This window comes from Equus caballus, chromosome 9, assembly GCF_041296265.1.
Source record: "Equus caballus isolate H_3958 breed thoroughbred chromosome 9, TB-T2T, whole genome shotgun sequence".
Taxonomy (NCBI): domain Eukaryota; kingdom Metazoa; phylum Chordata; class Mammalia; order Perissodactyla; family Equidae; genus Equus; species Equus caballus.
The window spans coordinates 54,502,535-54,563,482 of NC_091692.1; the positions used below are offsets into that span (position 1 = coordinate 54,502,535).

The 60,948-nt window shown below is 53.3% G+C and overlaps 2 protein-coding genes, 1 long non-coding RNA gene and 1 other non-coding gene across 6 annotated transcripts; 1 reads left to right on the top strand and 3 right to left on the bottom strand.

Annotated features, from left to right (window-relative positions):
- Positions 1-9,749: 9,749 nt before the first annotated feature.
- On the bottom strand, positions 9,750-19,248 carry LOC138915572 (ral guanine nucleotide dissociation stimulator-like). Its single transcript, XM_070222319.1, has 13 exons — positions 18,994-19,248; positions 17,939-18,129; positions 16,374-16,486; positions 15,879-16,240; positions 14,881-15,096; positions 14,418-14,521; positions 13,874-13,940; positions 12,290-12,343; positions 11,797-11,871; positions 11,200-11,232; positions 10,713-10,834; positions 10,403-10,506; positions 9,750-10,077 (listed from the first exon to the last, which is right to left on the bottom strand). The coding sequence occupies exons 1-13, from the start codon at positions 19,093-19,095 to the stop codon at positions 9,920-9,922; spliced, it is 1,701 nt and encodes a 566-aa protein (XP_070078420.1). The 5' UTR covers positions 19,096-19,248; the 3' UTR covers positions 9,750-9,919.
- Positions 19,249-29,751: 10,503 nt separating this feature from the next.
- On the top strand, positions 29,752-39,754 carry LOC138915560 (ral guanine nucleotide dissociation stimulator-like). Of its 3 annotated transcripts, none has more exons than XR_011421609.1 (14): positions 29,753-29,956; positions 30,395-30,511; positions 31,376-31,566; positions 33,019-33,131; positions 33,265-33,626; positions 34,409-34,624; positions 34,984-35,087; positions 35,565-35,631; positions 37,162-37,215; positions 37,634-37,708; positions 38,273-38,305; positions 38,494-38,792; positions 38,999-39,102; positions 39,428-39,754. XR_011421609.1 is itself a non-coding variant. In XM_070222313.1 (14 exons), the coding sequence occupies exons 1-14, from the start codon at positions 29,822-29,824 to the stop codon at positions 39,583-39,585; spliced, it is 1,851 nt and encodes a 616-aa protein (XP_070078414.1). In that variant the 5' UTR covers positions 29,753-29,821; the 3' UTR covers positions 39,586-39,754. The 3 variants fall into 3 exon arrangements, 2 of the variants coding, with proteins under 2 accessions (XP_070078415.1, XP_070078414.1); XM_070222313.1 differs by having other exon boundaries at positions 38,671-38,792; XM_070222314.1 differs by lacking the exon at positions 31,376-31,566 and having other exon boundaries at positions 29,752-29,956; positions 38,671-38,792.
- MIR8924-2 (microRNA mir-8924-2) lies at positions 35,386-35,480 on the bottom strand. The gene has a single exon (NR_127927.1). It is a non-coding gene; the product is annotated as a microRNA mir-8924-2 (primary transcript).
- Positions 39,755-55,833: 16,079 nt separating the features above from the next.
- LOC138915595 (uncharacterized) lies at positions 55,834-59,943 on the bottom strand. Its single transcript, XR_011421625.1, has 2 exons — positions 59,845-59,943; positions 55,834-58,966 (listed from the first exon to the last, which is right to left on the bottom strand). It is a non-coding gene; the product is annotated as an uncharacterized lncRNA (long non-coding RNA).
- Positions 59,944-60,948: the final 1,005 nt, after the last annotated feature.

Here is a 60,948-nt window from a genome sequence, read left to right on the forward strand (position 1 = left end):
CACGGTGAACCAGCCAAGGAGGAAGCGTCAGGGAAGACGACGGCATCGCAGTGGGGCCTCAGAGGTTGAGTAGGAGGCGACAGGCACAGTCTCAGTGGTGAGAAGAGAGATGCATGTCTGAAACATCCAGATTGACAACAACGAAGACCCGAAATACTCTAGCAGCCAGGATGCTCAGTGTCCATCTTATGACACTGAGCTGTGACATTTTTCCTGTCAATTTAGCTGGTGTTACCAGACATTACCACAGTGCGTGTTTGTGTATTGGGGGATTCAGATGTCATTAGCACATTAGGCTGTGATTTGAGCAGCGCGGGCTCTCCACATGTCACTGCACATCTCCCGTAGAACTGCCCGGCCCGGTCCTCGGTGTAGGTTTCCACCTCGGACCCTGTTTTCTCAGGACACAAAGCAGCCATCCCAGCTGCTGGCTCAGGCTGTGCCAGCAGACACACATCCTGACAGGAGAGAAGCGACATGTCCTCCTTTTCCTTCCCTTTACATCCTACGGCGCCGTGATAGTTGGTGCGTCCTTCCGGGCTTCAGAAACAGTTCAGACCTTCACCGAGCCTTTCCAATCTAAAAACTTCTTGCCTTTCCCCTCACTTTCCACCAAGGGGGTCATCTCCTGCTATGTTGATGAGTTAGATCATTACAAGAAATACTTGAGCTCACTGCCGCAAAGTCTACAAATATCCCACCATTCTTAACCATCAATGACTCCTCTCCTGATTCCATTGAAAATTCATCTTGATCCTTGGTTTAGCCTAATTGTCTCCCTTCTTCCTCCTCTCTAGAGAAGTTTTATTATTGATTCCAAACGTCATGTTCTCTGCTAGCAATCTCCCCTCCCCTCCCCCATCGAATTCCTTTCACTCATTCAATCTCTTCATTGTTGAAACAACAGCCTCTCCTGAACCCATTTCTCTCTAGTTCTCGCCCCACGTCTTCCTTCCCCTTCACAATGAAGCTGAAAGATCAGTGTTCATGGAATTACCAGCTCCTCACTCCCCCACACTTCAGACAATGGTCTGTGTATTAATCAATCTTGATAATATCACAGCTATCTCCCCATAATTAAATCCAAAGAGTGTTTCTGCATCTTTCTATTACTTGGAACAAACGCAGAACCGGGCCACGATTTTCATTTGGAATGATCCCCTGTCCTCCGTTTCTCGACATCTCAGGCTCCTGACTGCCTGTGAACCAGCTCACACTCCCTGGTGTCCTTCACAGGGTCCTTCTCACACAGCACTATTGCGAAAGCTCAGGACTCAATGTGAGCCCTATTCTCTCCATTGACCCTACGTTGTCTCAGTACTCTTGTGCATTTCTTCTATTGCTTCAATGCCTTCCACTGTTATCTCTATGATGACGATGTCTAAAAACCACGTCCAGATCTTATTTCAGAGCTATAATGCTCCAGGTGTATGTTATAGGCACCTTAAGCAAACATATTTCCAACGGAAGCTGTTAACTCCCCCTCGCCAACTAGACACCCCTTCACCTCTCGGTCTCCGATCTCGTCTGATGACTACAGTTGACATCCAGGGAGTGATGTTTAACGCAAACTCTCAGAACCACCTGACAGAACAAGCACTGCTGCTGCCAGCACACTGAGCAGTCACCCTTCATCTCCGCCCCAGGATCCACACACGTATTCCTACTCTCTACTCCGTTTTAGTTCAAAACGTCAGGTCCTCCGAGATCCCTTTGTTCAAACTGCTGCTGAAGTAAGCCTTCCCTCCCCGCCTGTTGTCTGGTGACTTTCCCTTCAGGCCACTGTGGAACAAATTAGGACATTCTTTTGATTGCATATTGTGTAACCTTTGAAATTGTCTCAAATAATAGTAAAATGATTATAATCACAGTGGATATTTGACAACCGAGATATGAAAGTAGAGAGCAGAATCCTGATTTTATAAAAACAAATGCATGTTGACCTCTGCAGGGAAAGTTCATCCTCTGTCGCACCAAACAGCATCATCCCAGGGGATGAGACAGTGAAGCACGAGGCCTGTGCTCATTAAAGAACAAGGTTCCTGCCAGGAGGCCAGTAAGTTTGTTTTTCCATTGTTTCACCTCACAGTTAGACGCTTTGCGTGCCCTACGTGAGCAATTCATTTGATTTTTTTTGTTTCTTTTCCAGATTGGCGCCTGAACCAACATCTGTTGCCAATCTTTTTCTTCTTCTTCCCCTTCTTCTTCTCCCCAACCTCCCCTCCCCAGTTCATAGTTGTGTATCCTAGTTGTAGGACCTTCTGGTTGTGCCATGTGGGATGCCCTCTCAGCATGGCCTGATGAGCCGTGCCATGTCCCTGCCCAGGATCCGAACCCTGGGCTGCTGAAGCGGGGCACGGGAACTCCACCACGTGGCCGTGGGGCTGGCCCCCCAACTCATTGAATTTAACATGTGCTCTCTCTCTCTCTCTCTCTCTCTCTGGGTTGTCTTGTTTCAGTTTCGATGGGCTGGGGAGTAAGGTGAACATCCCTGAGGACTCCCCTTGCTGAGTGGACATGTGTGGTCCTGGTGAAAGCCCTCACCCAGTGGGGCTCCTAGAGATGTGACTCAGGGCCACTAATTCCCTTTTGGTGCCTGGCAAACTGGGACTCATCTTCCTCTGTCTGCTATTTGCTCTGTATTATGTCTGCTCCTTTGGAAGACAAAAATTTGTGTCCAAAGGGAAAGTTCCAGAAATGCTTCCAGGGATGATGATGGGACTTTGATTTCCAAGTGAGTATTTCTGGCATCTGATTCAATTCCGTTGTCCTTAATCAAAAGCTGGCTCGTTCTGGATTGGTTCCATCCTTTCACAGCGATAGCACCATCTTCTACGGTCATTACCAAAAATGATCATTTCGTTTGAAAGCTCTTCCCTTAGAAGCCACTGCTGTGTTAGTACTTTATCAAGTTAAAACACTTAATTTTACATGCCTGGGTTTCTGTTTTGGTTTTTTGGTTTTTGAAAGCAGCTGAGCATGTTTGAACTGAAAATGAAAAGTATTTATTATGGAAGTACCCATGCTACCTCATTAGGATAGAATAGGACATATCATTTATTTGTTATAAGATGCGAAAATTCAGAAGTTTTCCCTTGATCGGTAAAATTGCCCCTCTCAAGAAAGGTTTTTTTCTTTATGTTCAGTAACTTATTTTGGAGACCCACGGGGTCATGTCCAGTGAGATAGTTCTGTTGGAGTGAGGATAGTGCTGCTACAACCTGTCCTTCGTGCCACCTGCGACATGCCCTACTCTGCACCAAAGACCAAGGACGGTCCTTCTGAAGACAGGGCTATGTTTGCATTATGAGTTGAGAGATGCTGAAAAGACCTCCTATGGTTTCCCTTATACCCTACACTACACAAATAGACACTTATGCTTTTAAGTCTTGACATTTCATCTCGAGTGTCTGTTAAAACGTGAGTATCTAGGATAGAAAGCGGCTGTCCTCCAGAATCTTACCAGGGTTTCCTGCTGGCCACTTTGGAGGACAGAGCAGAGTGACCCACTAGGGGAGGGGCGCATGACTGCCGGGCCTTGGGGAAGAGCTGACCGGAAGCTGACTCACCAAGGACTGTCCATGCTTGTCTTGGTTTGCAGTGACAGCAGCTGAACGCAACTTAAAGGATTTTAATTTGCATGCAGCTTTGCACAACAACTTTCCATCTTACTTCATCCTCCTTGCTTCCTGTGACATTTGGGGATGGCATAGTTTCAGGGATTCACTGAACTCGTTTACAGTGTTCAAATAGTCTTGTATGATGTGTGCGCTTGTTAATTGAGGTATAATTGACATATACTTTATATTAGTTTCATTTGTACAATATAATGATTTGCATGTATCGTGAAATAATCACCACGATAAGTCTAACTAACGTCTGTCCCCAGACGTAGTCAATATTCATTTTCTGGATGAGGACATGTTGTGTTTTAAGGTGCAGAAGAATCGGTAATGATGTCATACTTTTCCGTATGCAACTTGATGAATTTGAACATAAGTGTCCACCCATGAGACCATCACCACCATCGAGGCCATAAACATATCCATCATCTACCAAAGTTTTCTCCCACCCCCTTTACTATTATCATTATTTTGCTTTAAGAACACTTAACAGAATATATACTCTGTTAGAAATTTGAAGTACAAAACACAATACCGTGAGATTGCTACATTATACGCTAGGTTTAATTTTTAGAGGAACCTCCAGACTATTTTCCATCATTACAGTATTAGTTTACATTCCCATCAACAGTTGCAAGGCTTCCTTTTCCTCCACAACCTCACCAACATTTGTCACCTCTACTTTTTTTGATAATAGCCGCCCTAACCGGTGTCAAGTGATATCTCCTTGTGGTTTTGATTTGCATTTCCCTAAAGATTAGTGATGCTGAGCACCTTTTCATGTGGCTGTTGGCCATTTGTGTGTCTTCTTTGGAAAAATGGCTATTCTACTCCTTTGCCCATTTGTTAACTGAGTGCCTTGGTGTTTTTGCTATTGACCCGAGAGATGAAAAAAGAAAAAAAATGTCCAGGCATTATGGATGCTTCCCAGTTGATGCAGATGATTTTGTCTTTATGGTGATGACAAAATATCGTGTTGTGTGCTTTTTCTTCAGCAGTTATCATAAGACTAGCAGTAGAATGGCAAAGCAGATAATCAGGATCTCCCGGGTTTTACAACACAAATAAGACGAGTGGTAAGGAATTTTTGATTATTTCAAGGAAATTATTGAGATCACAGTCCGTGGAATGTAGGACTGACAGGTCCACGAGGAAATTAAAGTGAGGACATGGTGATCTGGCATCACTTCCGATCTGAAGGAACAGGTATCTTCTGTACGAATGTTTGAAGACATATTGGAAATCAGGAATTTGTGGTGGATGAATACATTTTCTGAAGGGTTTATTTCTTTATTTAGGAGGAAGATTACCCTGAGCTAACATCTGTGCCAGTCTTCCTCTCCTTTGTCCGTGGGATGCCTCCACAGCGTGGCCGATGAGTGGAGTAGGTCTGCACCTGGGATCTGAACCCGCAAACCTCAGGCCCCTGAAGCAGAACACACGCAACTTTAACCACTCAGCCATGGGGCTGGACTCTAACTTATTTAGTTGTGAACATGATCGTTTGGGTTATGTAAATGTCAGGACCTGGGAGTGAGTCGCTAAGAGTGGGGTAGTTGATAATGTCACAATTGATTTAGACCCTAAAGAGGCTAAGAGCAACAACTGGCCAATGGGTTAACCAAAGGAATAGTCAGAAAACACAGAAAGGTTGGGAATTGGGATCTATAGTAAGCTGGGGGATCACGTGTCCTCAGAGAGAGTGCCAGGACTTGCACAGATGAGAATGGCAAGAGCAATAAAAGAGAATAAAATCACACTGAAACAAGGAGGGGGTGTTACGAGACGGGGGAGGAAAACTGATCTGGAGCAGTCCTGAGTTTTGACCTTGAGCTTTCTGTCCTTGACCCAAATCTGCTTGACGATGTCCTGGGACACAGGTCAGAAGAGCTCCAGAGGGAGAGAGGAAGGGTGGAAGTACAGGGAAACTGAGATAATTGTCCTAAGAAGCCATGCTTCATTTCTCATTTGGGTCCAGTTTCATGATTACTTTTACAGGACGAGAGGAAAAGAAGTGATGATGGTCAAGTCTTCGCAGAGGAAGCTGCGTGATCGTGGGAATCAACCCAAACCAAAGCCCGGATTAAGAATTCCCATCTCTTTGAGGATGCGCAGTTACATATTCAGAAGGCCAGTTACTAGAATGCCATCCCACCCAGCAGTGAGGGGTCGCTGGGAGAGCACGTGGCACCAGCCCCAACAGGTCTGCTGGCAGGAGAGAAGTGGCAAGCCCTTTGGAACTTGCCGTAGCCTTGCAAAATTGCACCTTGCAGCAGAGGTGAATTCCTGCGGGGTGCGCTCGCATGGGGTGCCCCGTCCAGTCCCATACACACCCCTGCCCTTCCTCAGATTTGGCAGAGATGATTCTGGGAACTGGTCTGGGCATCCCATAGCTCCACGGCCAACAATTGCTGGTGACTGTGGAAGATCTGAGCAAACAGGAGGGGACGGGGAAGAGGGCGGGAGAGAGCGATTGTGGACAGGCTCAGCAGCCAGGCAGAGAAAGTGAGCGCCCAAGAAGGATGTGCTGACAGCACCAGGAAAGAGAGGAGACGCTGGTGCCCCTGAGATGGAGCCCGGCACTTCACTGACGTCTCCTTGAAGGGTCCCACGTTTTCTTGCTTGAGCTCTTGCAACTTCAAGACATACCAATCCTTTTCTTTTATTAAACTCCTCTGTGGGACGTAGGAAGCATAGACAGGGATTTCTTGTGGAGGAGAGACTGGATTTCAGCTGAGTAGAGCAAGGAGGGCTTTCCGTTTCACGGTGCTCTCGCATTTTCCTTTCCGAAGTATATTATTTATCTGCGCTTGAAAGTCACAGAGAGTTACCGATTCGCGGGATGATTCCGTTGTCGCCCTCACAGCGACACAGTAAAACCTACCTAGTCGGAATGGATCATTCCTTCTGTGCAATACTCCGGTAGACTCCAAAGATCATTTCAAAAGCGCTGGTATATCTCTGTTCTCAAATAAGAGGTCTGCTTCCAGGTCTCCATTTTTCTGCTCTTTATTGCATGTTAATTCAGAGTTGCAAGGAGGAAAGACCACATTTGCCTCAATCTTTAGATCTCTATGTGCTGGAAATTGGATTCACAGAAATGGACAAGGCCTTTGAGGGATCGTGCTGTCAACAGAGACCTTTTCCGGCATCAGCAACGTGACAATAAACCGCTGCTTGTTAGGACTTGATTGTCTATTGGAGGGATGGAGCTTGCAGTATTATGGAAATCCTCTTTAGAATTGCTTACCTTCACGTGACAGATTTATCAGTTTCTGAGAGTGATGTGTTAAAATAACCTAGGGTGGCGCAGGGCTTAAACTGGCCCACTCCACTTTGGAGGCCCGGCATTGGCACGTTCGGGTCACGGTTGTGGACATTCACACCGCTTATCGGGCCATGCTGTGGCAGACATCCCACGTGTTAAATAGAGGAAGATGGGCACAGATCTTAGCCCAAGGCTAGTCTTCCTCAAGGGAAAAAAAAAAAAAACCGAGGAAGATTGGCAATGGATGTTAGCTCAGGGTGAATCTTAGCCCTTGGGCATCTTCAGCTGTGGTCATTTGCAAAATATGTAGACCATGCATGTACTGGGCAAGCCCAGGCAGGACAGCGCAGCCGGCCTCCCGCCTGGGTGCTTGGGGCTGCTGGTTGTGGAGCCTCTGCTGGAACCGTCTGGGTGGATTCAGTGCAGAGAATGATGACAACGGACTGCCTTGCTTCACCCTCAGAGTTTCCCCTGAGTTTTCTCCATCTTGACATGCAAAGCAGACACTGTCTGGAGCCCTCGTGTTCCTCTGGGACTCGGGCTTCCCTCTGCTCCTCAGCCTGGAGAGGAGGAAGCCCACGTGTGGACTTCAGGAGATTCCTGACCGCGTTTTGTGGGCTAGCACGTCCTGGGCTTGAAGTCCCCAGGGAATGAGCAGAATCCAATCCAGGTAGGACTGCCATGACCCAGACCCTTCAGGAAGGCAGGTTATGGTCCCCTAACCAGGCAGAGCACCATGACCAGCCGCGGGGTTTGTGGAGGGCGAAGGGAAGATGAAATGGGTCCTGGAAGAAGGTGCTTATAAATACCAGCTACCGAGAGGGAACCAGCTGCAAAACCGTGCATTTGAGGAGTATGAGTATTATTTCTTGATTCTGTTTGGAATAAGTTAGAGTGCATGATATATTTGTGTGTGAGTGAACATATATATATAGCTCTCTCTCTAAAATTTATATCAAAGTAACATAAAGACTGATGAGATACACGTGCTGCACATGTGGGCCTCTTTTTGCTGGCGATCAGTTCATTTTTGGCCATTGGAAGCCCAAAGAGGCAGCGAGTTATTGTCCTCTGCCGTCTGGTAGGCTCATGACAAACAAAGCGCTGCAACCAAAGGGTCGGCTCTCAGGAGCCTCACGGCCCTGTGAGGGAAACCCCTTGGACACGGTGTCTTCCTCCTGGGCCTGGACTAGCCTTGGGACTTGGCACTTCTCTTTCTCTGTGGCGGGAAGGTACAGCCGGCTCCGGCTTCCATTTAGAAAGTCACCTTCCTGGATGGCTGTGCCATACCAAGAAGGGCCTGGGCTGCTGGGAACCAGCATTTCTCCTCAGCTGCTGGCCGTACTGAGGAGGCCTCCCTGGCAGGGTTCACGCTGCTGTGTGTCTGGGTGACACTTGCAGCCATCAGAAAGGAGGGGAGAACTCAGAAGGGCCAAGCACTTCCTGTGGTCCTAGTCTTACAGGGTCTTTCCCGGGGTGGGGTGGGGGGGGGGGCGTTCAAAATGCCAGGTGGTAACCCTCTAGCTCCTGGTCACCGGGTGGGTTCTTGGAGTGAGCTCGGAGCAGTGTCTGCTCACCACCAGACTGGAACCATTTAAGTGTTTTAATTTTGTCAGGCTGTGTTTACCCGTCATCCGTTTGCTTGCGTTCCCTGCTGGACCCCTCAACCACCCTCCTCTCACGACTCATCTCTGAAAGCTTCCAACGGGAAAGGTTCACACCCACACCATAAACGGAGCATAAGGCTGGGCAAGAGAACACAGCCCTCCGAGGGGCTGCATGGTTTATAGGCTCAGGTCCTCCTGCCCCGTTAGGATGAGTCAGAAACAACATGCCTGAGTGTGTGAACAGGTGATTGCCTGAGACCACACACCTCAGAACCACAGGGGCCCAGATGTCACCCTGGGCAGCGAGGGAGAGTATAGGTCATTCTTTGGCCAGGATTAGGGTATCTAATGTTTGCAAAGCAGACTCCACCCGTGATCCGTCAGACCCTGCCAGGGAGGAGTGGCCACGAGGTACGGGACAGAGAGGCCGAGGCATTCGAGGGAATTTCTACCCTTCCAAGAATTGCAGAAGGAAGTGCACGGAGGCAGGAAATCCTGGTGGACAAGGAGCAGTGATGCGTCGGGAAGGATGCCCAGATGTAGCCTTCAAAGCTGCATCACAGATCTGTCCCCCTGGATACCAAACTTGCAGGGAAAGGAATTCAGAGCCGTGGACCAGGATCCCAGAGGATTCCAATCCAGGTGAAGGGTGAACATGGAGCCCCCAGAGGGGCCGGGGGAGGGAGGGTCCTGCCTGCCCTTAGTCCATCTGCACATGACCTTCTCCGGCCTTGACCCTCCACATGCACGTTTTGAGCTTTTACATCGTTCTCTGCACTTAGAGCTGCTGCTGTCCAGAGCCTCATTAGAAAACGACAAGTTCCTAACATCTGGTGAAGAGGAACCTCCACAAGAGAAGCCGAAAACGTGGCCTCTCCTCCAAAGGGGTGGAAAAGCAGCCACTGTCCTGGGGCAGGTCGTGGTGCTGGCCCGTGCCATTTTAAAGACACCCGCATTCCAGTGGTTGTTGCTCTGCCTGTGAAAGTACCTCCACCCTCTAAATGCCAGGAGCTCTGGGTGCTGTCTCTGCTCCTGGCCCACGTGAACCACACTGAAATGAAGCCGTCCTCTGAGTAAGGGGGGGCGCGGAGGTGTCCCTCAGTATCCAGGGAGGGGCCTGGCCCTTCTCCCTTCTCTCACATACAATAAGCCGAGACCCTGCAAGATTTCTTCATTCCAGGAGGAACGCGAGAGTCTGTGTCTCCTTGACACGAGCACAGGAGGGGAAAGAACCAGACCGTGACTCGCAGGCTGGAACAGAAACAGGATTTTAACATCAAATTCAAAACTAGTACTAACTATTAACACGAAAGAAATACGGCCCCTTCCCAAGTGGTAAACAGGCGCTGGGGTGGAGCTGCCAGGCCTGTGGGGTGGGGTCGTCCCCTCCCTCTTGGGCTCCAGGGCTCCCAGGAAAAGGCTTAGAATGTTCTTCTCCCCATCAGCATGGGAGGAGCCGGCCTGGGGCCCCGCGTGTTTCCCAGCCGCGTCCCCGCCGCTGAAGAGCAGGCTGCACTCGAGCTGTTGGAAGGACCGGGATCTGCCACTGTTGCTGGGTTCTGCGTCAGGGGTCTGGTGACTGAAGAGAAGACACTGATGATTGGGGGGGTCACACCAGTATCCCAGCCCAACACCTCAGCCCCACTGCATTCTGCTCCAAACCTTGTCCTGAGTGTTCAGTCAACACTACCCCATTGTCCCTGACATGGGAGCTGGCATTTCGCTTCACCCATTTCACAGAAGAGGAAGCTGAGTCCCACAAAGGTCAAGGGAATTGTCCCTCACAGGCCTGGTCAGCAGTGGAGCTGGGATCCCCGTGCCGGCTGTCCATCTCCCTAGGCCCGTGCTTAGCCCGAAGCTTTCCGGAGCCCCTGGCTTCAGTCCCTGCCTGTCTGGACACTCACCGAGCCCTGAGCTGAGAGACGCGCGGTTCTTCTTGGGCAGGAAAAACCGGCGCATCTTGCCGGCCCTCTCCTGTGGGGGCTCCAGGTGGCAGGACAGGCTGTAGCTAAAGGACAGAGGGGACTTTTCAGCTACCGGGAGCCACACCTCAGGTGACCCTCCCAGAGACGGCCAGCAGTTGGAGTCCCAGGGCCCCACGGGTGACCATGCGACAAGCCCCGGGACTGACCCGGAAGCCACGGGCACGGGCTCCCTGGAGCTGGCCATCAGAGAGAGTCCGCCTTGCCCTCACCAACTCCTGCCCCGCCTCACCTCTCATCCTCGCTGAGGGGCTCCATGGCCTCGAACCAGGCCCCAAATCGCTCCTCAGCCTCAATGTGGTAAAGATGGACTGCCTCCTGGAGCAGGAAGATCTGCTCGGTGACTTTGAATTCCTGGGAGAAAGGACATGATGCAGACGGGGCCTGGGTGGGGGACCGTGCTGGGGACTCAGACAGGTGAGAAGAGGGTCAAGGAGCTGGTCTGGGGTCTTGGCCCACATGGGAACCCTCCTTCCCTCCAATTCCGTGCAGGACTTGCTCGTTCTCACAGTTGGCTTGAAATAGCTCCTCCTGCAGGAAGGTGTCCTTGGTGCCAGCCCCTTCCCCCACGCACCAATGGGACGGCTTTCCCAGCTCTGGGTGCCGAACTCTCCCAAGAAAAGCAAGGCCCAAGGCATCGGGCCAGAGAAGGTCTTCCCCGGAGGAGTCTCTGATTGCCACAGCCCCACCCTCCGCACGGGGAGGCCACAGCTGCTCACCTCACTCCTTTTCTCAAAATTGATCTCATTTCCCTGGAAGGCAGAGAGCCAAAGCCCATGAGCAACAGCCCCCTTAGCCCATAGCTAGCCCCCGTCTCCACCCTTTCTCAGGTTGCACTACCAGCAGGGTCGACCAGGGAGCAGGCGCTACCAGAAACGGGAATGGGTCCCGGGCAAGACTCTGAGCTCCAGAGCAAGGAGGCCACGGGGCTATGGCTCAGGGACATTCTAAGACAGCCCTCTCTGACAGACAGACAGACTGAGGCCTCAGGCAGGAAGGGATGCTCAGCCACTCGTGTGCTTCCTGCCTTGGAGGGGCCTGGCTTCACTCCCTGCAGGGGCGGGGCCTGAGGGAGAGGCTGAGTCCAGCTCAGACACACCCTCCAGCAGCTCCGCAGTCAGGCAGCCTGGACTGGCGGCTCACCTGGATCCTATATTCACTCATCACTAAGATGGCCATGACACCCAGCTCCCGGGGTGGCTGTGAGGCCCTCACGAGAGGACTCTGCCAAGGGTTGTGAGCTCAGGCCTCAGTGCAAGTCTCTCCTCCCAAATCTCCGAATCCTGATCCCCAGCCCCACCTCCAGGCTCACTCACCTCCAGGTAATCCTCCATGTTGGTGTCCAGCAGCAGTAGGTAATTGAGGAATGTGCCAAGGAAGGGGATGAGCCCCTGTGCCAGCGGGGTGGAGACGGTGATGAGATCCCGCTCTCAGGAGCCGTCAAAGACCTCTCCTCCACTCCTCACCCCAGCCTCCTGCCCAGCCCAAGCTACCCACCTAGGCGGCCTCCCCCCAATTTCCTCCTCTTCTCTCCTCCAGGAACCCCAAACTCCTCCAGGCACCTCCCAGCAGCCGGCTCTGGCAAAACCCAGGGTACGTGGTCCCCGCCCCTCCCTGTCCCAAATCCGTTGTGCGCCCATCCGTTCCAGGCCTCCTCCTGGTCACTTCCAATGCAGGCATTTCAGGTCTGTGGCACCAGGAGCAGGGCTGGAGGAGAAAGGCTCCCTCTCTGCTGGTAGAGACCTCCGGCTAGGAAGGGGAGTCCCCTCTCCTGCGACTCCTGGGCCCCTCCTCCACAGGCACCCTTACCTTCTGGGCACCTGTGGGGCCCGTCTCCAGGCTGGTCAACATAGAGGTCGCCTCCTGCCAGGGTGTTGACAGGGCCAGTGAGCCGACGCTCCCCTCCAAGTGTCCTCCCAGACCCCTCCCAGATCGGGGACCCTGGACATGTGGCCCCAGTCACCTGGTGCCCCTGCGGCTCCCACCTCCAGGGTGCTCTGATTCCAGAGCCATCCCAGCTCCAACACTCACTCCTGTGTGACCTTGGGCCCGCCCAGGCCTCCCTGAACCTGTTACCTCGTCTGGAAGGTTTGACGAACTCTGTCTGCCTCCCACAGTCTCCTGAGGCCCAAGCGTCATCTGACCGTCATCACTGCTCTCCGCTCAAGCCTGCCTTTGGAGCCAGGTCCAAGCTCCCCACATTCCTCCCCACCCTTGAGCCTCGGCACCCACTGTGAGGCCTGCACCACGGCTCATCTCCCTCTGGCTCCCAGATGAGGAGACCAAGGCCCACACAGGGGCAGGGACTTGCTCAGGGGGCCCCAGAGGAGAGGCTGCTCCCCCTCCCAGCCACAGGCCCTGTCTCCTCTGCCTTCACACCACCCTCTGCCCAGCCGCTGACCACAGTGCTGTCCTCGGGACTCTCAGGCTGTGTTCGGGCCCCCAGCTGGGCCGAGCCACGGATGGAGGGAGATGAGGTGTCTCAGGAGGCCTGGTCAAGTGGCTTCTGCCAGCCCCAACGCCCAGGAGTCTCTGATCCCAGGCCGAGGCCAAGGCCTTGCTAAAGCCCTCAGCTCCCTAGGATCCCCTCAGGGAGTTCCCCTGCACAGAATTCTTTCTTCATCCGCTCAGGATGGGGACCCCGAATGCCACGTCTGACTAGCAGGGGAGGGGGCGTCCAGGGCACTGCGGGGTGGCATTTCCTTTCTGTTTTACGAGGAAACTTCTGACGTCTGGGCGGGAAGGATCCCTGAAGAAGCCATCAGTTCCCTGGGCACTTGCCCTTGCCCTCCGGGGCACATGTCATCGCCAACAAGGACCTGGGTGAGCATCCCACTGGGACTGTCTGCAGCGCCCACTTTAGGGGCCAGAGTGGGGAGTCACCGAGGGGACACAGATCTGTCCCAGGTCCAGTGTCCGTCCCAAGGCTGGGAAGCCCCTGAGTGCCCCTGGCCCGTGGGATCCGGCAGTGCCCATCCCTCAGGCAGGCAGGGTGCCCTTCTTGAGAGGCACAGTGAAGACAGAAGGAGCAGTGGGGCCCTGGCTTCCTGAGCACAGACTGGGCTGACTTCGGAAGAAAGGAAGCCCGCCCACTCGCTCCAGCCAGTGGCCAGGAGGAAGATGCAGGGCAGCTGATGGAGCAGCATGGAAGCCAGACACCGGCACCTTCTGCCAGGTCCTCAGCCTCCTGGAACAGTCCAGCCCGCACCATTCTATCCCATGCCCCTGGCCTCCTGTCCCAAACTGCCCCCACCTGCCCATGGAGCTAGCACATCCCTCTTCCTGTCCATCTTTTCCTGACCAACTTCACGTGACAGGAGAACCAAAGCTCATCCTGCCGGGTCCCCTCCCCTCTCGCTCCCCCTCCTTCCAGATGTGCAGCCTCCGTCTTACCTTCACCAGCTGCCTCCTGCTCACCCACTGGTCTTTGATGAACCTCTTCAACTTTCGAGAGCTCTTCCTGAGGGGAGAGGAAAGGAGGAAAGAAAACCCGGGGCGGTTGAAGGCGAAATGCCTTTGGCTGAGAACCCGGAAGGTTCAAAGGGCCTGGGGCCTGGACGAGGGTTTTCCCCGGGTTCTTCGGAGCTCTGAGGTCACCGTGGGACTCGGGTGGAGGCTCTCCTGCGGTCACCTGGGGCCTCCATTCCCACTCCGACTGAGCACATTGTTTCTAACAGCGTTGGTTGCCGATGAGGGCTCCGTTGCTGCGAAGTACACCCTTGGAAATCTCCAGTGTGGCTCAATCCAGGATGTGACAAGGGGGGAGCCACTGCCTAGGGTCTCAGAGAGTCTCAGAGACCCGAGCAAGGAGGCCAGTCCCCATCCCTAGGGTCCGCTGCCTCCCAGATGGTCCTAGCTGAATGAGGGGTCCATGGCAGTCGCACGGGGGATGTCTGGTCCGCCCTGGTGGTGCTTGGATGGAGCACGGCCTACCCACCTGGCAACTCGTCCCCATGTCTTTTGCAGACGGCTGATGGAGGGGCTCTGCAGAGCAGACACGATGGCACGCAGGGACGCATAATTTCCAAGGACTCGGCACTCCTGAGGAAGGGAAGGGAATGAGCTGCGACGGCGGGCTGGAGCCCTGCTTCCTCTGGCTTGTGTCCCCTCGTGGGCTTCTGCTGTCCTGGATGAGGCAGATGCCCAGGGAAGCGAGGGAGGGCACACCTGGGAGCTGATGAGTAACGCTCGCGGGCAGGAAGATTTTAGCTCAACCCAGGGCGGGAAGGGAGCTTCCCACCACTGGGACCAGCACTCAAGGTCAGCAGGCCCTTGGCAGCAAGGGGCCTAGGACTTTGCCGAGGCCCAGACCACCGACTTCAAGGCTGAAAGCTGCGAGAGGAGAAGGGGCAGTCCCCCTGACTCCAGGGAGGGGCTCCCTGGGCCCTGCCACTACTGACCTTGGCCACCTGAATCCACAGCTCGACGACTCTGGCCCTGTCCTGGGCCGTCATGCTGAGGTCCCCAAGGCACGTCGTGATGACGCAGCCGGACACGTGAAGAAACTGGTTGATAGTGGCCCGAACCGTGGGAGCCAGGTACTCCTTGCTCCCATTGGGCCGCTGGCACCACACAAAACCCAGGCAGTGGCGGGGCTCCACCTTCTTGAACAGCTCCTGGGGAGGATGGGGACTGTCACCTGACCCTGCCACACCCGAGCTCAGAGTCTGCAGGCCCCCGCAGCCCCAGGCAGGAGGCACTGGTCAGCTGCAGCTCAGGAACCTGAGGAGGTGGCCTGAAGCTTCTGGGAGTCTCTGGGTTTTGTCTGTGTCCGCTGAGGCCGCCCAGCGCAGGATGACCGAGGACCCAATAGGGGCGGGGAAGAGAAGTCCCATTGGCTCGCAGCCCAGTCTTGCTTCCCCCAAGCACCAGAACACGGCTCACACCTGCCCATCTCAAGGGGCATCTTCCACCCGTTCTCATCACCCCCTGGTCCCACTCCCCTTTCAGCTGCACGTTCCCCCGAGGCAGCAACAACCATGGGCTTTGTTTGCCTGTCTTCCATGTAGGTAAGGACGCACTAGGTGTCTAATAAGTACGGAGGCTGTTGAGGCCTCCTGGGCCGATGGGTGAGTGACCCAGGACTTGGCAGCACTCCAGTGAGCTTCCCTCCCCCACCAGAGGGCTATTCTCTGCCCCGCTTCCTCTCTGTTCGACCTCATCCATCCGCACAGCCACTCTGCCCAGCAGGTGCCCGCCCTTGGTGTGCTCTCTACTGTCCATGTGGGGACAGCAAGGACTTGGGGGCCAGAAGGTGGCCCAGGTCACCCGGTGGGTGAGTGGGGGAGCTGTGACTTGCACCCACATCGTTGGATTGCGGCTGAGGGAACAGGAGGTCTGGGGCAGCTGATGGCCCACCAAGGCGGGCCCCACCTAGCCCAAGAGCCCCGCTGCTCACCGCATCCATCCGGGTCAGCTGCTCGGCCACCAGCTTCGGAGGGAAGTCCAGCAGCTTAGGCCTCTCCTCTCTCAGCTCGGCGCTCGCTTCTGCGGTGACTTCGGCAGCTGGAGGCAGAGATCGTCCAAAAGTCAATGGCGCATCTTGCTCCAGCTCAGAAGCTGGCACTGGGGCTGAAGCTGATGGCGCTCGCTCCGGCCCTGGAGAGGCCGATGGAGGTGAGGCTGCTGGAGGTGAGGCTGCTGGTGGTGAGGCCGCCTCCAGCTCCGGCGCGGACGGTGGAACTACAGCTGGAGCTGCCTCTGGCCCCGGAGCTGGCCCTTGCTCTGGCTCTAGAGCCGGCAGGAGCTCTGGAACTGGCGCTGCAGCGGGAGAAAGAGAAAGTTTCACCTACGTACCCGACTTTACAAGACAGGAGAGACTCCGCTGTCTTGAAGGGAACCCCAGCCCGTGAACCCCACCGCAGACAGTCTTCCCAGACTGCTGTGCCCTCACCTTCCAGCTCTGCCCTCCTGGGCCCCAGATGTTGCAGCTGGACCTGGGGAAGGTAGGCAGGGCCTCCCAGGTGCGACCCAGGCCAGATGACACGCAGAGAGGCCAGCCGCATCCTGAAAGAGGGAAAGGGCGTGGGCTCCCAGAAATCCTGCATTGGGTCCAGCCAGGTTCCCACCATAGAAGACGCGGTACTGGGCGGAAGCAGTTGGGCCACAGAGCCAGAGGCCTGGCCGTCGCTTCCACACTGTCCTCCCAAGGCACCCTGCTTTGGGTCTGGGCCCTGTGCCTGCCCCTTTCCACCAGGGGGGAGTCCCACCCCGGCGCTGACTCCTGTGTGGCCATCCTGGCAGTGGCAGGCCTGCTCATCCAGCAGGTGGAACACGGGGTTTGTGTGAGTCTCTTCTTCCCACTGCCACTCTTCTCGCAAAGAGGCTGGACACAGTCCAGCCCAGCCCTCCACGCCCTTGTGCAAGTGGACTGAGGACTGAGGCCGATGTGTGAGCGGCTCGCTAACACCCCTTCTCTTCTGGGCCTGCTGGTGCTGGTCAGAAGGGGTGGATATGGAGAAGGGGAAGCGGAGGGAGACGGGACTGTGGTGGGGATGGGTCGCCAGGGAACAGCTCAAGCCAGCCTCCCCTCTGGTTCCCAGGGGCTCTGGGACCCCACCCACAGCTCTCTTTCACTCCTATCCCCTTGCAGTAGAAGCCATCAGACCTCAGCCCTCCCAGAGGAATCAAAAGATGAGTGAGATCAGAGTTGTGCCGGGCCCGCCCCAGCCACAGTCCTCTGTCCTCTTGTTCTCCCCCAGCCCTGTTCTGTGGAGACAGGAGGCCCTCGTCTGGCACTCAAAGAACACTCAGGTCTTTAGTTGGCGCTGGGGTCCATCATGCATGAGAACGTGGGAAGAGGCCTCCAGTCGTAAAGGAGCATAGGAGGGCATCCCCTGGGACAGGCGGGGGACAGGATCTGTGGATGATATGGTGTGTGACTATCTGAGTCTCAGGCTGCTGCGGGGGTCCAGGGGCTGTGTCTGCTTCATTCACTGCGTTGTGCCAAGTGTCTCTAAAGCTCCCGCATGTCACAGGTGCTTAATATACAGTGTTCTCGAATGAACTCCAACCAGAAGCATCCCCGGTAGCTGAGTGGGCCTGGGGCCCCTCTGCGGCCCCGGAGACCCCTCCTTGGCTACTCCAAGGACCCGCCCCACGACCAGCTGGATGGAATCCCACACTCCCTGCCAGAGTGCTTTCCGTGTGCCTTTGCAAACTCAGAAAGGCCCCATCCCAGCGATGGGGGAGCAGACTGCTCTTCATCGGGGAGAGGGAAAGAATAACCAGGAACAACCACGGCACGTCTCTCAGCCCCTTCTGTAGAGCCAGGCCCCAGGGAAGCACCTGCCGTGGCTCATCCCATTCGTGCCCACCAGAACCCGATGAAGTTTATCCTCTCCCACTCCACTTTGCAGAGGAGCAATCGAAGCTCAGAGAGATGGAGGGCCGTTTCCAAGACACACAGCTGGCAGTGGGCAGAGTCACCACTGTGCTGAGGAGGGGCTGGGCACTCACGTAGCAAGTAGGTGGTCCAGGACCCCGTGGGAGGTGAGGACAGCCGCGCAGTCAAACACGATGGTGGTGACGTTGGCCATGTTTCGAGGCGCCAAGGCTGGTCCTATGGACGGCGGCAGCCTCTCCAGCAGGCCTGCCTGGAGGGCCCGCATCCTGCAGGCCTCATTCCGCTGCCCGAGTGACTCTCCGCGCTGGGTGAGATGAGGAAGGACACAGAGTCACCAGCACCAGCGTGAACCTCCAGGAAGTCAAGGTCTGGAGGTCCCCCAGGAACTGTGAGCCCCTCAGGGATGTGTGCAGAGGAGGGACAGGATTGCCCACAGCCAACCGGTTTCCAGGCTTGAAAAGTCCAATTTGAGTTTGGGCGGGGGGAGGATTATACGATGAGTTCCTCAGGACACTTGGCTGGCTTGGCAAGGACAGACCGCCCCGCACCAAAGCGTGCATTAAGAGCACTGACCAGCGAATCCAACACAAACATCCCCATTCTAGAGATGAGAGGACGGAAGCTTCGGGCTGCCAAGTGGCTGCTCAGGGTCCTGTGGGTCGGAACTGAGAACCGCCCTAAGCCAGGGCTGCAGGACTCCCCCGCTCCCCCACCTGAGGCTTCATGTGCTCCTGACATGAAGGGAAATGTCTGGTGGGAACCTCAGCCCTCCCCAGTCGGGAGACAGTGCACGGGCAGACAGACGCTGTGAGGATCTGGCTGACTACAAGAAAGGACGCTGGTTTTTCTTTCTTTTACACGAAAGGGAGGTTTGAGACCCTCGTTACAGAGGTTTCAGATTCAGAAAATGGCAGATTTCAAAGATGCCCCTGGCCGAGTGTGAAGCGCAAACATCAGTGTTTTGTCTACTCCGCCTAGGGTTAGGAAAGAGCGACTTCCCACCCTCCTAGGTAGCTGGTGAGGAGGCGTGGAAGTCCAGATTCCTTTGGGACTGGGCCCTTGGGACACTCCAGTGGGAAAGCCCTGGGCGGGTCCAGGGGAGGGCTCCAGATTTGACTCTGGATTGTGGACACACCCCGGTGATCTCAGGGCCCCGGGTGTCACTCACTCTCCCCTCAGTCCAGCCCCGGGCAAGGTCGGTGGTCTGCTGCACTTGCCCCCTGTCCAGGGAGATGGAGCCGTAGGACCCATGCGCCAGCTCCTGGACCATCTCCTGGGTGGAGCTCTGCAAAGACAGCGTCCGGTGGCCGCGGCGGCAGGTAGCAGGGGCCTGCCTGCACTTGCCCACAGGGGGAAAACTCTCCCGCACACCCAGCACAGACAGAGGGGCATCCGCATAGACCTCCAGACAGGGAGCGAATGAGATGACACCTCACGGGCTTGGGATTCACCTACGGGTAGGGCGGCTTGGCTCCCAGCACTCACCTTCCATCCTGCCAGCCACCACCTGGGATATGAACACGACATACCGCCAGGCTTCCAAGCCCTAACCGTCTGCTCCCGTCCAGGGTAGCTCCACGCTCATCCCTGCCTTCCGTCACTCCATGCCCGCCAACACACACACACAATAAGGGTCAAGGGGTGTGGGGCTGCCCGCATGGGAGGGTGGGATCACACTTGTGGCCTGACCCGGAGTGGCCCGCCCTGGGCTGCCTTGTGTTACCTGAGGGTTCCTTCTTCCGAATGGCCTGAGGTCTTGGAGGTGCGGTCTCAGCCAGTGTCGACAGCGCTGGAGAAGACTGTCATTGTTGGCTCTCTGTGCGCCAGAGCCTCGCAAAGAGGGGATACATGAACACATCCTCCTGTGTCGAGTGTCTCTGGTCAAATGGGCTATGTGTACAAAATGGCTGCCTGGTGACCAGAGTTCTAAGCTCTGTTGGGGTCGGTCGCCAAGGAAGTGAGGTCATGTCTCCAAGGTTCCAGGATGGGGGGCCCTTCCCTCCATCAGACCCACCCAAAGCCCCCTCGGGGCTGTTGACCGCTCACCCTCCTTGCCCGTGTCATCTCCCGAGCTGTACAGAAAGTTCCATCACAGCCCTCCCCACAGCTCCTTGGGATCGGAACCAGCGCCCCAGCTTTGAAGAGAGAGCGCCCAGTTCGGATCTCCTTTTTCCTAGCAGTTCTGTGTCCTGGAAAAGCCACTGTGCCTCTCAGGGCCTCCCCAGTCTCCCAACCTGCACGATGGGATGGCGCTAGAAACACATTCCCAGGGACGTCTTCGGGTGGACATGTGATAACGCCTCCCATATCTGGGAGGTGGTGCCGCCTGGGTCTGGTCCCCGAACTTAGAGGTGGAAGAATTACAAGAAGGGGTGGATGCAGTCGGGAATACCTCTCCAAACAGGCCTGGATTCCAGCCGTGTGATTTGGGAAAAGTCACTGCCCCTTGGGGGCTCCTTGTCAGGTCTCTGCACCTTCAAGGGTTGGAAGTTCGAGGAAATTCAGATATTGTCATTCACTAGCATTCAACCTTTCCCAGTCTCCTGTTGGCCTTAGAACCAGACCCAAGCGCCTCATTGTCGGCCTATGTGGTGGGCAGCCTCCACCAAGGCTCCCAGCGCTCCCTCCCTCCTGCTGTGCACATCCTTGTGGAACCACTACATCCTGAGTAACTGGTTTCTGAGCAATAGAATACAGCCCAGCTGATGGAATGTCACATCCAAGTTTTAATTACAAAAACTCTGTCACTTCCCTCTTGCTTGCTTTCCTGAGTTCCCTCCCTTTATCTCCCCCTCTGTTTCCATCTCTTGCGCTCTCTCTCTGTCACATTTCTGGAAATGAGATAGCAAGTGGCGATGATTTCAGTTGCCCTATGTAGAGGCCAAGGGAGGCGAGATCTGAGGGAGCGCCCAGCCAACAGTCACATGGAGACTCAGACTCTCAGTCCCAATGACTCCTGACACCACCCGTGTGAGTGACTTGGGAGCAAATCCTCCCCTAGTCTAGCCTCAGTTGAGACTGAAGGTCCTGCTTCACGGAGACCTGGAGGCAGAGGCTCCCAGCTAAGCCGTGCCCAATGCCTAGACCACGGAAACCGGGAGAAGTTCAATATTCGTACTTCAGAGGTGCAACTTTTGGGAGCAGTGTTGTGAGAGAGAAACCCAAATGAACGCAGACTACCGGGTTCCCCGGTCTGGCCCCATTAACCGCCGCCCCTGCCGCAGCTCCTGTTGCTTCTCAGGCTCCCTCCAGCCGCCTGGGCAGCTTTCTGACCTCCTCTGCTCACGCTCACTTCTGCCCCAGAGTCTCAGCACCAACAGCGCCTTTCCCCCGACTCCCTGTTCCCGGACCTACGCAGGCGTGGCTCAGTCTTGTCCTTCTGGTCACAGCCTAGGTCACTTCAGTGAGGCCTTTCAGAATCTCCCAGGCACAGTCTCTGCCACCACACATCTCACATCTGGAAGCGTCTTCAATTGTTTCCTCCTTCTTGCTCCCATTTGGATAAAGTGAGCCCAGGACGAGGGGCTGTCTGCTTTGGCTGAAGGAGACGTAATTCCTTCTGGTTACCCCGGGCACACGGCTGTCTCCTCCAGGCTGAGTTTTTCCCACCACCAGTCCGTCGGGAAGGCGCACTAGCCTTCCCTCTCTCCCGTGGGGCAGGTGTCCCAGGAACACGGTGAGCCGTCCTCTCTCCCTGTCATGCAGCACCAGCTGGGGTCCTTCTCACAGTTGGGTGTAAGAAAGGGTGCGAGTCCTTTACCGCTTGTTGTCTACATGTCGGGACCTTTGCTAAGCACTTTTCATTTTCATCCTCACACAAATTCCTCTCCCCAGTGAGAAGCAGAGTCTACTTCCCCATCTCTTGAATCTGGGCTCGGCCACATGACAGGCCTTGGCTAATGGATGTTAGTGAATGTGACGGAAGCAGAGGCTTGGGAAGCACGTGTACACTAGGGCTTGCCATTTCTTGCTGCTCCTGGAACTCGGAGCAGCTCAATGAGCCCAAGGTGCCCACTGGGGGATGAGAGAATGTGCGGGAGACCCGAGGTCCGCCAGCCAGCGGCCGACCGCAGGCACATCAGTGAGCCTCAGCTGAGATCAGCTGAGCCAGCCCCGGCAGGAGAACTTCCCAGCAGCATTCAGAACAAATCACTATCCAGCAGAATGTGGGCTAAATTGGTTCTGCAGAAAAGCAAACTGAGCCCTTCCGATTGACCGATGAGGTGGCCGAGGCACAGAGATGTTTAGCAACTGGTCAGGGACACACAGTCTTGAAGCAGGGAACTAGGATCGGAACACAGGCCTGTCAGACCCCCCAAAAACCATGTGACCACTGTGCTCTACTGCTCAGGAATCCTTCTGGGGGCGCGCAGACATAACTTGGTCTGTAGCACATGTCACATATTTAACATTCTGCTGGAACTAGGCATGTTACACAAATGGTTGAGCTGGTCAGGACGGAGCGGTGAGGAAGTGGAGAGTGTGCATCATGTCTACAGCATGTAGAAAATGTGCAGGGTCTTGACTCACGAAACAAAGAATTCCTGAAGGCGGAATTCAAATTTCAGGACTCCGGTTTATATCCCATGACTCCAGACTCACATGGCAGGATTAAGGGATGGGGAGGCCCAGCCTGGGTCAGGACACAAGCATGAAAAAGACTCATAGACTTGACTTTTTTCTTCTTTTTTTTGAGGAAGATTAACCCTGAGCTAACATGCACTGCCAATCCTCCTTGTGTGCTGAGGAAGATTTGCCCTGAGCTAACATCTGTGCTGATCTTCCTCTATTTTATACGTGGGATGCCTGCCAAAGCGTGGCTTGAGAAGTGGTACATAGGTCCACGCCTGGGAGCTGAGTGGGCCAGTTCACCGGAACCACAGACCGCTGAAGCAGAGTGTGCACACTTAACTGCTACGCCACCGGGCCAGCCCCCATGGACTCAATTTTAAAAATGAATCTTCAGAGCTGGGGTACGACAGGTTCCACGGCATCAATCAAGCCTCTATATCAGGTTCCTGGAAACTCAGGGGCTCTCAGATCCACATTGGGGCCAGATGAGGAGACAGGGCTAGAGTCAAAGTCATGACTAAGATCCAGAAAGATTTTCTGTCTGTTCAAATAGAACCCACAAATGTGGACACGTACAGACATTGCTACATTCATGCATTCATTCCAGCAAGCAGCATAAAGCGAGTGTCAACTAGGTACTCGGCGCCAAGGTGACAAATGCATAAAGACTGAATACAGCAAATGATAGTAAATTCCATGAAAGAAATACTCAGGGTGATATGGGAAGAGAAAACCTGAGGGCCAGGTGTGTATTCAGAAGTGCTACTTCATAGAAGGTGGTCTGGCAAGGTCTTTCAGAGCAGCTGATGGTTGAGCTGAGATTTGAACGGCAGTGAGGTGCCAGGCATAGCTGCTCTGCAGGAAGAGGCAGGATAAAGGCCTGATAGAGGTTAGGACATTAGTAGAACAGACAAGTGTCTGAAGTGGTTAACGACAGAAAGAAACCGAGAGAAAAGATGAAATGAGACAGCTATGAGGAACAAAGATTGGGAATGTGGAGGTCCTCACACACAGGAGAGACAAGACTGAAATTCTTTTGCTAAACGTTGTTTTCTTTCCTCCTCTTCTTCTTCTCCCCAGTGCCTCCCAGTACATAGCTGTCTATTCTAGTTGCAGATCCTTCTAGTTGCACTATGTGAGACACGGCCTCAGCGTGGCCTGATGAGTGGTGCCAGGTCCGCACCCAGGATCCAAACGGGTGAAACCCTGGGCCACTAAAGCAAACCACATAAACTCAGCCACTTGGCCACGGGGCCGGCCCCCTAGACTGAAACTCTAGCCCAACGCTCAGCAGCCCTGCTATCTCTTCCCTCCAGGGCAAAGGCACCTGCTGAAACGACAAGTGTTAAGCAACCCCAAAAGGACTACGAAGGACAGAGGCATCTCATGAGGAAACAGTGCACAGCTACTGAGCCTCTCCCCACTCTTCTCAGGACAAGAGCATGTTGATCAATCTTTTAGAAGCATTATCTATTGTTTCAACGTGGGAACCCCCGCAGGAGCACTTGGGTGGCCTCAGCCCTCGTGTGAACCTCCCAGTCGTGAACCCGTTTGTCTGAGGATGAAACGACCCAGCTCCAAAGGTCCTCGCCATTGTCCTGCAGCCGTGATGCAGCGTGTCTTCCCTTTCCACTGGCCCTGAGATGTTTCTGGCTCTGAGATCCCACACAGCCCAATCGCCGCCTCCATCCCAGGACGGCTGCTTGCCCTAAGTGTTGCCTTCAAAAGGCTCAGTCTCTCTCCCTGCCAGGTCCATTGACACCAAGAATGCGGGCCCTATTAATACCTAAGGAAAATGGCCGCTTTTCATCGAACAGTTACTAGTGCTAAGTGCTGTGAGGTCTGAACTCTCACCTCACTGGACAGATGAAGAAAAGGAGCCAGAGGGGTTGGGAGACTTACCCAGAGGCATGCAGAAAGTGAGTGGCAGAGCTGCAATTTAAGCAACTTGATGTTGCCTTGCTTCACCTGGTCCTGTGCCCAGAGTCCTCCTCCGCTCGCTGCCGCATGCTTTGTTGTTAGGGTGTGCGTTGCCGTATCATGAACGTCCTTTCAGAGTTGAGCACCGACACCAACAATTGGAGGTGCTACGTCCTCTGTGTTCAGGGACCTTGGCTGTCCTATTCACTTACAACCCTCCCCCAGCACCAAGGCTGTTCCAAGCTGCCCGTCAGTCTTCCTGCTGTCTCTGTCCCCTCCCTCAGGGAGGCGTTTCAGCGCCCCTGCCTGGAGTCCCCACCTCCCCATGCCTGTGTCCCTCCAGCTCCAGGCCTGAGAAAACTGCAACAGCCGGCGGAGATGATACTGTCCTCACTCACCATCCTGACACTGTGGGCCTTAAGCTGGAAAAAGAGGGGCTGTCACGGAAGCTGAGACATGAGACCTGTGGGGGCACTCAGCTGGGCTCCTTCATCCTGGACAGCGACAGCCTCTACGTCATTGGGGAGCATCTATTTAGTAACCCCATACTGAAGCTAAGGATGGGCCCCAGGAGGATGTGCACTCTCCAGTGTTCCTCAGGAGCCATCCTGTGTGTCTAGTCTTCCAGCTGAGCAACCTCCCTCAGGGCTCAGGGACCCCAAGGCCCTGCACTTTGTGAATCCTTCTCTTCCCTTTGCAGCTCTGCACTCTGGGGCTGTGATTCGTCCCCTTGCCTGAGGCACAGAAGCCTTTCTCCAGTCAGATGAAAGAGAGTATCCCTCTGAAGCCAATGGGCATTCAAGAGTCTGGCTATTCCTCTCTCTCCCTGCCAGCACCTCTAAATACCTCTGGAACCTGAAGAGCACAATTTGCAAACCCATGTTCGAGCAAGGTTAGCGCATTGATCTCACACATAAATTGCAAACTCATGAAAACAGGGACTGGATCTTTGATTTGTCAGCCTTTTAGGAATAAGAGATAGTTGCTCCTAAATCCTAATGTGGAACCGTGTAGACTGGAAGTGTCAGTTGTGGGTGGGGCTGGTGGTCCTCGGGCCGTATTTTGGACATTCGTGCTCCTCTTGCATGCCAATTCTGTCTCCTTTTCTCACAGCAGGTTACACATCGGACCTCAGCCCTCACTCCCCGCGGTGAGTCCTCAGGGCTCTGATGACCGTGTGCTGCAGGCCCCTTAGGGAGAGCGACTGATCTCCTCATCCCAGGGCACCCACGGGAGAAGAAGCCAGAGGACCCGCAATCAGTGGCTCAGGCTGGATAGGAAAGATGCACGCGGTGGCCTCCATGCCCCCCCCTCGGAGTCCCCGGTCTCACTCCAGACCATTTCTCCTCAGCTGCTGTGACCTCCATGCTCCTCCCACAGAACCCACTGGTGCCACCGACCCCCCCCAGCGCCACAGGTAGGTGACTTCTCTCTCCAGCTCCCTCTAGGAAGTCAAGCTATTTGGCCTCAAAGTTAGGACCTGGCAGTCGCAGAGAGGAGCCGCCGTGAGGGACCCTGGAGCTGCCATGGACAGCCTCTGCTCTCCTCCAGAGCAGGGCATGGCACCTCCTCGTCGGTCCAGTGTGTTGACCTGGAACAATTTACTTTCCCTCTCTGTGCCTCAGTTTCCTCACCTGCCCAGCACGAAGAATAACACTGCCTAAGGTTGTCGTGGAGGGTCCGTGAACGTGGACGTAAGAACACCTGGCGCAGGGACCACGGGGGATTTAGTGGACAAATATTGAGTGGGCGCGTGCTCTGTGCTGGGCAGAGGGCAGACGACGTTAGTGAGGTGTGTCCGTCCCTCACCAAGGTCACTGTGTATGGAGAGAGACTGGAAATGAACGTGCAATTACAATCGCAAAGAATTGTCACCGAGAACCGTGTTGTTTGCCACTTACTACGTGCCAGGCTGTGTCCTGTTGTGTCTTTCACTGTTAACTTTTCCCTTTGAATAAATATGAAAGCACATGAAGTTGCAACAAAAATAGTACAGAGTGCCTTGGACCCTTCCACCAGCTTCTGCCGGGGGTTAACATCTTGCGGGACTCTAGTACAGTGTCACGACCAGGACATGAATTGACAGTGTTAAACCCACAGACCGCAGACTTCTGATGTCGCTAGTTTGACATGAGCTCACTGGGCGGTGTGTGTGTGTGTGCGCGCGTGTGCGTGTATGCGCGCGCGCGCGGTTCTATGCCATTTTATGACACATGCAGATTTGCGCCACCACCACTGCAATCCACACACAGAACTGTCCCATCCCCACAAGCCCTCCCTCGTGCTGCTCTTTCATAGTCACATCTGCCCGGCCAGCCCCTGGCCTTCACTCATCTGTTCTCCATCTTTATAATGCTGTTGTTTTGAGAAGGTCGTATCAACAGAATCAGAAAACGTGTGACCTGTGGGGCGCGGCTCTCAGCATAATGCCTCTGCCATGTGCTACCTCCTCTGAGAAAGTCTTGTGACCTTCATAATTTCCCTACCAGGATGATTCTCCCCATTTTACGGTTGAAGAAATGGAGGTTCAGTCATGTTGAGTGACATGCCCAGGGTCACATGGCTGGGGAAGGAAAACAGGGGATCTGACCCCAAACATGACTCACGGATGAGGCCACAACCACGGTACCCGAGCTCTGCACTGCGGCGTCTTTCTGGGAGTAGCGGGTGGGGTTGGGGAGGGGTAGAGACGTTGAGAAGTGACTTCCTTGAAGGACTGACATTTGCTTCCCATTAAGAAAAAGGTCTCTTCCACGTTGGATGGGACTGAATGCAGTTGTTTCCTTTCTTATCCCCCAATCGGTGAAATTGCTCCAATCCTGTTACTTTGAACTTGTAAACTAGCATCAATCAGGACCACTCCAGAGCCTCACCAGGGTCCAAGATCTCAGACCCTGGACACCTACCTGGCCCATATGCTGACTTGAGGGCCCCAGAACCTGCATCTTGACCCCCCGCTGCATTTTTAAGTGCCTTTTGATTGTGGCAAAGTATGCATAACCTAGACTTGGCCATTTGAACCATTTTTCCGTGGACAATTCAGTGGCATCAAATGCATTCACAATACTGCGCAACCATCACCGTGTTCATTTCCAAGACTTCTTTTCATCATCTCAAACAGAAACTCTGTCCCCATTAAACACTGCCTCCCCATGACCCTCAGCTCCAGCCCCTGTGAACTTCTATTCTTCCTTCCATCTCGATGAATTTGCCTGTGCTCGGCACGTCATGTAAGGGGAACCGTATCATAGGTGTCTTTCTGGGTTGCGTTTATTTCACTGAGCGTAAGGTTTGCAAGGTTCATCCACGTTGTACCATGTGTCAGAAGTTCATTTCTTTTTAGGGCTGAATCTTCTTCCTGGGAACTATTGCACAGAAACACCCAAATTACTTCTACCAATTTCCCCCGGCCCTGAAAATTAACACGGAGAACCTTTCAACACCTTTCTTCTCCAGACTGGGGGGGCTCTGAGGAAAGGCCATTGTTACTGGAATAAGCAAGGGCAGGCTGGGAGTGGGGTCTCAGGGAAAGACGCCCTCAGGAGGTACCAGGGAATCCCCAAATGGATGGGAGGGTCTCAGCAGTAACTGAATTCAGGATGTGGTGGAGTCTCAGACCGGGTGCTAGTTCTCTGGCCGTGGGGTGAGGGGCTGGTGCTGCATGACAGGGAGAGAGGACGGCTCACCGTGTTCCTGGGACACCTGCCCCACGGGAGAGAGGGAAGGCTAGTGCGCCTTCCCGACGGACTGGTGGTGGGAAAAACTCAGCCTGGAGGAGACAGCCGTGTGCCCGGGGTAACCAGAAGGAATTACGTCTCCTTCAGCCAAAGCAGACAGCCCCTCGTCCTGGGCTCACTTTATCCAAATGGGAGCAAGAAGGAGGAAACAATTGAAGACGCTTCCAGATGTGAGATGTGTGGTGGCAGAGACTGTGCCTGGGAGATTCTGAAAGGCCTCACTGAAGTGACCTAGGCTGTGACCAGAAGGACAAGACTGAGCCACGCCTGCGTAGGTCCGGGAACAGGGAGTCGGGGGAAAGGCGCTGTTGGTGCTGAGACTCTGGGGCAGAAGTGAGCGTGAGCAGAGGAGGTCAGAAAGCTGCCCAGGCGGCTGGAGGGAGCCTGAGAAGCAACAGGAGCTGCGGCAGGGGCGGCGGTTAATGGGGCCAGACCGGGGAACCCGGTAGTCTGCGTTCATTTGGGTTTCTCTCTCACAACACTGCTCCCAAAAGTTGCACCTCTGAAGTACGAATATTGAACTTCTCCCGGTTTCCGTGGTCTAGGCATTGGGCACGGCTTAGCTGGGAGCCTCTGCCTCCAGGTCTCCGTGAAGCAGGACCTTCAGTCTCAACTGAGGCTAGACTAGGGGAGGATTTGCTCCCAAGTCACTCACACGGGTGGTGTCAGGAGTCATTGGGACTGAGAGTCTGAGTCTCCATGTGACTGTTGGCTGGGCGCTCCCTCAGATCTCGCCTCCCTTGGCCTCTACATAGGGCAACTGAAATCATCGCCACTTGCTATCTCATTTCCAGAAATGTGACAGAGAGAGAGCGCAAGAGATGGAAACAGAGGGGGAGATAAAGGGAGGGAACTCAGGAAAGCAAGCAAGAGGGAAGTGACAGAGTTTTTGTAATTAAAACTTGGATGTGACATTCCATCAGCTGGGCTGTATTCTATTGCTCAGAAACCAGTTACTCAGGATGTAGTGGTTCCACAAGGATGTGCACAGCAGGAGGGAGGGAGCGCTGGGAGCCTTGGTGGAGGCTGCCCACCACATAGGCCGACAATGAGGCGCTTGGGTCTGGTTCTAAGGCCAACAGGAGACTGGGAAAGGTTGAATGCTAGTGAATGACAATATCTGAATTTCCTCGAACTTCCAACCCTTGAAGGTGCAGAGACCTGACAAGGAGCCCCCAAGGGGCAGTGACTTTTCCCAAATCACACGGCTGGAATCCAGGCCTGTTTGGAGAGGTATTCCCGACTGCATCCACCCCTTCTTGTAATTCTTCCACCTCTAAGTTCGGGGACCAGACCCAGGCGGCACCACCTCCCAGATATGGGAGGCGTTATCACATGTCCACCCGAAGACGTCCCTGGGAATGTGTTTCTAGCGCCATCCCATCGTGCAGGTTGGGAGACTGGGGAGGCCCTGAGAGGCACAGTGGCTTTTCCAGGACACAGAACTGCTAGGAAAAAGGAGATCCGAACTGGGCGCTCTCTCTTCAAAGCTGGGGCGCTGGTTCCGATCCCAAGGAGCTGTGGGGAGGGCTGTGATGGAACTTTCTGTACAGCTCGGGAGATGACACGGGCAAGGAGGGTGAGCGGTCAACAGCCCCGAGGGGGCTTTGGGTGGGTCTGATGGAGGGAAGGGCCCCCCATCCTGGAACCTTGGAGACATGACCTCACTTCCTTGGCGACCGACCCCAACAGAGCTTAGAACTCTGGTCACCAGGCAGCCATTTTGTACACATAGCCCATTTGACCAGAGACACTCGACACAGGAGGATGTGTTCGTGTATCCCCTCTTTGCGAGGCTCTGGCGCACAGAGAGCCAACAATGACAGTCTTCTCCAGCGCTGTCGACACTGGCTGAGACCGCACCTCCAAGACCTCAGGCCATTCGGAAGAAGGAACCCTCAGGTAACACAAGGCAGCCCAGGGCGGGCCACTCCGGGTCAGGCCACAAGTGTGATCCCACCCTCCCATGCGGGCAGCCCCACACCCCTTGACCCTTATTGTGTGTGTGTGTTGGCGGGCATGGAGTGACGGAAGGCAGGGATGAGCGTGGAGCTACCCTGGACGGGAGCAGACGGTTAGGGCTTGGAAGCCTGGCGGTATGTCGTGTTCATATCCCAGGTGGTGGCTGGCAGGATGGAAGGTGAGTGCTGGGAGCCAAGCCGCCCTACCCGTAGGTGAATCCCAAGCCCGTGAGGTGTCATCTCATTCGCTCCCTGTCTGGAGGTCTATGCGGATGCCCCTCTGTCTGTGCTCGGTGTGCGGGAGAGTTTTCCCCCTGTGGGCAAGTGCAGGCAGGCCCCTGCTACCTGCCGCCGCGGCCACCGGACGCTGTCTTTGCAGAGCTCCACCCAGGAGATGGTCCAGGAGCTGGCGCATGGGTCCTACGGCTCCATCTCCCTGGACAGGGGGCAAGTGCAGCAGACCACCGACCTTGCCCGGGGCTGGACTGAGGGGAGAGTGAGTGACACCCGGGGCCCTGAGATCACCGGGGTGTGTCCACAATCCAGAGTCAAATCTGGAGCCCTCCCCTGGACCCGCCCAGGGCTTTCCCACTGGAGTGTCCCAAGGGCCCAGTCCCAAAGGAATCTGGACTTCCACGCCTCCTCACCAGCTACCTAGGAGGGTGGGAAGTCGCTCTTTCCTAACCCTAGGCGGAGTAGACAAAACACTGATGTTTGCGCTTCACACTCGGCCAGGGGCATCTTTGAAATCTGCCATTTTCTGAATCTGAAACCTCTGTAACGAGGGTCTCAAACCTCCCTTTCGTGTAAAAGAAAGAAAAACCAGCGTCCTTTCTTGTAGTCAGCCAGATCCTCACAGCGTCTGTCTGCCCGTGCACTGTCTCCCGACTGGGGAGGGCTGAGGTTCCCACCAGACATTTCCCTTCATGTCAGGAGCACATGAAGCCTCAGGTGGGGGAGCGGGGGAGTCCTGCAGCCCTGGCTTAGGGCGGTTCTCAGTTCCGACCCACAGGACCCTGAGCAGCCACTTGGCAGCCCGAAGCTTCCGTCCTCTCATCTCTAGAATGGGGATGTTTGTGTTGGATTCGCTGGTCAGTGCTCTTAATGCACGCTTTGGTGCGGGGCGGTCTGTCCTTGCCAAGCCAGCCAAGTGTCCTGAGGAACTCATCGTATAATCCTCCCCCCGCCCAAACTCAAATTGGACTTTTCAAGCCTGGAAACCGGTTGGCTGTGGGCAATCCTGTCCCTCCTCTGCACACATCCCTGAGGGGCTCACAGTTCCTGGGGGACCTCCAGACCTTGACTTCCTGGAGGTTCACGCTGGTGCTGGTGACTCTGTGTCCTTCCTCATCTCACCCAGCGCGGAGAGTCACTCGGGCAGCGGAATGAGGCCTGCAGGATGCGGGCCCTCCAGGCAGGCCTGCTGGAGAGGCTGCCGCCGTCCATAGGACCAGCCTTGGCGCCTCGAAACATGGCCAACGTCACCACCATCGTGTTTGACTGCGCGGCTGTCCTCACCTCCCACGGGGTCCTGGACCACCTACTTGCTACGTGAGTGCCCAGCCCCTCCTCAGCACAGTGGTGACTCTGCCCACTGCCAGCTGTGTGTCTTGGAAACGGCCCTCCATCTCTCTGAGCTTCGATTGCTCCTCTGCAAAGTGGAGTGGGAGAGGATAAACTTCATCGGGTTCTGGTGGGCACGAATGGGATGAGCCACGGCAGGTGCTTCCCTGGGGCCTGGCTCTACAGAAGGGGCTGAGAGACGTGCCGTGGTTGTTCCTGGTTATTCTTTCCCTCTCCCCGATGAAGAGCAGTCTGCTCCCCCATCGCTGGGATGGGGCCTTTCTGAGTTTGCAAAGGCACACGGAAAGCACTCTGGCAGGGAGTGTGGGATTCCATGCAGCTGGTCGTGGGGCGGGTCCTTGGAGTAGCCAAGGAGGGGTCTCCGGGGCCGCAGAGGGGCCCCAGGCCCACTCAGCTACCGGGGATGCTTCTGGTTGGAGTTCATTCGAGAACACTGTATATTAAGCACCTGTGACATGCGGGAGCTTTAGAGACACTTGGCACAACGCAGTGAATGAAGCAGACACAGCCCCTGGACCCCCGCAGCAGCCTGAGACTCAGATAGTCACACACCATATCATCCACAGATCCTGTCCCCGGCCTGTCCCAGGGGATGCCCTCCTATGCTCCTTTACGACTGGAGGCCTCTTCCCACGTTCTCATGCATGATGGACCCCAGCGCCAACTAAAGACCTGAGTGTTCTTTGAGTGCCAGACGAGGGCCTCCTGTCTCCACAGAACAGGGCTGGGGGAGAACAAGAGGACAGAGGACTGTGGCTGGGGCGGGCCCGGCACAACTCTGATCTCACTCATCTTTTGATTCCTCTGGGAGGGCTGAGGTCTGATGGCTTCTACTGCAAGGGGATAGGAGTGAAAGAGAGCTGTGGGTGGGGTCCCAGAGCCCCTGGGAACCAGAGGGGAGGCTGGCTTGAGCTGTTCCCTGGCGACCCATCCCCACCACAGTCCCGTCTCCCTCCGCTTCCCCTTCTCCATATCCACCCCTTCTGACCAGCACCAGCAGGCCCAGAAGAGAAGGGGTGTTAGCGAGCCGCTCACACATCGGCCTCAGTCCTCAGTCCACTTGCACAAGGGCGTGGAGGGCTGGGCTGGACTGTGTCCAGCCTCTTTGCGAGAAGAGTGGCAGTGGGAAGAAGAGACTCACACAAACCCCGTGTTCCACCTGCTGGATGAGCAGGCCTGCCACTGCCAGGATGGCCACACAGGAGTCAGCGCCGGGGTGGGACTCCCCCCTGGTGGAAAGGGGCAGGCACAGGGCCCAGACCCAAAGCAGGGTGCCTTGGGAGGACAGTGTGGAAGCGACGGCCAGGCCTCTGGCTCTGTGGCCCAACTGCTTCCGCCCAGTACCGCGTCTTCTATGGTGGGAACCTGGCTGGACCCAATGCAGGATTTCTGGGAGCCCACGCCCTTTCCCTCTTTCAGGATGCGGCTGGCCTCTCTGCGTGTCATCTGGCCTGGGTCGCACCTGGGAGGCCCTGCCTACCTTCCCCAGGTCCAGCTGCAACATCTGGGGCCCAGGAGGGCAGAGCTGGAAGGTGAGGGCACAGCAGTCTGGGAAGACTGTCTGCGGTGGGGTTCACGGGCTGGGGTTCCCTTCAAGACAGCGGAGTCTCTCCTGTCTTGTAAAGTCGGGTACGTAGGTGAAACTTTCTCTTTCTCCCGCTGCAGCGCCAGTTCCAGAGCTCCTGCCGGCTCTAGAGCCAGAGCAAGGGCCAGCTCCGGGGCCAGAGGCAGCTCCAGCTGTAGTTCCACCGTCCGCGCCGGAGCTGGAGGCGGCCTCACCACCAGCAGCCTCACCTCCAGCAGCCTCACCTCCATCGGCCTCTCCAGGGCCGGAGCGAGCGCCATCAGCTTCAGCCCCAGTGCCAGCTTCTGAGCTGGAGCAAGATGCGCCATTGACTTTTGGACGATCTCTGCCTCCAGCTGCCGAAGTCACCGCAGAAGCGAGCGCCGAGCTGAGAGAGGAGAGGCCTAAGCTGCTGGACTTCCCTCCGAAGCTGGTGGCCGAGCAGCTGACCCGGATGGATGCGGTGAGCAGCGGGGCTCTTGGGCTAGGTGGGGCCCGCCTTGGTGGGCCATCAGCTGCCCCAGACCTCCTGTTCCCTCAGCCGCAATCCAACGATGTGGGTGCAAGTCACAGCTCCCCCACTCACCCACCGGGTGACCTGGGCCACCTTCTGGCCCCCAAGTCCTTGCTGTCCCCACATGGACAGTAGAGAGCACACCAAGGGCGGGCACCTGCTGGGCAGAGTGGCTGTGCGGATGGATGAGGTCGAACAGAGAGGAAGCGGGGCAGAGAATAGCCCTCTGGTGGGGGAGGGAAGCTCACTGGAGTGCTGCCAAGTCCTGGGTCACTCACCCATCGGCCCAGGAGGCCTCAACAGCCTCCGTACTTATTAGACACCTAGTGCGTCCTTACCGACATGGAAGACAGGCAAACAAAGCCCATGGTTGTTGCTGCCTCGGGGGAACGTGCAGCTGAAAGGGGAGTGGGACCAGGGGGTGATGAGAACGGGTGGAAGATGCCCCTTGAGATGGGCAGGTGTGAGCCGTGTTCTGGTGCTTGGGGGAAGCAAGACTGGGCTGCGAGCCAATGGGACTTCTCTTCCCCGCCCCTATTGGGTCCTCGGTCATCCTGCGCTGGGCGGCCTCAGCGGACACAGACAAAACCCAGAGACTCCCAGAAGCTTCAGGCCACCTCCTCAGGTTCCTGAGCTGCAGCTGACCAGTGCCTCCTGCCTGGGGCTGCGGGGGCCTGCAGACTCTGAGCTCGGGTGTGGCAGGGTCAGGTGACAGTCCCCATCCTCCCCAGGAGCTGTTCAAGAAGGTGGAGCCCCGCCACTGCCTGGGTTTTGTGTGGTGCCAGCGGCCCAATGGGAGCAAGGAGTACCTGGCTCCCACGGTTCGGGCCACTATCAACCAGTTTCTTCACGTGTCCGGCTGCGTCATCACGACGTGCCTTGGGGACCTCAGCATGACGGCCCAGGACAGGGCCAGAGTCGTCGAGCTGTGGATTCAGGTGGCCAAGGTCAGTAGTGGCAGGGCCCAGGGAGCCCCTCCCTGGAGTCAGGGGGACTGCCCCTTCTCCTCTCGCAGCTTTCAGCCTTGAAGTCGGTGGTCTGGGCCTCGGCAAAGTCCTAGGCCCCTTGCTGCCAAGGGCCTGCTGACCTTGAGTGCTGGTCCCAGTGGTGGGAAGCTCCCTTCCCGCCCTGGGTTGAGCTAAAATCTTCCTGCCCGCGAGCGTTACTCATCAGCTCCCAGGTGTGCCCTCCCTCGCTTCCCTGGGCATCTGCCTCATCCAGGACAGCAGAAGCCCACGAGGGGACACAAGCCAGAGGAAGCAGGGCTCCAGCCCGCCGTCGCAGCTCATTCCCTTCCCTTCCTCAGGAGTGCCGAGTCCTTGGAAATTATGCGTCCCTGCGTGCCATCGTGTCTGCTCTGCAGAGCCCCTCCATCAGCCGTCTGCAAAAGACATGGGGACGAGTTGCCAGGTGGGTAGGCCGTGCTCCATCCAAGCACCACCAGGGCGGACCAGACATCCCCCGTGCGACTGCCATGGACCCCTCATTCAGCTAGGACCATCTGGGAGGCAGCGGACCCTAGGGATGGGGACTGGCCTCCTTGCTCGGGTCTCTGAGACTCTCTGAGACCCTAGGCAGTGGCTCCCCCCTTGTCACATCCTGGATTGAGCCACACTGGAGATTTCCAAGGGTGTACTTCGCAGCAACGGAGCCCTCATCGGCAACCAACGCTGTTAGAAACAATGTGCTCAGTCGGAGTGGGAATGGAGGCCCCAGGTGACCGCAGGAGAGCCTCCACCCGAGTCCCACGGTGACCTCAGAGCTCCGAAGAACCCGGGGAAAACCCTCGTCCAGGCCCCAGGCCCTTTGAACCTTCCGGGTTCTCAGCCAAAGGCATTTCGCCTTCAACCGCCCCGGGTTTTCTTTCCTCCTTTCCTCTCCCCTCAGGAAGAGCTCTCGAAAGTTGAAGAGGTTCATCAAAGACCAGTGGGTGAGCAGGAGGCAGCTGGTGAAGGTAAGACGGAGGCTGCACATCTGGAAGGAGGGGGAGCGAGAGGGGAGGGGACCCGGCAGGATGAGCTTTGGTTCTCCTGTCACGTGAAGTTGGTCAGGAAAAGATGGACAGGAAGAGGGATGTGCTAGCTCCATGGGCAGGTGGGGGCAGTTTGGGACAGGAGGCCAGGGGCATGGGATAGAATGGTGCGGGCTGGACTGTTCCAGGAGGCTGAGGACCTGGCAGAAGGTGCCGGTGTCTGGCTTCCATGCTGCTCCATCAGCTGCCCTGCATCTTCCTCCTGGCCACTGGCTGGAGCGAGTGGGCGGGCTTCCTTTCTTCCGAAGTCAGCCCAGTCTGTGCTCAGGAAGCCAGGGCCCCACTGCTCCTTCTGTCTTCACTGTGCCTCTCAAGAAGGGCACCCTGCCTGCCTGAGGGATGGGCACTGCCGGATCCCACGGGCCAGGGGCACTCAGGGGCTTCCCAGCCTTGGGACGGACACTGGACCTGGGACAGATCTGTGTCCCCTCGGTGACTCCCCACTCTGGCCCCTAAAGTGGGCGCTGCAGACAGTCCCAGTGGGATGCTCACCCAGGTCCTTGTTGGCGATGACATGTGCCCCGGAGGGCAAGGGCAAGTGCCCAGGGAACTGATGGCTTCTTCAGGGATCCTTCCCGCCCAGACGTCAGAAGTTTCCTCGTAAAACAGAAAGGAAATGCCACCCCGCAGTGCCCTGGACGCCCCCTCCCCTGCTAGTCAGACGTGGCATTCGGGGTCCCCATCCTGAGCGGATGAAGAAAGAATTCTGTGCAGGGGAACTCCCTGAGGGGATCCTAGGGAGCTGAGGGCTTTAGCAAGGCCTTGGCCTCGGCCTGGGATCAGAGACTCCTGGGCGTTGGGGCTGGCAGAAGCCACTTGACCAGGCCTCCTGAGACACCTCATCTCCCTCCATCCGTGGCTCGGCCCAGCTGGGGGCCCGAACACAGCCTGAGAGTCCCGAGGACAGCACTGTGGTCAGCGGCTGGGCAGAGGGTGGTGTGAAGGCAGAGGAGACAGGGCCTGTGGCTGGGAGGGGGAGCAGCCTCTCCTCTGGGGCCCCCTGAGCAAGTCCCTGCCCCTGTGTGGGCCTTGGTCTCCTCATCTGGGAGCCAGAGGGAGATGAGCCGTGGTGCAGGCCTCACAGTGGGTGCCGAGGCTCAAGGGTGGGGAGGAATGTGGGGAGCTTGGACCTGGCTCCAAAGGCAGGCTTGAGCGGAGAGCAGTGATGACGGTCAGATGACGCTTGGGCCTCAGGAGACTGTGGGAGGCAGACAGAGTTCGTCAAACCTTCCAGACGAGGTAACAGGTTCAGGGAGGCCTGGGCGGGCCCAAGGTCACACAGGAGTGAGTGTTGGAGCTGGGATGGCTCTGGAATCAGAGCACCCTGGAGGTGGGAGCCGCAGGGGCACCAGGTGACTGGGGCCACATGTCCAGGGTCCCCGATCTGGGAGGGGTCTGGGAGGACACTTGGAGGGGAGCGTCGGCTCACTGGCCCTGTCAACACCCTGGCAGGAGGCGACCTCTATGTTGACCAGCCTGGAGACGGGCCCCACAGGTGCCCAGAAGGTAAGGGTGCCTGTGGAGGAGGGGCCCAGGAGTCGCAGGAGAGGGGACTCCCCTTCCTAGCCGGAGGTCTCTACCAGCAGAGAGGGAGCCTTTCTCCTCCAGCCCTGCTCCTGGTGCCACAGACCTGAAATGCCTGCATTGGAAGTGACCAGGAGGAGGCCTGGAACGGATGGGCGCACAACGGATTTGGGACAGGGAGGGGCGGGGACCACGTACCCTGGGTTTTGCCAGAGCCGGCTGCTGGGAGGTGCCTGGAGGAGTTTGGGGTTCCTGGAGGAGAGAAGAGGAGGAAATTGGGGGGAGGCCGCCTAGGTGGGTAGCTTGGGCTGGGCAGGAGGCTGGGGTGAGGAGTGGAGGAGAGGTCTTTGACGGCTCCTGAGAGCGGGATCTCATCACCGTCTCCACCCCGCTGGCACAGGGGCTCATCCCCTTCCTTGGCACATTCCTCAATTACCTACTGCTGCTGGACACCAACATGGAGGATTACCTGGAGGTGAGTGAGCCTGGAGGTGGGGCTGGGGATCAGGATTCGGAGATTTGGGAGGAGAGACTTGCACTGAGGCCTGAGCTCACAACCCTTGGCAGAGTCCTCTCGTGAGGGCCTCACAGCCACCCCGGGAGCTGGGTGTCATGGCCATCTTAGTGATGAGTGAATATAGGATCCAGGTGAGCCGCCAGTCCAGGCTGCCTGACTGCGGAGCTGCTGGAGGGTGTGTCTGAGCTGGACTCAGCCTCTCCCTCAGGCCCCGCCCCTGCAGGGAGTGAAGCCAGGCCCCTCCAAGGCAGGAAGCACACGAGTGGCTGAGCATCCCTTCCTGCCTGAGGCCTCAGTCTGTCTGTCTGTCAGAGAGGGCTGTCTTAGAATGTCCCTGAGCCATAGCCCCGTGGCCTCCTTGCTCTGGAGCTCAGAGTCTTGCCCGGGACCCATTCCCGTTTCTGGTAGCGCCTGCTCCCTGGTCGACCCTGCTGGTAGTGCAACCTGAGAAAGGGTGGAGACGGGGGCTAGCTATGGGCTAAGGGGGCTGTTGCTCATGGGCTTTGGCTCTCTGCCTTCCAGGGAAATGAGATCAATTTTGAGAAAAGGAGTGAGGTGAGCAGCTGTGGCCTCCCCGTGCGGAGGGTGGGGCTGTGGCAATCAGAGACTCCTCCGGGGAAGACCTTCTCTGGCCCGATGCCTTGGGCCTTGCTTTCCTTGGGAGAGTTCGGCACCCAGAGCTGGGAAAGCCGTCCCATTGGTGCGTGGGGGAAGGGGCTGGCACCAAGGACACCTTCCTGCAGGAGGAGCTATTTCAAGCCAACTGTGAGAACGAGCAAGTCCTGCACGGAATTGGAGGGAAGGAGGGTTCCCATGTGGGCCAAGACCCCAGACCAGCTCCTTGACCCTCTTCTCACCTGTCTGAGTCCCCAGCACGGTCCCCCACCCAGGCCCCGTCTGCATCATGTCCTTTCTCCCAGGAATTCAAAGTCACCGAGCAGATCTTCCTGCTCCAGGAGGCAGTCCATCTTTACCACATTGAGGCTGAGGAGCGATTTGGGGCCTGGTTCGAGGCCATGGAGCCCCTCAGCGAGGATGAGAGGTGAGGCGGGGCAGGAGTTGGTGAGGGCAAGGCGGACTCTCTCTGATGGCCAGCTCCAGGGAGCCCGTGCCCGTGGCTTCCGGGTCAGTCCCGGGGCTTGTCGCATGGTCACCCGTGGGGCCCTGGGACTCCAACTGCTGGCCGTCTCTGGGAGGGTCACCTGAGGTGTGGCTCCCGGTAGCTGAAAAGTCCCCTCTGTCCTTTAGCTACAGCCTGTCCTGCCACCTGGAGCCCCCACAGGAGAGGGCCGGCAAGATGCGCCGGTTTTTCCTGCCCAAGAAGAACCGCGCGTCTCTCAGCTCAGGGCTCGGTGAGTGTCCAGACAGGCAGGGACTGAAGCCAGGGGCTCCGGAAAGCTTCGGGCTAAGCACGGGCCTAGGGAGATGGACAGCCGGCACGGGGATCCCAGCTCCACTGCTGACCAGGCCTGTGAGGGACAATTCCCTTGACCTTTGTGGGACTCAGCTTCCTCTTCTGTGAAATGGGTGAAGCGAAATGCCAGCTCCCATGTCAGGGACAATGGGGTAGTGTTGACTGAACACTCAGGACAAGGTTTGGAGCAGAATGCAGTGGGGCTGAGGTGTTGGGCTGGGATACTGGTGTGACCCCCCCAATCATCAGTGTCTTCTCTTCAGTCACCAGACCCCTGACGCAGAACCCAGCAACAGTGGCAGATCCCGGTCCTTCCAACAGCTCGAGTGCAGCCTGCTCTTCAGCGGCGGGGACGCGGCTGGGAAACACGCGGGGCCCCAGGCCGGCTCCTCCCATGCTGATGGGGAGAAGAACATTCTAAGCCTTTTCCTGGGAGCCCTGGAGCCCAAGAGGGAGGGGACGACCCCACCCCACAGGCCTGGCAGCTCCACCCCAGCGCCTGTTTACCACTTGGGAAGGGGCCGTATTTCTTTCGTGTTAATAGTTAGTACTAGTTTTGAATTTGATGTTAAAATCCTGTTTCTGTTCCAGCCTGCGAGTCACGGTCTGGTTCTTTCCCCTCCTGTGCTCGTGTCAAGGAGACACAGACTCTCGCGTTCCTCCTGGAATGAAGAAATCTTGCAGGGTCTCGGCTTATTGTATGTGAGAGAAGGGAGAAGGGCCAGGCCCCTCCCTGGATACTGAGGGACACCTCCGCGCCCCCCCTTACTCAGAGGACGGCTTCATTTCAGTGTGGTTCACGTGGGCCAGGAGCAGAGACAGCACCCAGAGCTCCTGGCATTTAGAGGGTGGAGGTACTTTCACAGGCAGAGCAACAACCACTGGAATGCGGGTGTCTTTAAAATGGCACGGGCCAGCACCACGACCTGCCCCAGGACAGTGGCTGCTTTTCCACCCCTTTGGAGGAGAGGCCACGTTTTCGGCTTCTCTTGTGGAGGTTCCTCTTCACCAGATGTTAGGAACTTGTCGTTTTCTAATGAGGCTCTGGACAGCAGCAGCTCTAAGTGCAGAGAACGATGTAAAAGCTCAAAACGTGCATGTGGAGGGTCAAGGCCGGAGAAGGTCATGTGCAGATGGACTAAGGGCAGGCAGGACCCTCCCTCCCCCGGCCCCTCTGGGGGCTCCATGTTCACCCTTCACCTGGATTGGAATCCTCTGGGATCCTGGTCCACGGCTCTGAATTCCTTTCCCTGCAAGTTTGGTATCCAGGGGGACAGATCTGTGATGCAGCTTTGAAGGCTACATCTGGGCATCCTTCCCGACGCATCACTGCTCCTTGTCCACCAGGATTTCCTGCCTCCGTGCACTTCCTTCTGCAATTCTTGGAAGGGTAGAAATTCCCTCGAATGCCTCGGCCTCTCTGTCCCGTACCTCGTGGCCACTCCTCCCTGGCAGGGTCTGACGGATCACGGGTGGAGTCTGCTTTGCAAACATTAGATACCCTAATCCTGGCCAAAGAATGACCTATACTCTCCCTCGCTGCCCAGGGTGACATCTGGGCCCCTGTGGTTCTGAGGTGTGTGGTCTCAGGCAATCACCTGTTCACACACTCAGGCATGTTGTTTCTGACTCATCCTAACGGGGCAGGAGGACCTGAGCCTATAAACCATGCAGCCCCTCGGAGGGCTGTGTTCTCTTGCCCAGCCTTATGCTCCGTTTATGGTGTGGGTGTGAACCTTTCCCGTTGGAAGCTTTCAGAGATGAGTCGTGAGAGGAGGGTGGTTGAGGGGTCCAGCAGGGAACGCAAGCAAACGGATGACGGGTAAACACAGCCTGACAAAATTAAAACACTTAAATGGTTCCAGTCTGGTGGTGAGCAGACACTGCTCCGAGCTCACTCCAAGAACCCACCCGGTGACCAGGAGCTAGAGGGTTACCACCTGGCATTTTGAACGCCCCCCCCCCCACCCCACCCCGGGAAAGACCCTGTAAGACTAGGACCACAGGAAGTGCTTGGCCCTTCTGAGTTCTCCCCTCCTTTCTGATGGCTGCAAGTGTCACCCAGACACACAGCAGCGTGAACCCTGCCAGGGAGGCCTCCTCAGTACGGCCAGCAGCTGAGGAGAAATGCTGGTTCCCAGCAGCCCAGGCCCTTCTTGGTATGGCACAGCCATCCAGGAAGGTGACTTTCTAAATGGAAGCCGGAGCCGGCTGTACCTTCCCGCCACAGAGAAAGAGAAGTGCCAAGTCCCAAGGCTAGTCCAGGCCCAGGAGGAAGACACCGTGTCCAAGGGGTTTCCCTCACAGGGCCGTGAGGCTCCTGAGAGCCGACCCTTTGGTTGCAGCGCTTTGTTTGTCATGAGCCTACCAGACGGCAGAGGACAATAACTCGCTGCCTCTTTGGGCTTCCAATGGCCAAAAATGAACTGATCGCCAGCAAAAAGAGGCCCACATGTGCAGCACGTGTATCTCATCAGTCTTTATGTTACTTTGATATAAATTTTAGAGAGAGAGCTATATATATATGTTCACTCACACACAAATATATCATGCACTCTAACTTATTCCAAACAGAATCAAGAAATAATACTCATACTCCTCAAATGCACGGTTTTGCAGCTGGTTCCCTCTCGGTAGCTGGTATTTATAAGCACCTTCTTCCAGGACCCATTTCATCTTCCCTTCGCCCTCCACAAACCCCGCGGCTGGTCATGGTGCTCTGCCTGGTTAGGGGACCATAACCTGCCTTCCTGAAGGGTCTGGGTCATGGCAGTCCTACCTGGATTGGATTCTGCTCATTCCCTGGGGACTTCAAGCCCAGGACGTGCTAGCCCACAAAACGCGGTCAGGAATCTCCTGAAGTCCACACGTGGGCTTCCTCCTCTCCAGGCTGAGGAGCAGAGGGAAGCCCGAGTCCCAGAGGAACACGAGGGCTCCAGACAGTGTCTGCTTTGCATGTCAAGATGGAGAAAACTCAGGGGAAACTCTGAGGGTGAAGCAAGGCAGTCCGTTGTCATCATTCTCTGCACTGAATCCACCCAGACGGTTCCAGCAGAGGCTCCACAACCAGCAGCCCCAAGCACCCAGGCGGGAGGCCGGCTGCGCTGTCCTGCCTGGGCTTGCCCAGTACATGCATGGTCTACATATTTTGCAAATGACCACAGCTGAAGATGCCCAAGGGCTAAGATTCACCCTGAGCTAACATCCATTGCCAATCTTCCTCGGTTTTTTTTTTTTTTCCCTTGAGGAAGACTAGCCTTGGGCTAAGATCTGTGCCCATCTTCCTCTATTTAACACGTGGGATGTCTGCCACAGCATGGCCCGATAAGCGGTGTGAATGTCCACAACCGTGACCCGAACATGCCAATGCCGGGCCTCCAAAGTGGAGTGGGCCAGTTTAAGCCCTGCGCCACCCTAGGTTATTTTAACACATCACTCTCAGAAACTGATAAATCTGTCACGTGAAGGTAAGCAATTCTAAAGAGGATTTCCATAATACTGCAAGCTCCATCCCTCCAATAGACAATCAAGTCCTAACAAGCAGCGGTTTATTGTCACGTTGCTGATGCCGGAAAAGGTCTCTGTTGACAGCACGATCCCTCAAAGGCCTTGTCCATTTCTGTGAATCCAATTTCCAGCACATAGAGATCTAAAGATTGAGGCAAATGTGGTCTTTCCTCCTTGCAACTCTGAATTAACATGCAATAAAGAGCAGAAAAATGGAGACCTGGAAGCAGACCTCTTATTTGAGAACAGAGATATACCAGCGCTTTTGAAATGATCTTTGGAGTCTACCGGAGTATTGCACAGAAGGAATGATCCATTCCGACTAGGTAGGTTTTACTGTGTCGCTGTGAGGGCGACAACGGAATCATCCCGCGAATCGGTAACTCTCTGTGACTTTCAAGCGCAGATAAATAATATACTTCGGAAAGGAAAATGCGAGAGCACCGTGAAACGGAAAGCCCTCCTTGCTCTACTCAGCTGAAATCCAGTCTCTCCTCCACAAGAAATCCCTGTCTATGCTTCCTACGTCCCACAGAGGAGTTTAATAAAAGAAAAGGATTGGTATGTCTTGAAGTTGCAAGAGCTCAAGCAAGAAAACGTGGGACCCTTCAAGGAGACGTCAGTGAAGTGCCGGGCTCCATCTCAGGGGCACCAGCGTCTCCTCTCTTTCCTGGTGCTGTCAGCACATCCTTCTTGGGCGCTCACTTTCTCTGCCTGGCTGCTGAGCCTGTCCACAATCGCTCTCTCCCGCCCTCTTCCCCGTCCCCTCCTGTTTGCTCAGATCTTCCACAGTCACCAGCAATTGTTGGCCGTGGAGCTATGGGATGCCCAGACCAGTTCCCAGAATCATCTCTGCCAAATCTGAGGAAGGGCAGGGGTGTGTATGGGACTGGACGGGGCACCCCATGCGAGCGCACCCCGCAGGAATTCACCTCTGCTGCAAGGTGCAATTTTGCAAGGCTACGGCAAGTTCCAAAGGGCTTGCCACTTCTCTCCTGCCAGCAGACCTGTTGGGGCTGGTGCCACGTGCTCTCCCAGCGACCCCTCACTGCTGGGTGGGATGGCATTCTAGTAACTGGCCTTCTGAATATGTAACTGCGCATCCTCAAAGAGATGGGAATTCTTAATCCGGGCTTTGGTTTGGGTTGATTCCCACGATCACGCAGCTTCCTCTGCGAAGACTTGACCATCATCACTTCTTTTCCTCTCGTCCTGTAAAAGTAATCATGAAACTGGACCCAAATGAGAAATGAAGCATGGCTTCTTAGGACAATTATCTCAGTTTCCCTGTACTTCCACCCTTCCTCTCTCCCTCTGGAGCTCTTCTGACCTGTGTCCCAGGACATCGTCAAGCAGATTTGGGTCAAGGACAGAAAGCTCAAGGTCAAAACTCAGGACTGCTCCAGATCAGTTTTCCTCCCCCGTCTCGTAACACCCCCTCCTTGTTTCAGTGTGATTTTATTCTCTTTTATTGCTCTTGCCATTCTCATCTGTGCAAGTCCTGGCACTCTCTCTGAGGACACGTGATCCCCCAGCTTACTATAGATCCCAATTCCCAACCTTTCTGTGTTTTCTGACTATTCCTTTGGTTAACCCATTGGCCAGTTGTTGCTCTTAGCCTCTTTAGGGTCTAAATCAATTGTGACATTATCAACTACCCCACTCTTAGCGACTCACTCCCAGGTCCTGACATTTACATAACCCAAACGATCATGTTCACAACTAAATAAGTTAGAGTCCAGCCCCATGGCTGAGTGGTTAAAGTTGCGTGTGTTCTGCTTCAGGGGCCTGAGGTTTGCGGGTTCAGATCCCAGGTGCAGACCTACTCCACTCATCGGCCACGCTGTGGAGGCATCCCACGGACAAAGGAGAGGAAGACTGGCACAGATGTTAGCTCAGGGTAATCTTCCTCCTAAATAAAGAAATAAACCCTTCAGAAAATGTATTCATCCACCACAAATTCCTGATTTCCAATATGTCTTCAAACATTCGTACAGAAGATACCTGTTCCTTCAGATCGGAAGTGATGCCAGATCACCATGTCCTCACTTTAATTTCCTCGTGGACCTGTCAGTCCTACATTCCACGGACTGTGATCTCAATAATTTCCTTGAAATAATCAAAAATTCCTTACCACTCGTCTTATTTGTGTTGTAAAACCCGGGAGATCCTGATTATCTGCTTTGCCATTCTACTGCTAGTCTTATGATAACTGCTGAAGAAAAAGCACACAACACGATATTTTGTCATCACCATAAAGACAAAATCATCTGCATCAACTGGGAAGCATCCATAATGCCTGGACATTTTTTTTCTTTTTTCATCTCTCGGGTCAATAGCAAAAACACCAAGGCACTCAGTTAACAAATGGGCAAAGGAGTAGAATAGCCATTTTTCCAAAGAAGACACACAAATGGCCAACAGCCACATGAAAAGGTGCTCAGCATCACTAATCTTTAGGGAAATGCAAATCAAAACCACAAGGAGATATCACTTGACACCGGTTAGGGCGGCTATTATCAAAAAAAGTAGAGGTGACAAATGTTGGTGAGGTTGTGGAGGAAAAGGAAGCCTTGCAACTGTTGATGGGAATGTAAACTAATACTGTAATGATGGAAAATAGTCTGGAGGTTCCTCTAAAAATTAAACCTAGCGTATAATGTAGCAATCTCACGGTATTGTGTTTTGTACTTCAAATTTCTAACAGAGTATATATTCTGTTAAGTGTTCTTAAAGCAAAATAATGATAATAGTAAAGGGGGTGGGAGAAAACTTTGGTAGATGATGGATATGTTTATGGCCTCGATGGTGGTGATGGTCTCATGGGTGGACACTTATGTTCAAATTCATCAAGTTGCATACGGAAAAGTATGACATCATTACCGATTCTTCTGCACCTTAAAACACAACATGTCCTCATCCAGAAAATGAATATTGACTACGTCTGGGGACAGACGTTAGTTAGACTTATCGTGGTGATTATTTCACGATACATGCAAATCATTATATTGTACAAATGAAACTAATATAAAGTATATGTCAATTATACCTCAATTAACAAGCGCACACATCATACAAGACTATTTGAACACTGTAAACGAGTTCAGTGAATCCCTGAAACTATGCCATCCCCAAATGTCACAGGAAGCAAGGAGGATGAAGTAAGATGGAAAGTTGTTGTGCAAAGCTGCATGCAAATTAAAATCCTTTAAGTTGCGTTCAGCTGCTGTCACTGCAAACCAAGACAAGCATGGACAGTCCTTGGTGAGTCAGCTTCCGGTCAGCTCTTCCCCAAGGCCCGGCAGTCATGCGCCCCTCCCCTAGTGGGTCACTCTGCTCTGTCCTCCAAAGTGGCCAGCAGGAAACCCTGGTAAGATTCTGGAGGACAGCCGCTTTCTATCCTAGATACTCACGTTTTAACAGACACTCGAGATGAAATGTCAAGACTTAAAAGCATAAGTGTCTATTTGTGTAGTGTAGGGTATAAGGGAAACCATAGGAGGTCTTTTCAGCATCTCTCAACTCATAATGCAAACATAGCCCTGTCTTCAGAAGGACCGTCCTTGGTCTTTGGTGCAGAGTAGGGCATGTCGCAGGTGGCACGAAGGACAGGTTGTAGCAGCACTATCCTCACTCCAACAGAACTATCTCACTGGACATGACCCCGTGGGTCTCCAAAATAAGTTACTGAACATAAAGAAAAAAACCTTTCTTGAGAGGGGCAATTTTACCGATCAAGGGAAAACTTCTGAATTTTCGCATCTTATAACAAATAAATGATATGTCCTATTCTATCCTAATGAGGTAGCATGGGTACTTCCATAATAAATACTTTTCATTTTCAGTTCAAACATGCTCAGCTGCTTTCAAAAACCAAAAAACCAAAACAGAAACCCAGGCATGTAAAATTAAGTGTTTTAACTTGATAAAGTACTAACACAGCAGTGGCTTCTAAGGGAAGAGCTTTCAAACGAAATGATCATTTTTGGTAATGACCGTAGAAGATGGTGCTATCGCTGTGAAAGGATGGAACCAATCCAGAACGAGCCAGCTTTTGATTAAGGACAACGGAATTGAATCAGATGCCAGAAATACTCACTTGGAAATCAAAGTCCCATCATCATCCCTGGAAGCATTTCTGGAACTTTCCCTTTGGACACAAATTTTTGTCTTCCAAAGGAGCAGACATAATACAGAGCAAATAGCAGACAGAGGAAGATGAGTCCCAGTTTGCCAGGCACCAAAAGGGAATTAGTGGCCCTGAGTCACATCTCTAGGAGCCCCACTGGGTGAGGGCTTTCACCAGGACCACACATGTCCACTCAGCAAGGGGAGTCCTCAGGGATGTTCACCTTACTCCCCAGCCCATCGAAACTGAAACAAGACAACCCAGAGAGAGAGAGAGAGAGAGAGAGAGCACATGTTAAATTCAATGAGTTGGGGGGCCAGCCCCACAGCCACGTGGTGGAGTTCCCGTGCCCCGCTTCAGCAGCCCAGGGTTCGGATCCTGGGCAGGGACATGGCACGGCTCATCAGGCCATGCTGAGAGGGCATCCCACATGGCACAACCAGAAGGTCCTACAACTAGGATACACAACTATGAACTGGGGAGGGGAGGTTGGGGAGAAGAAGAAGGGGAAGAAGAAGAAAAAGATTGGCAACAGATGTTGGTTCAGGCGCCAATCTGGAAAAGAAACAAAAAAAATCAAATGAATTGCTCACGTAGGGCACGCAAAGCGTCTAACTGTGAGGTGAAACAATGGAAAAACAAACTTACTGGCCTCCTGGCAGGAACCTTGTTCTTTAATGAGCACAGGCCTCGTGCTTCACTGTCTCATCCCCTGGGATGATGCTGTTTGGTGCGACAGAGGATGAACTTTCCCTGCAGAGGTCAACATGCATTTGTTTTTATAAAATCAGGATTCTGCTCTCTACTTTCATATCTCGGTTGTCAAATATCCACTGTGATTATAATCATTTTACTATTATTTGAGACAATTTCAAAGGTTACACAATATGCAATCAAAAGAATGTCCTAATTTGTTCCACAGTGGCCTGAAGGGAAAGTCACCAGACAACAGGCGGGGAGGGAAGGCTTACTTCAGCAGCAGTTTGAACAAAGGGATCTCGGAGGACCTGACGTTTTGAACTAAAACGGAGTAGAGAGTAGGAATACGTGTGTGGATCCTGGGGCGGAGATGAAGGGTGACTGCTCAGTGTGCTGGCAGCAGCAGTGCTTGTTCTGTCAGGTGGTTCTGAGAGTTTGCGTTAAACATCACTCCCTGGATGTCAACTGTAGTCATCAGACGAGATCGGAGACCGAGAGGTGAAGGGGTGTCTAGTTGGCGAGGGGGAGTTAACAGCTTCCGTTGGAAATATGTTTGCTTAAGGTGCCTATAACATACACCTGGAGCATTATAGCTCTGAAATAAGATCTGGACGTGGTTTTTAGACATCGTCATCATAGAGATAACAGTGGAAGGCATTGAAGCAATAGAAGAAATGCACAAGAGTACTGAGACAACGTAGGGTCAATGGAGAGAATAGGGCTCACATTGAGTCCTGAGCTTTCGCAATAGTGCTGTGTGAGAAGGACCCTGTGAAGGACACCAGGGAGTGTGAGCTGGTTCACAGGCAGTCAGGAGCCTGAGATGTCGAGAAACGGAGGACAGGGGATCATTCCAAATGAAAATCGTGGCCCGGTTCTGCGTTTGTTCCAAGTAATAGAAAGATGCAGAAACACTCTTTGGATTTAATTATGGGGAGATAGCTGTGATATTATCAAGATTGATTAATACACAGACCATTGTCTGAAGTGTGGGGGAGTGAGGAGCTGGTAATTCCATGAACACTGATCTTTCAGCTTCATTGTGAAGGGGAAGGAAGACGTGGGGCGAGAACTAGAGAGAAATGGGTTCAGGAGAGGCTGTTGTTTCAACAATGAAGAGATTGAATGAGTGAAAGGAATTCGATGGGGGAGGGGAGGGGAGATTGCTAGCAGAGAACATGACGTTTGGAATCAATAATAAAACTTCTCTAGAGAGGAGGAAGAAGGGAGACAATTAGGCTAAACCAAGGATCAAGATGAATTTTCAATGGAATCAGGAGAGGAGTCATTGATGGTTAAGAATGGTGGGATATTTGTAGACTTTGCGGCAGTGAGCTCAAGTATTTCTTGTAATGATCTAACTCATCAACATAGCAGGAGATGACCCCCTTGGTGGAAAGTGAGGGGAAAGGCAAGAAGTTTTTAGATTGGAAAGGCTCGGTGAAGGTCTGAACTGTTTCTGAAGCCCGGAAGGACGCACCAACTATCACGGCGCCGTAGGATGTAAAGGGAAGGAAAAGGAGGACATGTCGCTTCTCTCCTGTCAGGATGCGTGTCTGCTGGCACAGCCTGAGCCAGCAGCTGGGATGGCTGCTTTGTGTCCTGAGAAAACAGGGTCCGAGGTGGAAACCTACACCGAGGACCGGGCCGGGCAGTTCTACGGGAGATGTGCAGTGACATGTGGAGAGCCCGCGCTGCTCAAATCACAGCCTAATGTGCTAATGACATCTGAATCCCCCAATACACAAACACGCACTGTGGTAATGTCTGGTAACACCAGCTAAATTGACAGGAAAAATGTCACAGCTCAGTGTCATAAGATGGACACTGAGCATCCTGGCTGCTAGAGTATTTCGGGTCTTCGTTGTTGTCAATCTGGATGTTTCAGACATGCATCTCTCTTCTCACCACTGAGACTGTGCCTGTCGCCTCCTACTCAACCTCTGAGGCCCCACTGCGATGCCGTCGTCTTCCCTGACGCTTCCTCCTTGGCTGGTTCACCGTGTGCTCTCTGTGCTCCTGACGGTTTGCCCCTCTTTAGAGCTCTTTGCACGTGGACCCAGAGTTATTTCTTTACCCTGCATCTTTCTGGCTGGTTTGTGAGCAGGGTCTGTCTCTTATTCATCTTTGCAGCTCTGTTCTTCCACACAAGAATGCCAGCAGAAGTTGAGGGACATACCCTGAAGGGAAGACTTAGTGATTGTATTATTGGCGGTACTTTGATGTTTTGTTTTGATTTTGGTGAGGGTGCTAGAGGGTGGACTGCCAATCAGTGACAGTCCCAGTCGCTCAGTGCTCAGCTTATTATTTTGACTTGAATTTTACTAATGAGTTTGTGTCATTTACTCAGTATACAACATGCTTGATTGGGCTAAATGAGGAGAATTCCATAACTCAGGACCTGCAGGGAGGCTGATGCATGCACAGCAATCTGCAGTACTGTCCCCAAAGTGGGATTACACAAGTCTGGGCAAAGTCCTCGGAGGACCAGGAGAGGGGGCCCAAGGAGGATGTGGTTGAAAACCAGAACAGTGATGACATCGCTTCACATTTTGCTCCCTTGACACCCTCAGACCTCAGGGCTTTGCTGTCTATGATCATTCTCAGAGTGCTGGGAAGCCCGTTATGTATCGCACTACTGCCGTCCCCACTACTGTAGATTTTGGTAGAGTGTTTACCTTGGCTTTGATTGTGTCTCTACAGAGCCAGCCACCTGGTGGTCTGCTCATGTCGGGTCACACTTGATATTTAGCCTTTTGTGGTCAGAGACAGCGCTGTCCTGTGTATTCATTCCTCTGGGGCCTAGAACACAGCAGGTGTCCAATCACTAGGTGGAAGGCATCCATCCTCATAGAGCCTTCAACTCTGTGCTTTGTAATTATCGACTTTAACAGAAAGATTTGAAAGTACAGTGCTTCGCAGTAATTTTCTGATATTGTCAAGAAAGACTGTCCCATCAAGAATATGAAGCGTATCTTTATGAAGTGTCTTTACTTGAATGGGGATTAAGTTGGCTGCCCTGGAGACATTTTCCTGTCATTTCTGTTCGTCTACTTGCTAGTTGCATTGTATCTTTGATAAGTACTTTCTCAAGATATTGAGCAGTGTTTGCTAAATCTTGACTTCTGTTTCTTTTATAGATAGTCACTGATGATTTTCTCCCATTCCTATCGGTCCAAAACTCTTTCATAAAGAACAGATTTGAGTATCTTCTTATTCACTGTGGAGGCTTTTGTGGTCATGATGTATATCTCATAGACTAGACCTCAGGGATATGATGCTTTTGATTAAAGATGAGTATTTATTATATTATTATGGTGTATGTAGGAGGAGAAAAATTGAGAAGGAATGATGGTTTTCAGTTTCTCAGGTATGTGTATATATATATATATAAACATATATATTGAAAATTTTGGGGGCCGGCCCAGTGGCGCAGTGGTTAAGTTCGCACGTTCTGCTTCTCGGCAGCCCGGGGTTTGCGGGTTTGGATCCCAGGTGCGAACATGGCACCGCTTGGCAAAAGCCATGCTGTGGTAGGCATCCCACGTATAAAGTAGAGGACGATAGGCACAGATGTTAGCTCAGAGCCAGTCTTCCTCAGCAAAAAGAGGACGATTGGCAGTAGTTAGCTCAGGGCTAATCTTCCTCAAAAAAAAAAAAAGTTTCTTAATAATGGACGTGTTACTTTTTAACTCAGGATAAGATAAAATTTAAAAAAAAGAAGCTTGTTTATGATATAAAGGTGGAGTTGAGAACTGGGATATAATGCAGGTAAGTCATACCCAATGGAATTTACTGCAGAGCCGTGTGTTTTCATCCCTCCATTGACAAGGTGGACATTCACGCGGGTCCAAGTCAGGCTGAGTTTGCCTGGTGACCAGCTCTTTCTTCTGACCATCACCTCTGGGATGTGAGTTGCTGTCAGTGGCCCTGCTGTGGGGACCAGGGCCGGTCACAAGGTCTGCTGCAAGCCCAGGAGAGTCCCCAGTGATCCTGCTCCAGGGCCAGAACATCAGCATACCGGTGACTCCGTGTGGCTTTGTTTCCTGGGTGTATCTTGTAGGTAGCCTTGTAGACTCATCGGGTCATATTCTGATCCCTGGAATCTATGACCACGTGGCTCCTCTTACTGAAGAGGAAAAAACAAATGTACGAAGCCATTGACCTGGACCTAGAAGAATACCGGAATAGCAGCCAGGTTAAGAAATTTCTGTTTGACACCAAGGTATGATCACAAGGTGATGGATAATCTGAACAAAGAATGATGGTAACAAATATTTTCCCAAGGCTTAATTTACTGTGTCCTGTTTATCTGCACATCTTAGAACTGAAAGCAGATGTTAATTCCAAGGGGGACTTTCACTTTCAAGGCCACTTCCCTGTGGTCTAGATCAAGCAGACCTTTATCTGGGGTCCCACTGGCACCGGACTCAGGCACCTAACCGTGGAGCAATTGCTCATTTCACAGATGCGTTTTTCCAAATCAGTTTTCTGGACTCAATCCCAAGCCGGCCTGCAGCCGGTGAGCTGGGCTCCCTAACTGTTTAAAGATTGAGGATAGTCTGAGGTTATTCCAGCTCCATGACCCTAATTGTTCATTTTTCTAGACAAAACCAAGAGACTTAGGGGCTAATCTGTAGACTGCCACGTCACTGCTGCCTTGGTGTAATAAGTAGACCCAAAGCCGAAAGCGTTACTGGCAAATTTAGATTTTTTCCTTTTCCCTTCTCCTCCTCCTCCTCCTCCTTTCTAAAACGCTTGCCTGCTAGGGTGTTTGCTAGCTATGGCTGGTTCCTGGGGGAACAGCCAAGAGAGGGAGAAGCATGCAGAAGAGAGCGATAGAGTTTCTTATCATGAAGTGTAGCTCTTCCTCAGACTAGCTCTACAGCGGCCATAGCAAGATTGAAAACTGGCTCAAACATCTGCAGAGTTCTTTGAAGCCTTCTGAAAAATAAAATACATTTAGCACACAAATTATCATCGCAATGACTGGGATAGAAATTTATAAATGAACCCAAGTTTCTGAAAGGGCCCCTTTGCCATCTAGTAACTGCAAACTTCAGCGACGAGGGGCCCTCGCCAATGGGAGTGGCTTGGGCAGGCGAAGGCAGCAGAGATCTCGTGTCCTGAGGGGAAAGTCCACTTGTACTGTTTGTCCAGACATATCTAAGTGAGGCGATAATTAACTTGCCATTAACCGTGTCACAGATGTACAGAAATTGGTGATGCAAGCAATACAATTCAACTGAGTTTTAATTAAACATTCTTTCATATAATAAAATACTTTTATTTCAATTTAGGAGGAAATTCTAATGCACCTATGGAGGTACCCATCTCTTTCTATTCACGGGATTGAGGGCGCCTTTGAGGAGCCTGGAGCTAAAACAGTCATACCTGGCCGAGTTGTAGGAAAATTTTCAATCCGTCTAGTCCCTCACATGAACATGTCCGTGGTGGAAACACAGGTAACAAACGTGCATTGTTCTTCTGTCCAGCAGCGCCGTTCCTGAGAGCCACATGCCACACAGTAGTGAGCAACTCAGTTGTTAGCATTGAAGTATCACTTTTTTCCAATACAGAAGGGACTGGAACAAATGTCAAGAAACCAACAGGATTTTTGTTCAGTAAAAATCTCTTCCCTCAATTATATGCAATTACAGTCATCAGACAAATAACCATTTGGAGTTGGAGTGATGGGAAATTTTTGAAAACTAAATGGTGCATAAAAAGGCAAGATGGGTTTTACACACAGACGGAGAAGCTACTTGTCTACGGCTGGACTGAGCCGGAAAATCTTTACCCCCAGCGTTGGTTCGTCCATGATGTCTGAAATGAACCCCCTGAAAGCAGCCACCTTAATGAAAATGTTTGTGTCTGGAAGGAGGTGCGTGCCTGAAGTATCGACCTATCATCAGTGTACCTCAAGTTGCACAGAAGGTAGACTCTGAAGAAGGGAGCTCAAGGAATACCTCGGCGCCCTCTCTCCATCCACTGTCCGCTTTTATCGTCGTCTTAGCGCTAATTACATTCTCAAAGATCCTCCTTCCCCTCTGCGTCCCTCCGTCTTTTTGTTTCCATCTTCCTCCCTCCTTCCCTTTCTGGATGGACTGTTCCTCCTCCTCACAGCACACACTTTACATGAGCGCAGGACGGTCTTCGTCTTGCTCACAGCTATGTCCCAGCACCTAGAACAGTTCCTGCCACGTGACAGGTGTGCCTTAAATGTTTGTCGAAGGGATGAATATTTCAGAGTATGGAGTTTTTCTCTGGTGGATTTCCATAATGGCAACCGGAATGGAGCCCAGGGGAGAGAGAAAGATGCTGTCAATGAGCCTCCTTCACAGCTTAGCGTGAAATTGCTCCCACTTTTTGGAAATTTCCAAGTGTGTAATGTTCCCAAAATATTCCTTAAGATACTGATAAGTCCAAAAAGAGGGATATTCAAATTGAGAAGTTCTACTTGTGTTGTGTTTCATAATTACCTCAAACATTCATCATATTTGTATTACCCACAATATCATTCAAGGTTTCATAATTACCCAAATTCATAATAAGCCGACATTAACAGTGAGACACTGTGGTCGGGGAGGGGTGGGGACAGGAGGGGGGATTGGGGGGTCTCGGGAGGGGTGGGAGTGAGAGCAAGCATTCCTCACACTGGGCGCAGCTCTCCGTCCTGGAGACCCGGCTCACTCCGCGTCCTCCCTCTGGAAGAGCTGAGGGAAAATCAGAACGCTTGAATGCGTCAGCTTGGGATTCCAATCAGTTTCTTGATACAAGGCTATGAGAGCTACTCAAAATTTTCTCTTACAACTGAAAATGTTACCTTTAGGTAAAGCAGCATCTTGAATATATATTTTCCCAAAGAAATCGTTCCAACCAGATGGTTGTTTCTATGGCACTAGGACTACACCCATGGATCGCAAATATTAAAGATAATCAGTATCTTGCAGCAAAAAGAGCCATCAAAACAGGTTAGACTTATGCTATTTTGATTGCTGGTTTACACTGGGAACAAGGGGTGGTACCCGGTGGGGCTGTAGATAAAGCAGACACTTTTAAAACTTCACTGTGGACTCTCCTTTTATATGGGCTGCATTACTGACGGTAAACGGTGTGGTTCAGGGCTCTTTACACACACTGTCTCATGAATCCTCCCAACAGCCCTCCCCGGGGTGCAGATTAAGGCGAGAAGAGATTAGATAATTTGCTGGAGGGCACTCAGCTAGAAGTAGCGAAGCCAGGGTTCAAACTCACGTTCTGGAGACCTGAATTTGGGGGAAAATGATGGACTTGGAAACCTCCCAACCCTCCTTCTGCAAAACTCATGGAAATATTGGCCGATACATAAAAACTTTTAAAAGCACAGCTGAACTTGCACGAAAGTAAAGGAAGTCCTCTGGGGTTAAAAATGAAGAAGCTAAACTGTAGTGGAGCGAGCAAGCTGGCACCGGGCTGCCCTGTGGGGACTTGCTCTTCCCGGTCACAGAGCTCTGGGTTTAATGGCCTCCAGACCTCCTTGGAGCACTAACTCTCTGCGTCTATGAGTACAAGGGACACAGACGTCAAAAATTAGAGGACAAGTCCAACACCGAGAGCCATACTTCTCTACACAATCATCCCCACTGCCCTCAATTGTAGCAGTATTTTACCAGTAAAATTTGGGGGTGAAGAAAAGAGGAAGAAGAGTTAGGAAGTTAAATGGAATGCCAGCTGAAGAGAGATGTGTGATTGAAATGTCAAATTCAACAGTAAAGACATGAAATACAGGAAAATGCAGGAATGCATAAGGCACCTTTTTGTCTGTCTGTGTGCTAAACCAGTCCTGCCAACAAAGGACAGTCGTCTGCCACATAATGAGTTTTTCGTCAACAACGGACTGCATGTATGACAGTGGTCCCATAAGATTAGCACCATATCACCTAGGCGTGTGGTAGGCTATACCACCTAGGTTTGTGTGAGTACACAACAATTAAACCATCTAACAATTAAATCACCTAACGATGCATGTCTCAGAATGTATCCTGTCGTTAAGCAATGCACGAGTGTACATCATCTTTATTCACATTCACGCCTTGCTCTGTGGATCCAGAAGACACGGCATGTTCTCTTTTGTGTCTTCATTTATTTTTCATTCCCACTCCATCTCTGGCAACTTTCCCTATAGCCTAGAAGGTTTCAACTCATCTCTTTCTAGACCCCAGGATATCCATTAAAACTGTTTCCTGGGATACCTTGAAAGTTGAGTACAAACACTGCAACATTCAGGTGAAAGTTGAGTACAGCGATTTATTCATATGTTGGTTACAAAAGAAACACAAAACACCAAAGAAATGTGTTCCTAATATTTAATATTAGTGTTTCTAATACTTAATTCGTGAAGCAACCATAAAAGTAGGTAGGTACATCTTCTGTGGTACTCTGGCCAAAAACACATGACCTCTTCCAATCGTGAAAAAACGTCAGATAAACCCAAACTGAGGGACATTTTACAAAACAACTGATCAGTGCTCTTCAGCAGGGTCAAGGTCATGAAAGACAAGGGAAGACTGAGAAACAGTCACAGACAAGAGGAGACTAAGGAGCAATGACAAAATGCCGTGTGGGATTCTGCATTGGATCCTGGTACAGCAGAAGGGAAAGAGTGAAATTCAAATAAAGGCTGAGTCTAGTTAATAATATTATCCAATGTTAATTTCCTATTCTTGATAATTGTACAATAGTTATGTAAGATGTTAACATTAGGGAAAGCAGAGTAAGGAATATATGAGAACTCTCTCTGTACTACTTTTGCAACTTTTCTGTAAGTCTAACGTTACTTTAAAATATTATTTAAAAATATTTTTTGAAAGTAGATAATAGTAAATAAGGCAACCACAGTTTTCTTCTTGACTCTATTGACTATTTTAGAATATAAATTGCATGATATCAGGACGCTTACTTATCCCAGCCACCAAATTTCATGGTGGGAAAAAAAAAAAAAAAGAAAGAAAGATAAAGTGAACACGACATTTGCGGAGATCACTGGGGGTAGTCTTCTCATTAATTTATTCAATGCCTTCTTTTCCTGTGTTTCAGTGTTTGGAACAGAACCAGATATGATCCGGGATGGATCAACCACACCAATTGCCAATATATTCCAGGATGTTATCCAAAAGAGTGTGATGATGCTCCCGCTGGGCACTGTGGACGATGGAGAGCACGCGCAGAAGGAGAAAATCAACAGTGAGCAGGTTCTTGAGGGGGCCGATCTCTCAGTGTGCAAACCACAGGGTGTCCACATCAGTAACCTTCCGACATGCTGCATATTTTAGATTGAATTTATGTCATCAAATCTTCCTGTTTAAATTGTAGACTACTTTTCCTCCATTATTTGAATGGAAATAACAGTTTCTCTTTATTTCTTCTTTTGTTAGGTGGAACTACATAGAAGGATCCCAATTATTTGCTGCCTTTTTCCTAGAGACGGCTAAGCTGCATTAACAACGACGGGAACCTTCCAGCTTACATCTGAGCTGCTGACATATCCCCTCTCTCACATCCCTGGACAGGAATAGAATCTAAATATCCAGAGAATTTCTGTCCAGTAAACAATATTTTCCCTCTTTAATACGTCTTTGGACATTTGGACCAGTAATAAACTATTTTAAAGGTAGAGACACTGGAAATGGCTTAATGTCTCTGTTGCACACCTCTCTAAAGTCACAGCTACCTTCAACAACTTGATTTCCCCAAGTCTGGCCCCAGTAGTCCCCGGACTGGACTCATTCTGCCCTTCCAGCACAAGGATGGTTCTTCGATTAGACTTCTCTTGCCATTTGATTGGTGGAATTGCTCTAGTTTGCTGTGTCCTGAGGTGCTCAGGACACATAATCATTCATCCACTGACTGTCAGTACTTATGTCACCGTTGCTTTCACCACACATTCCTTTTATATTGTTAATAAAAACATTGGTCTACCCCACCGGCTACCATGATTTCCCTGGGGGTTCATTTTCAGATGAGTTATTGAAGCGTGATACATATTCACTTCTTGCCTCCCCTTCACTTTTTCCTTTCTTGAAAAGTTTTGAAACAGAAATGACCAATATTCACACTCTTATGCCATTTGGGATTCCTTGTGAGAAGATGCGTCTATCTTTATTCTAAGCCTCTTTACCTTTGCTGTGAGTGACGCCAGCCCACCGCCCCTCCTGCATCCTGTTCTGTCTCACTACCCCATCGGGAGAGGCCACTCTCCCTCTGACACCTGCGCACGTGGAAATTCACCACAGCAGAATCAGCCCTGATGGAATTCTCTCACCCCGTTGGGATTTTACTCAGTGACTACATCTAAATTGTTCAAAGCTTTAAATAGCATCAATTTTAGACAGAGAACTGATCAACCTGACATCAGTAACACATCCCAAATTTAAAGCTGTCAGCTCAGGTTGCATTCATCAGTCATTTCAGTCGACCATCTTGTTTGGCTTGATTGGATTTGATGGTGTAAACAAATAAACAAAAGCACGTAAGTTTTCTACAGCTAAGTATAAGTAAACAAATCACTTCAGTCTTTATGAATTCACTATTTAAATAGCATTAATGGAGAAGAAGTTAAGGGTTTATTAAAAATGTTTCTCTTATGATTCCAAATAAAAACAAAGTGCCACACATTCCATCTCTTTGTGGGTGCTTGAAATGTCAGTTTTAAAGCTTGCTGCGTCATGTCTAAAACGGCTGGATCATGGGGCCAGCTTACCCTGCCTCTTGTCACAGAAACGGGACCCACCTGTGGCATCAGCCTCGCTGAGGCATCCATAAGGAGCCACTTCTTCTCTGGTGCTGGACAACATCAAGTCCTCTTGGTTAAATATTCGCAGGTGTTTGGTACTCGTCACTATTTAAGCACAGTCCATGCTCGCCAGATTTGGTTGAATCTTGTGAGGTTTTCGGATTCCGTGGACCTACCTGATGTATTTGGCAGAGGTCCCAAGGACTAACTGTACACGAGGTTTCTGACGCCAATTTATATTTTAATAAGGGTGTTCATAGTAGTCAATTAACAAAAGTTGGTTGTAAAATATAACCATTTCTGAGCAAGGGAACATCAGTTTTACCAAGTCACTAAATAAGAAGATGTATTTGCTGATCTGCATTCCTGCTGAATCTCTGAGACCTGCAGTGTCTTGGTCAATTATTCAGCTGCCACCAGGTGAGGAGAGGAGGAGGACGAATGAGGTCATTGAATCTAGGAGATTCCAACCCTGGGATGCCTGAGTCCAGAACCGTGGTTTTCTGCCTCCCCGGGTCATGATGGGTCTCCCCAGCTCTCATTGATGGGTCCACGTTTTCTACCCAAACCCAAGCCATGTGGCTACCTGGGTCTTGCTGTGGTTTGGGAGCCAGATAGGAAGTATTTTCCGGATAGATTACATTCAGAGGGATGACAGAAATCCGCCCAGTGATTAGCCAGAAGACCAATTAACTAGTAATAAGAAGACAAAGAGGTTGGGGATAGAGAAATTTAAGTATTTGCTTTAAAAAATTTTACCAAAGAAGCATATGCACATGGATAAAGATGACCACCCAGTATACTTATTGGGAGTATATAGTGACATGATCAGGAGGGGACGTCATCGTATTGAAGGAGGGCAACATGTCAGGTTTGGGACTGTCCAGGTTTGGACTGTCAGTTAGATTTGGTAGATGCTCTTATGGAAGATAACGAGGACTGGGAATGTTCTTGGTTTTATGTTGTATTCATAAAAATAAACCTTGTGTGAGTGTGTGCTGGACAGTGCAAGAGCCCTGTGGTGACACACGTTCTCTTCACTTGCAGCTGGAGGAAGGCAGTCGGCCACAGACACACAAAGAACCTGGTCTGGGCTTCTTCGCGCTCCACATGTTCATTCCAGCGCATCCCTCCCTCAGCCTCTGTGTTAGCCAGACACCAGCCCAGCCCAGCGCAGCCCAGCCCCCTCTTCTGAGAACTGGACCCCGATCCTCCTGCATTTTTCATTAGAACCCGTTAGAATCCGAATTCGGCTCGTGGCTTCCTAGGGTCTGCGACTCTGAGGACCCCTGCTAGGAGCATCCAGAGGCTGTTCTCCTAACCCGGAGGTGCGCACGCGCCTGGCACAGCAGGAAAACCTCGCTCCGTTAGAGGAGGCCTCAGAGGCGCCGGGCATCGCTTGGGCCGTTGGAGGCGGAGGCCGGCCGCCCGGCCCGCAGGCCTCCGGCTCCCGCCCGGCCCGGGCGCGTCCGTTTCTCCCGCACCGCCCTCGGGGTTCTTTACCGCGGGCGGGCGAAGGGGTGGAGTGAGGAGGGATGGAGAGGGAGGAGGCGGGATCGCCCGGGGGTTACCCGCTCGGGGAGCCGCTGGAAGTGCCAGGTGGCCTTCCCGGTCAGACGCCGCCAGGCTCTCAGCCTGACGCGCGTCTCCCCTTCCTTAGATTGACTCCTTCGGCTTTCCGTTTTCCTCTTGAGGAGGGGTGGGACTTCCGGTTTCATCACCGGAAGACGACGAGCCGGAGGAGTCTGTCAGAGGGGCCAGCAGGAGCGATTCCGTCGGCAAACGGGTAAGTTATTCTCTGACCGGGCCGGGGGGGGGAGGTTTGGAGGCGGGGACCGTCCAGCGTCTGCGCGGGCCCTGGGGGCGGTGGCTTGAGGGCTCGGGCCGGGCAGCTGGGCGCCGGGAGTCCCGCCAGGGCCCTTCGCTCTTCCTCCTCCCTCCTCCCCCCGCCTCAGCCCCTCCCCCGCTCGCCGGTCCCTCCCGACGCCGCCCAGACTCGCCCGACACCCGCCCGCCGCCCGCGCGGCGTCGCAGCCGCCCTGCCCCCGCCGTCACCTGCTCGCTCCGCGAGCCGGGCTCCCGGGGACCCGGCGGGCCTCCGTTTCCCCGCGGGCCCGGGCTCTTGGCGCGGAAGCGGCGCCCCGGGCGCCCCACGCACCCCTGCACGCAGTCGGGGCGCTTCCGACCGCCTGGCTTCTCCGACTGGAACGCGGGCGCCCAGGCGGGGAGCTGCCCGGTGTTGGTTTCTAGTCCGGGCGGTGGTGTCCGTGGCTGCCCGCCCACTCCCTGTTTTCCCCAGCGCACCGATGCGCTGCTGCCACCCTCGCCTCCTTCGGTTGAGGATGCTGGTGCCCGAGAGCACCACGCCTGGAAGTGGACGGTCCTGGCCACTCAGGGTCCAGCTGCTCTCAGCAACTAGCGGGAGACCCCAGGCTGCCGCACGTCGCTGTTGGCAGCAGCGGGATCGTCCCTGGAGATACCCACCTCTTCCTAGTGGGCGAGCACGGCCTGAGTGTGCGTGCCCGCTTTCTGGAGCTTAGTCGGGGGGAGGTGGGTGCCAGGAGCTGCTGACCCCTGCGCTTGCGTTGAGTTTTGAATAGCCTGTTTATTGGGTTGGGGGGTTCTGGACTAGGACATCTTGGCAGGGTTGGCATCTGTGGACACATATGTAGGAT

Excerpts from the sequence above, each read along its gene's own strand:
- LOC138915560 (XM_070222313.1), top strand. The coding sequence starts at position 29,822 with ATGTGTTCGTGTATCCCCTCTTTGCGAGGCTCTGGCGCACAGAGAGCC. Across the intron at positions 33,132-33,264 it reads CAGGAGGGCAGAGCTGGAAG|CGCCAGTTCCAGAGCTCCTG; the intron begins GTGAGGGCACAG and ends CTCCCGCTGCAG. Across the intron at positions 38,793-38,998 it reads CCCCTCAGCGAGGATGAGAG|CTACAGCCTGTCCTGCCACC; the intron begins GTGAGGCGGGGC and ends TCTGTCCTTTAG.
- LOC138915572 (XM_070222319.1), bottom strand. The coding sequence starts at position 19,095 with ATGGTCCAGGAGCTGGCGCATGGGTCCTACGGCTCCATCTCCCTGGAC. Across the intron at positions 13,941-14,417 it reads ACATGGGGACGAGTTGCCAG|GAAGAGCTCTCGAAAGTTGA; the intron begins GTGGGTAGGCCG and ends CTCTCCCCTCAG. Across the intron at positions 10,835-11,199 it reads ATTTTGAGAAAAGGAGTGAG|GAATTCAAAGTCACCGAGCA; the intron begins GTGAGCAGCTGT and ends CCTTTCTCCCAG.